Source organism: Mytilus trossulus, chromosome 8 (genome assembly GCF_036588685.1).
Source record: "Mytilus trossulus isolate FHL-02 chromosome 8, PNRI_Mtr1.1.1.hap1, whole genome shotgun sequence".
NCBI lineage: Eukaryota > Metazoa > Mollusca > Bivalvia > Mytilida > Mytilidae > Mytilus > Mytilus trossulus.
In genome coordinates, this window is record NC_086380.1 from 36481023 (window position 1) to 36553111 (window position 72089).

The following is a 72089-nucleotide window of genomic DNA, read 5'->3' on the forward strand; positions in this document are numbered from 1 at the left end:
AGATTGCCAATTTCATACATCAGGAATGCCTTTGTATAACCGAACTTAACTATGTGGAAATTGTTCATAAATATAATATACTGTGAACGAATTGTTGATTTTAGTCTGGCTGTTGAAAAAAGTATTGATGTCCAGAACTAAAGTTCCCTGTTTTGGATTTACCAGTAGCTGAGGGTGAATTCGTCGAGTTTTAGACATTTGTTTGGTAGACCTGAATTATATCCGATAATGATGGGCACTTGAACAACTGCTAACTCTTTTTCATAAAAGAAATATACAGTTTCACCTAATCGGTGGTTACACTCATTTTCGCCAATATACCACTGTTACGTCATATACAGCTGCTAAAAAAAAGTTTTCACGAAGTTAATTTTACGGATTCGTAATCTTCATCGAATAGAAAACATATGAAATTGCTTTCTCATTCTTAATGGCCATTTGTAAAAAAGTAACTTGTATCCTGTGTCGATGAATCAATGTCTTTCCTTGCTTTTATACCTCTGTAGAGGTCCGTTTGCAATACCATACAATACAATGCAACACAACACAACACAATGCAATACAACAAAATTCAATACAATATAATACAATACAATACAATATAATATAATACAATATAATACAATACAATACAATACAATGCAATACAATACAATACAATACAATACAATATTAAATACAATACAATACAATACAATACAATACAATACAACACAACACAACACAATACAAATACAATAAAATACAAAACAATTCCATTTGAATATTTAAACCCGCTGCAATTGTTTGCACCTCTCCGCAGTCAGCAATCTGACGTTTGTTGAGGTGGTGCTTAAGTTTTTCTAGTATTTTATATAGATTAGACTGTTGGTTTTCCTGTATAAATGGTTTAACACTAGTAATTTTTGGGTGTGAGCCAAGGCTCCGTGTTTAAGATCGTACTTTGACCTATATAGGTTTACTTTTCTAAATTGCGACTTGGATAGAGAGTTGTCTCATTGACACTCATACTACATCTTCTTATTTCAATGAACATGCTGTGTGATCAGACGAATTGCGTGTTTTGTAAGTAGAACAATCGACGGGAAAAAATATACCAAACAAGACATTCGATCTAATTTTATAAAAAAATGACACAGTATTGTACAAGGCTGGAGAAAATATTTTGTAGACAATGTATTCGATCTACATTTTTTGTACGTCTCGAAGCATCTAAAAGGACAGTAAATCTTTTATTTAGTCCCGATTTGTCGAGAATGAGGGTCTGATGTCTTTGCCAGTTTTAATTCAAGCTTATGTATTGGTGTTGTGTTTCTTTTCTCTGGTCATGTTGGCGTATTTATAGATAAGTGATAAGTATTATCTCTGATAATTCTTCTGATAGTTAGACTACTCTATCTATTTCCTAACCAGTTTTCATATGCTGATTATCAATGAGGTCATTTGATTCGTCATTTATATTTAGATCACTGATGATATCGTCGCAATCGTTTCTATAATAACTTTTAACGCGTCTCTTTTAGTTTAAGGGTCACGTATGCATTGTGTGTTGTAACTAAAGGGTCGACGTTTAACCTGAAGACAAGGGGTTTTAATTTCGTTTTCGTCTTTATGTTTATCACCAGATATGGTTTATTTCAATCGGTTTTTCAGTTTCGGTGTCATGTCATCAGTTTCATCAGCCTAGTGTCCTTCTTTACCATCAGTGCTTCAATGGACCCTCTTGACGTGGCTGTTCAGATGTCAGATTTGCTTACTTGTTTGTATTGAAAAAGCACACCTCACAGAATAGCTTGGAAGCTGTAGACACATTCACGTGGCGATTTTTATCTTCCTTGTTTCCAAATTCAAGAGTGTAGAATGGATATTGAATTATTTAATCTTGTGCAACACAACTTTCCTCAGAGTTTAAGTCTAAGGCATCATTTCCTTCTAAAATACAGAAATAGACAATCAAGATTAATCATGAACAGTAAAAAAAAATGCATTTTTTTATGTGCATTAAAAAATTGTATCTCAAATTAAAGATACATCTTAACACTTATTGAACACAGTCGTACTTCAGTCATACAGCTTTACAACGCTTCCTCTTTTCACGTTCATGGTTATTTTTTGGGCACATAAATTATACAAATCTTAGGGATTCTCTGAAACAGTTTTTATTAAACAGTGTGGTAACACCTATTGTGTCAAGTGGGGTCTTACATGACAAAGTCAAAAGGGAAAGAACTATTATATATATTTATATATATTTTTTCATCAATCGTCAAAATGACACACCTCACTGAAAGTTCAAGAGAGGCGAAACATACCAAATGCACATGTACTGTCATAATTCGAAAAGGTACGTACAACACCATGACAAGAGACCAAAAAAAAAACATCACTGAACATAAAAAAAATTCATTCATTTATTCTACATCATACATGAAACCACGAGAATATGATTGTTCATTTGAATTTTTTTTTCTGCTAGTCTTTCTTAACGTCTTTCATTGACAGGTTTTTTTATGAGCTTAAACAGTGGTTATTTTTTGCAGCATATGTGTCAAAAGAGAAAAGGAAATCATAAATGGAAACATCTCACCCGAGGCAGTGATTGACTATTATGACAATTGGGCAGACAATGGATATGACGAGGTCTTGAACATATTATTTAGAAATCATCTTCGGATGCATGTCACCATAAACAAGTCATAGAAAATTTTGGATTTAACTTTTGGTTAGACTCCGAAATGACAATATTATTCATATCATTTTAATACAGATGTATTGTTCACGATTGTATAAATTTCACATTCAAGATATATATTAAAGATGTTCTTTCCATTAACAATCCAAACTATTCTGTTTGGGTTCTAGTAATATATCATCCAGAACTTATATTAAAGAAACAACAGACATGGTTTCCTCTTACTCATGGTTAATATTCTACATCAACTGACATAAGCCGTCATGTCAGAACTAGTGACAACCTAGACGATTTAAATTTTGAAATTATCAATTTTCCACAACAACGTAGTGATACACCAACTTCACTTGCATATGGAATATACATGTCCCAACTCATTTTGGTATTCAACAGCATGCAGCTGTCTCTCTGACTTTTTAAAACTCCACCAGACAAATGTTTTTGTATATGCCTTTTTGTTTTTCATTGTATTTGTTTGTTAGTACACACGTTCGCCAAAAATTAAAATACTTTACAACATATGTACAATGAGAGAAAATAAACATGTGCCACAATAGTTTTTTCTCTTTCTAGGATGTTTCACCAAATGTTTATCGAGGACCACACATGACGGCTGAAACAGTGGCTTCTCTGTTTGACACATCTCCACGTGACAAAATAGAAGTTCTTGATGTCGGTGCCGGAACTGGTCTTGTGGCGACACAAGTTTGTCAAACTAACAATGCATGATATGATTTACTCCACTAAAAAAATTGTTTTGCAGCTGTATCAATATTTTTCGAGTACATGATCTTTATATTCTGAATTTTACAAATATCATATTTGTATGTGCAAGTTATTATTGTGTTAAAGTTATGTGACCTCTTGAAAGACACGACATTTGCCAAAGCAAAACTTACCCGAAAATTATATTAAAAGAGGGACGAAAGATACCAAAGGGACAGTCAGACTCGTAAATCTAAAACAAACTGACAACGTCATGGCTAAAAATGAAAACGACAAACAAAAAACAATAGTACACATGACACAACATAGTCAAATATATCAAAGTATACAATAAAAAATGTGACACACTTTAAAAACGAAAAAAAAAACGCAACAGAAAAGGAAATACGCTACAAATGTATTCATGTTATTTTAAACGTAAAAAACCTAACAGGTATTTTCCTTCATGACCATAACGATATAGATTTAAGTCGATTGCCTTTATATGTATCTTGTGTTTCGTGCTTTTAAATTTCATTATTTTCCTTTTTAGAAAAGGTGGGTTAGAGTTTATATCTTCTTTTTGTCATAATAACACTACAAATATTTAATTATAGCTTCGCAAATATGGATTCAGAAAAATTGATGCCTTGGAGCCGTCAATTGGGATGTTAAATTTATCGAGGAAAAGAAATTTAATTTATACAGAAACTATTACAACTGTTAGCTGACAAATGATGCAATACCAGATGTCAAAGGTATTAGATAAAATTCTGCTCTTCGATAGCTCTGTGAACCATATCGTGTTCTACTTTTAGTAACAACATGAAATGAACGCGAGTGACGTTACAGCCAAAACAAACATTCTTCAGTTGTATTTTGAACCATGTGCTGAAGATCATTTTTGTTGGTGTTTCTTGATAGAACATTAAATACTAAAAATAGTACATTCATTCGTCGAGTAAGTCTGCTTGTATTTATTGCCTTTTCAGTATTAAGAAACGTTTTTTTCACGAACGTTTATGATTCGCCAAACGACAATTGTTGTCTTTCTATAAACTTGGTTATATGTACTAGGTATTTTTCTTATAATGTCTTGTACATATATATAGGTTCGCTTCATATCGTGTTTTATGTATAATAATAATAATAATAATAATAATAATAATTTTATTTAAAGAGGGTAATTCAATTTGAACTAGTATAATTTTCATTGAGGCCCTCAAACAAAATACATGCATACAGTTAACATTCATACATTAAAATACAATATATATTACAACATATATTACAAGTATATGCTTGTAGTGTATGCCCTTATATATTTCAGTTATTGGTTGTTTGCCTGTGAGAGAGCTTTCACATGTTCATATCACAGGTATTTGGGGAATGGACCCCCCTTTTTTATGGACCTCACTAAAAAAAAAAAATTGGCGTTTTTTGTTATTCATTTACAATTTTCTACAATGTATAAACATATATCAAGTCTCAACAATCCATTGTTAGTCGATTGCAATAACTTTTTTACTATCCATACGAGCCCCAAGTGAAAAAAGAAGAAGGTAATTACCTTCGATGACTGACCTACTTTCACTTTGGAGGATCAGGTCAGGAAATCGATAAAAAATTCATATAAAAACTCGCTTACTTTTCATAAAAAGTACATCCTTAGATTCCTGAGATATTTTTCTCGACGTTTAAATAGGTCACATGGTGATCTGCGGCGGTTTTGTGTCTTGTTTTACTGATTTTGTTCTACAATTGTCGTCCGTTTGAACCTCGATGCCCGGAAGTGAAAATACAGCGACATCTGTGTGGTCTTTATCTAGGTTGAAATAACTCCGTTTGAATAAACTGCTATCCTGTTAACTGTTTTATTTTAATTTGTAAAAGACCGGCAAAACTACTTTTTTCGAATATCGCTTACCTTTTCTTATAGCTACATTGCATTCGGAACCCATCTGTAAAACTGGTAAACAAAAACAGGGAACAGTTAAGTCAAACGGAGTTATTTCGACATAGCAAAAGACCACACAGATGTCGCTGTATTTTCACTTCCGGGAATCGAGGTTCAAACGGACGACAATTGTAGAACACAATCAGTAAAACTAGACACAAAACCGCCGCAGATCACCATGTGACCTATTTAAACGTCGAGGAAAATATCTCAGGAATCTAAGGATGTACTTTTTATGAAAAGTAAGCGAGTTTTTTATATGATTTTTTTATCGATTTCCTGACCTGATCCTCCAAAGTGAAAGTAGGTCAGTCATCGAAGGTAATTACCTTCTTCTTTTTTCACTTGGGGCTCGTATGGATAGTAAAAAAAATATTGTAATCGACTAACAATGGATTGTTGAGACTTGATATATGTTTATACATTGTAGAAAATTGTAAATGAATAAAAAAAAAAACGCCAATTTTTTTTTTAGTGAGGTCCATAAAAAAGGGGGGTTCATTCCCCAAATACCTGTGGTTCATATCTTTATTGTTTATGATGTTGGGATGTATTGATACTCATCCACGCCTGCTATTTTTTATTATTGCCCCCTGCTATGGTTTTTATTAGATTTCTTACAACCACTGTTTTTGCCATGTGTTTGTTATACATGTCAGTTTTGTTATATTTAAGTCTGTACGTCGGGCCTTTTATTACAGTTTTTGTAAGAGTTCTTTACTGCACTCCTAATTACTCCCTATTCCGTAACTGTGATCCTCATTCAATGTTACAACCTCCGGTCTTTTGTATTGATCCTATACCCCTTTTAAATAATCATAATTTTACGGAATGGAAAAAATATTATCAACAACACAACTTCTAGGTTATCTACGTGCATAAATAAACGTATTGGTAATGCCACTACAGCCAGATTATTTAACAAAAATGCACGTGGATATCCACAAATTTCCCGTACAATGCCAAAAAATGACTAACCTGTTTTAGATTAACTTCTCAAAATACTATAAGGTCAACAGTGAACGGGAGAACCTTTTCGCTCTCCTTTTCCTGTGATATTACCTGAAAAACTCAAAACCTTATATATGTGGTAACTTGAACCCAACCTAAGTGTGGTATTCAATATGTGGGACAGACGGGACGATAGTATTTCAGAAGAAATCAAGAACATCTCTACCGCTTTCGTAGACCCAAAAAATTCAAAAGTTTAGGATATCAGCATTTAGATAAGCATAATCATAATCTGAAATATATAAAATTCCAACCGCTCGAAACCGTTCGAAAACAACCAAGAGAATCGCACAGGCAATTTGAAAAATCACGCGAAGTTCGCGAATTGTTTTGGATAAAAAGACTTCAAACAGCTTATCCTCTCGGTCTAAATGATAAAATATTAGAGCAGGGGAACATATCTAAAACTCATATCGATGTCATTAATATTGTTGATAAACGACTTAGAAATAATAGGTCTCATGGTAAACGCAAGAACCGTAATCAACGTATTAAACATCGTATAAATTATACACTTGCTGATCTGTTATCTATAATAAAGAATAATGGCAGACATCAAGTATTATGCAAACTGGGTCAGATACCTATAAGTAAATTATATGCTATTTCCTGGAGTGTGATAAAATTTCTTTTTTTAGCCCATTTTATGAATACACCCGTATTATTACAGCCTTTTGTCATCACAGGCTTTTTCCTATTATTGATAAACCTGAAAATCATAAACGACATTTTCTCAAATTAAAATATATATATAAAGGTATTAAATTTATTAATTTGTCTAGCATATTCAATGACTCTTCTGTCTATAGCTTAATACCTCCATATTTTGATAATATAGAACAAACCCATTATTTCGTATTCTTATAAAAAAACGAGCAGAAATTTGATTTTTAATAATACGTCAATTACAACAAACGGCAATATAGAAAATAATGTTCCTTCCACTTGAGATTGCGAAACATCTAGTTTTAAATATGTTCCCTATGGTCATGTTATCACACAGGAGACCTCAACATCGTCGATGACCGTGAAGTCATAACTTTTCTAAAGAAAGGACCGAAATACCGTCCCCCATCTACAATAGATTGGAAACAGTGTTGTCAGGTCATTAAAGACGCTCTGTCTGCCTACTGTAAAAATTGGTGCAAACGTGAAAAATCCGATAAAAAATCTTTAGACAGTTATTTGAATAAAATTATGAATACTGTTAATATTCGAATATGTCATTTAGAAAACAATTCTGTAATTAATAATAGGAACCATGATATACCCATTTCTAGAATAAAAAAAACAAACTCAAGGTACTCGCAGAGCGGTTTGTGTTCGTACCGGCAGACAAGGCAGCAAATAATGTAGTGGTAGTGTGACGCATATACTACACGAAAGTTCTTCAAAACGAAATTATCAATTCCTCTACATTCAGGTCAGTGCGCACCACAGAGAGTCAAATCGTTAACAAGCACACCACTGCCACTACCCAGCTTAAAGCATCTTCCGAACATTTGAAAGTCCCTACCATGTACTGGTTACCGAAATTACACAAAAAAACATTTAAATTCCGTTTCATCTCCGCTTCGAGTAAGTGTTCTACTACTAATCTATCAGTGCTTCTAACTACTTCCCTTACTTCTATCAAAGAACTGGTTATTAACTTTTGTAATAAAGCTTATGAAAATAATGGTATTAATTATTTTTGGAGTGTTAAACATTCTTTAGAGGTTTTAGATAAAATACATGCTTTCAATGGTCCTTACAATTCTGTTGACAGTTATGATTTTTCTACTCTGTACACTACACTTCCACACAATCTTATAAAGAAAAAGTTTTTGCATTTGATAAAATGGTCTTTCGAAAAATCTCATTGTAATTTTATTTGCTGTAACTCGTTTCAGGCCTTTTTCTGTAACGAAAAAGGAAAGTATGCTAGATACACTTACTGGAAATGTGAGGATATGATTAAAGCTTTAAACTTTCTGCTAGATAACATTTATGTACGTTTCGGCGATAAAGTGTATCGTCAGGTAGTAGGTATTCCTATGGGCACCAACTGTGCCCCTTTAATAGCAGATTTATATCTATATTGCTATGAATCTCAGTTTATGACCAAACTCAGTAAAGACCAATCATTGTTATATTTGGTTGATACATTCAAAAATACCTACCGTTATCTGGATGATATTTTTCGTTGAATAATCCAGAGTTCTCTAAATATACTTCAGAAATTTACCCAAACGAACTTACTTTAGCTAAATCTAACATTAACAACAGCAGTTGTCCTTTTCTAGATTTAGACATTTCAATTTCAAACGGGAAACTTCACACTAAAATTTACGACAAAAGAGACGATTTTTCATTTCCTATTGTTAATTTTCCTTTTTTAGACGGCGATGTGCCTTTGGCTCCATCATACGGTGTTTATATATCGCAACTCGTTCGGTTTGCCCGTGTGTGTTCTGATGTCATAGATTTTAACGAACGTAATCAATGCATCTCTGGTAAATTGTGTCAGGGATTTCGATACCATAAATTACTTAAAACTTTTACTAAATTCTTTCATAGATACAAAGATTTGATTAGTAAATTTGGCTATACCTGTAGAAAGCTTATTAAAAATGGTATTTCACATCCTAAATTTTATGGTAATATTGTACTCAAATCGAGGAAATCACTATGTGATCCTTGTAAACTCATCGAACCTTTAAACAAACTTATAAGTAAGGGTTATCGTACCAATATTGTAATTAGATCTCTGAATATAGTTCACATTGGCACTGATATTGATTTTGTCATTAGCAAATTAAAACATAACTAAATTTCATTATCTTTTGAGGCGAGATGTATAGAGACACAGACACGTTAATTTTTATTCTTATAGAAGTCGCTCTTCACTATCCTACTACCTGTCGATACATTTATTTTTGGCATTGCACAGGTCATGTCTTCTTTGACTGTTAGTGACGTTAAAATACTAAATCCCTGGGATGTGTTTTATTTGATTTTAGTCTCTGATGCATGATTTTTTTTTATTAATTGGTTTTGGCTTTTAACTAGCTGTCAGTAACTGCGAGTACTCTCAACTGGTATTTTCTTGTTAATTCGACCTGTTGATACTGTTTATAATACTTTTTTGTTATTTTTTGTTATTTATAAGGATCTTGTCTGTACACTAGCATGACTAGCTTTTATTATTTGTAATATCTTCAATTTTTCACTTATTCTTACTACATTTGTATAAACTTCAAGATTATAATTATTTTTTTTAAAACCGTTTTTTTTCTAAAGTGAATATTGATTGGTTAAATATTTCTCAGTCATGTCCTGCCATGGCTTTGTTTGAATTTGTTTGTTAGCTTTTTGGTCATGAATGTTTGTCTTTAATATTTAATTAACTGTGCATTTGTATTCAGATATCGCAGATCAAATTTATTCGTTCATTGTGTAATCATACGTTTTTTGATTGAGTTAAGTCTGCCAATTGATATTTTATCGTGTGTTTTTCTATGTTGTGATGTTATGCTATTGTTTCAGAAAAAGGGAGAAGGTTTGGATCCATTAAAACGTTTAATCCCGCTGCAAATGTTTGCACCTGTCCTAAGTCAGGAATCTGATGTACAGTAGTTGTCGTTTGTTTATGTAATATTTACGTGTTTCTCGTTTCTCGTTTTGTTTATATAGATTAGACCGTTGGTTTTCCCGTTTGAATGGTTTTACACTAGTAATTTTGGGGCCCTTTATAGCTTGTTGTTCGGTGTGAGCCAAGGCTCCGTGTTGAAGGCCGTACTATAACCTATAATGGTTTACTTTTTAAATTGTTATTTGGATGGAGAGTTGTCTCACTGGCACTCACACCACATCTTCCTATATCTATATACACAATTCAATCATTCAAATATACAAATGGTAATAAATGGCAATATTTGATAAAGTTTTGTTAAAGGAAAACAAATTATTTGACTTGCATATAATTTTCAAGATAATGATTATAGCAATGTTTCTTGAATAATTCCACATTACGACATTTTTCTATTTCGAGTGTTAAATTGTTCCATTCTTTGGTTGCAGAATAATGAAAAGATTTTTTATAAAAATTTGTATTTGGTCTTGGAACAAAAAGATCATTATTAGAGACAGATCGTAAGTTGTGGTGTTGCACATCATCAATATTTAGCATTGCTAAGTAATCAGGTGTTAGTCCATTTACAATTTTATACATTATAATTGATTGTTGGTATTTTATTCTTTTGGTAAAAGATAGCCATTTTAAAGTTGAAAACATGAAATTAGATGGATTAAATATCGCATTCCAGTATAATTCTTGCTACTCTTTTTTGAAGTTTTATGATTCTATCTGAATCTTTTTGTAATAAATTTCCCCAAACTGAACTACAATAGTCTATATATGGTAGAATATTTGCATTATAAAATAGTTGCCTTGTGTGTATTGGCAAATATACCTTAATTTTATATAAAAGTGATATTTTAGATGAGATAATTTTACATATACGATCAACATGATCTTCCCGGCTTAAATTTTCATCAATATCAATTCCAAGTAATTTGAAAGAATGGACATTCTCAATACATGTTTCGTTGATGGTAATACATAATTCTGTTATAAAAGGGTCCGCTAAAAAATATGAGATAACTGGACCAAACATTATTGTTGTGAAAGAATCAATATTTTAATGAACGTGAACTAGAAAGCGCTATTGTTTCCCTTAAGTAAAAAGACAAAAATAATGCAAATTCGTAAGCCAATAGTTTTGTCCTATCACCTCGCAAAAACTGAGCACTGTACAATTTCTAGATCTGTCAATTTATAAGGGATTTGAGGGATTGTCAGCTATGAACAAAAGGCTCGGTAATAAATTGTATAACATAAATTCTAAATGATGAAAATCAATATTTCAATTAAGACTGATTGCATGTGCATAGGGATGTATTGTTTAAGTATTTCATGTATTTCTCGGTAGATGTATGTATAATTGTTCGAAATTAGGGTTTTTATCACTACAAATGTGCAAAGCGCAACTTGTTTATGATTGAATTCCTATGTAAGAGATGTATATTGCAGATTGCTTTGATTGTGTGTCAACATGTGGTTGCTTTGTACCAGGACATCTCCCACCTGATTCCCTTTATGAATGTTTACGGTTTGCGAAGAAAGGTATATTTACACATGTTAGAATCAATAGAGCTATAGGACACCCAGAACATGCAGAATATATAAACATACATGATACAAAAAGTGCGTAAAATACAAGTAGGGAATACTGGATATATTTACTCTTATTTTGGTGCTGTGTGCACGTTTACGTAGACCAAGATTCAGAAACAATACAGTTTTCTATATAGTAAAGTAAAGAAAACCCGTTTATTTGCATTTAAGTATAAGTGTGTCTATGTTCAATGTTACAATGTAAATCCTGACAGATGAGGCACTTCTATTGTTAACTAACGCACGCTGGACTAAAAGTGATCAGTTCTTTACATTATGGATACTGTCTTCTTGTCACAGTGCAATCATTTCTGTTGCTTAAGGGGGAATACATTGGTTCAGGGAGATAACTCTTCAAATCAGTTCTGGGTTTGTAAAAGCCAAGTCTCATCAATGTAGTTTAGGCATTTACCTGAAGAAGATTTGAAACCGAGAGCTTAGAATATATTGATGAACATGGTTGACACAAGCGTGCTCATGATTTTAAGAGTTATTTCCCTTAACCTAGGTCTTCCTCCTTAAATAGTTACCAGCTTTGTATCTGCATGTATGACTCTTTTTGTTAATTCTTTGTCAAACATAATTAACTGAATGAAGTTTAATATGATATTTTTCAGATGGTAAAATTGTAATAACCAAGAGAGCAAACTATGATGAGCCGCAATATGAGCAGTCTTTAATATCTGTAATGGACGAGTTGGAAGTAAATGGTAAATGGAAGAAGACATTAGAAATACCAATTCCTAATTATTGTTATGATAACTTAGGAGTTACCTATGTATTCACTGTTCTATAAGATAAAAATATGTATTGCGTATCCAAAAATTATATGTAAATTTCATGAATAAAGAAGATGCATTATTTGTGTCTCCTTTTGAAAGTCATCTGACAAATAGAAAGAGTTCAATATATCAATTTTATCGGTTTTTACCAGAAAATTGTGTTTTTCATTGTTATAAGAATTAGCCATGCTTTTACAAAGTAAAATAAAAAAAAGACCTCCAAGGAAAATTCAAACGAAAGTCCTTTATCAAATGCCAAATTTAAAAGCTTAGACACACAAAACGAAAGGAAATCATTTGCATGTTAATGACTTGGTAGATGCGTTTACTTATGAGGAAAATGGTGGGTTAAACCTGGTTTTACAACGTTTTGTTTTTATCACTATAACAAAAAATGTTTTTATCACTATAACAAAAAATGTGTCTATAGATCACGAATGCATTATTCGCACTATAATTTTCTATGGACAGTGAAATTGGGCATTTAAATGAAGAAGAAAAAATATATTATAGGGAACATGTGTAGTAAGTTTCAGCTCGGTCGGAGTTTAACTTCATAGTAAACTACTCTGACAAAAAAATTAAACCTGAAGCGGTCACTATCATAATCATTTCATACTTTCTGTTGACTTTGAAATTGGGATCAAAACTTAAATTTGGCACTAACATTAGAAAGATCATATCCTACGGAACATGTGTACCACGTTTTCAGTTCCACTTCAACAAAACTACCTTGACCAAAAACTTTAACCCGAAGAATGGGACAGACGGATTGACGAAAGAACGAACGTTCGCTTAGAGCGGAAAACATAATGCCCCTATGAGGGATATGAAATAAAAAACTGTCGAAAAAAAAAATGGAATATAGAAAATCGATACACAAAAAACGAAATCAAACTTGAAGAAAAAAAACACAATAAAATTACCATGACACATGCAATAGCACAATGGCGCGATATATAGATACTGAGCCATGCAAATAGAATAAAATAGATTTTTAGGTTAATGATAGACAATGACAAATATAAAAGAACACTATAACTAATATGGTTAAATAGGTCAGTACGTAGAATATACAGGTCAAGGTCATCATCAATTATTTGTGAACATGATACGGATTATATATCAACTAGGTCTTGCTTGTTTTTTGTTTTTTTTTTTAGAAAAAAGGACAACACGTTTTTTGACATAGCCCTGGTTCATCAAATGTCTGCTTATGAGATGTTGAATAAAATCTTAGAGTAGTAGCTGCAAGCTATCGCTTGTCAAATGAGTTGCAATTATGCAGATGAAGTTGATATATTGACGCTAAAGTTGGGAAAATAAATAAATACAAAATCAAATGCGTCTCATTTGTCATAGATGGTGGTACTGAGTCGACCGCTGATGTCAAATTTGATATGTAATTCTTAAAACGAGGCGGTCAAAGCCGTGTTTATTGTTTCTTTTTCTAGTTCATACGTTTTGACATGTAAGGCATTACATTTATCTGAAATCTATGAACCCTGGATGAAATTGATGGGCAAAAATAGTTTCGGTTAATAGTATTGTAAATTATACTTAAAGACCAAACAGCCTTTTGTTTATGCGCATCAACTAACGCAACTTGGTAGTGACATAAAAGATATATGCCGTTGTTTCTAGCAATGAAAGAACGTCAAATTGTAACGTCCTATTTCGCGTTTTTCACGGATTCCAACATGGTGTACGCTTAAAAAAACGTCTCCCAAGAAAAGAGGAATAAAGTGTCGAGCTGATATCTTGTGGAAATTGAACACAAATGGATACAAAAGATACTACACTACATGTATATTTAACCTTCGTTCAAATGAAAATGATAAAATGTAAATTTTGATCTAGACTTTTTGCATTTGCGCCGATCTGCATTAATTTATTTTTTATTCTTTCACATGCGTAGATTTTGTCTTCTTTTTGCGCCGATCGGCATTTCATCTTTTTCATGCCCCACCTACGATAGTAGAGGGGCATTATGTTTTCTGGTCTGTGCGTCCGTTCGTCCATACGTCTGTCCTTCCGTCCGTTCGTCCCGCTTCAGGTTAAAGTTTTTTGGTCAAGGTAGTTTTTGATGAAGTTGAAGTCCAATCAACTTGAAACTCAGTACACATGTGCCCTATGATATGATCTTTCTAATTTTAATGCCAAATTAGTGTTTTGACCCCCAATTTAACGGTTCACTGAACATACAAAATGATAGTGCAAATTTCAGGTTTAAGTTTTTGGTCAAGGTAGTTTTTGATGAAGTTGAAGTCCAATCAACTTGAAACTTAGTATATATGTTCCCTGTGATATGATCTTTCTAATTTAAATGCCAAATTAGAGTTTTTACCCCATTTTCGCGATACACTAAACACAGAAAATGATAGTGCGAGTGAGGCATTCGTGTATTATGGACACATTCTTGTTTATCTTTCACTTGCGAAGATTTAGGCTTTCGTATGCGCTGATTGTGTACATATTAATTAGATAGGTGAAAGTTATTGTTATGTCCAAATTATTAACATTATGTTTTCTGTGCCTCCGTTCGTCCGTCTGTTCCGCTTCAGGTTTAAGTTTTTGGTTAAATTATTTGGTCAAGGTAGTTTTTTGATGAAGTAACTTAAAACTTAGTACACATGTTCCTTATGATATAATCCTTCAAATTATAATGTCATTTTTTCTAAAATTTCCAAAATTGAGTATTCAGAAGGTTAGGCCGATAAACAATTATTCCTAGAAGTTTTGACATACTGGCAACGTATGCATGTAACTGATGTCTGGATGATTCTCGTAAAATAATGTCCGATCTTGCAATGAAGTTAAAATTTATTTACACTGCTTATTTGACAAAATCTTATACAACAAATAAAATTATGACAAAAGGTCATTGTCGTTTGTCATTTGTTTTATTTCAAATTGTCTTAAGGAGAAATGATAAACATTTCGCCTGATCTCACTGAAGCTTACAACTAATTTCCTAATGTATGTAGATCAACACTTTAATAAGCTTGTTTGTATATTTTGTATAATTATATTTTGCCCTGATTTTTTTACAGGTAAATTACAGGTACATGTAAGTTACTGGTGAATGTTATTTTTCATTTATCATCATATACCTCTTCCGTTAGCCAGTTGTACAAATGTTATGAATTTTCAATCATTTGGGATAGCCATTTACCAATGTCACTTGATTTGTCTTTATACACTGTATTCAGCCCAACAGACTTGATTTTCCACCACCAGTTCACAGCAAGATGAAAACGAGAACAATATATTCTACATTGTGGAAAAGCACCAATAATTGCGTTATGCATTGCTTGTTCAAAGTCAATATACATAACCTGGGCCACAAAGGAAAGTTGTTTTTGACGGCAGAGATCGCAAATTATTTTCCACATCACTTCATAACACTATAATCTGTTATGTTAAGAGAGCGTACATTAGATATACGTAGTTTCCATTTTTACATCCGTGTAAAGTAACTTATTGATAAAAGTTCCATCTATAAATATTGCTGACATGTAAATCAATGCAAAGGAGGCATTCAACATTTAAATTTGTAGAAAAAAATAAGTCTACATTTTCCGCGATCATTTGTACTGACCTTCCGATATATGTGGCCATTATTACCTATGTCAAACTGTAAATGCAATTAGGAGTACAAATAAAATCGGCGCAAATGAAAATAATGAAATCGGCACAATGAAAGAATGATTTTGATAACGTCCAATTGAATTTACATATTATCATATATACAGGCTTACATACCTATATATGAAGATGTCAATCTTAATTAGAAAGCTTGAATAAACATTTATCATGTCAAACAAAGCAAGGAAGCCCACCAAAGTTGTATCGGTTTACTCCTGTTTTGCCCACTATTAATTCTATCAATTATCTATTTGTAACGAAAACAAGAAAGACAAAAGGTTTAATGAACATACAATTGTAGAGTCTGTTCAAACTTAGGTATATACAATTTTTTTTAACGTTTTCTATATATTAAGGTAATTTTTTTTGTATTTTTGTAATTCCATTTTCATTTGTATAGATTTTTTTTTTAAATCAAATATTTTTTTTAATTAATTTTATATCAATTTAATCAATTCATTAAACATACATGTACAATGACAAAACAATAGTTTACACATATTTGTTTATAGTGGATTGGGAAACAAGTTTTGCTAATTATATTAATCCCTTTCCACTTTGCGGGTGCGAGTGCTGCCTTGTAGCGGCATTAGCCTGCTCTTTTTCGAAATCTACAAGGGTGTCTATAACGTGCAAGAGATATGGCTCTCTCTTAACACGGGTCAGTCATTTATCGTCCCCTGCCGACGGACTATCATCATTTCCTCAAGACCATACTCGCAAATGGTGTCAAGGGAGAGCCGAACATTCAGTCCCTGAAATTTTCATCTAGAACGGGAATCGAACCAGGAACCTTTGTGTTAGTAGTCCGATGCACTTACCACTACACCACGGCTCTGGCAAAACAATGACATTCAGTTATACAAGTGTCTTTATATACTTTAGTTTCTGAATGATTTTCATGATATAAATACACCAATAGAAGTTTTCTTTTATTGCAAACATACTTTATTCAATATATAAATTAATTTTATAAATGCATTGTCTAAATAAATTAAATAAAGCACTATGGTAAAATAAGTAATATGGGGCACTATATGTAAAAAGTTGAGAAATACAATCTTTTATACAACAACAACAACAACAAATAATTTATTAGAGTCTCACCTCTTTAAAACATTTGACATAAAACACATTATAATATTAACAGATCAATTTATAAAAGAGCCACTCTAAAAAGAGTTATGAGAGACTGTAAAAACACAGATTAAAATACATTTATATTACATCTATAACATATATCAATGTATCTTAGCATAAAACACCATACTATTAAAAACAATTATACAAAAAGAAAACAAACAACATTGTATACATGCACTTATTACGAGTATTAAATACACTCTCTGTTAAAAAGTACTTCATGGCAGATTTTGGCTGTAAAATAACAAACTCTATCAGCATGAAACATAAATAAAAACTTTTCCTCATTACATATCTTACTAAAACAACTTTCTATACTACATACACTGTTAAAAAAATATCGTTCGCAAATCTGCATATTCTGGGCATTATAATAAAACATGTTTTTCATCTTCAATTAATTTCAAATCATTTTTTCTAGTTTAAACAAAACCTTTCATTTACATCTATACCTTCATATCGGCCAGTTTCAATTTTAATCGGAGCAACACCTGCTTTAAATTTAGCATATGCACTTCTATATTTACCGGGCATAGTAATACTTAAATATTTTTCTGTACAATAATTTTATTTAAATAACCTGTAAGTACGCAATTTACTGCTTTCATTAGCTAGTAAATTTGAGTGCCATTTCTTTTGGTACATAATAAATAGTTTGTTTTCAATATCTTTAATAACAGACTTGCTCAAAATACATTCAATACTACAATACTGATTAAGATCTTTAAAGTTCTAAGTTCTTTAAACTTTGTATTCACTCTACAATTCCAATTTTTTACTTTATTAAAACTGATATTATTACTCCAAAGAAATTTTCTTATTAAGTCTACAATTAGACATCTTAAAAATTATTTATATCCATATCAAAAGTCCCAATAGAATCATATTCAAAACAGTGTGGTCCTGGCCATTGATTGACGACCTAAATTATCCCATTGACTGGGACAGATTAGGTGAACGTTTGTCGGTAACAACCAATGCTCACTATGTACTTTTTAAAGACACTGAATCTGTGGGGTCACCAAAGGTTCTCAACACCTAAATAAAGCAATTCGAAAAACGAATCCGGAATAATACAATGTGTTGATTTATATCAATAATATAAATCAAAACATAAAGGTTATTCCTGAATAATTTTTCGAATTCTTTTATTATAAGAGGCGTTAAGAACCTTTGGTGACCCCACAGTTTACATTCTATAATAAGTAAGAAGTGAGCAATGGTCGTTACAGACAAACGTTCACCTAATCTGTCCCAGTCAATGGGATAATTTAGATCGTCAATCAATGGCCAGGACCACACTGTTTTAAATATGATTCTACATTAATTTACAAAGTCACAAATTTCAATATTTCACTTAATTGTTCAATTCAAATTGATAAGATAGGAAGCTGCGTCAGAGTAATATATCACGTTGATAAGTCCTTGTTGGTAACTGTCGTTCAGTATTTTGGGTCTGGTGTCTATTACTATGTACCGTCGTCTTTTTGGTGGGCGGGCTCCTCTTGCTGCATACTCGATAATATAACATTCTTATAGTGCCTTTGCCTTCTTCAGTAACTCGATGATCTCTTAGATGTTGGGGTGGACATGTTTGAGTCTCATCTTAACTTTGTTGTGTGACATTCTTCCATGTGATTTGTGGGGCGGGGTCCTTCTGTGAATTAGTCATTCAATAGAAAACTCTGTCTCGTAATCTGCAAATGATGTTGCAGCTTGTATGTTGTGAGCTTTCCAATTTCTTCTAAAGTTGTAAGCCAAACATCCTCAACAAGGTGAGGTGTATTGTTGGTTATGTAGAAGAAAATTGCTAGCAATGATGCAGATTACTGTTCAAATTGTGTCATATTTAAAGCTTGGCTACTGAACAGTTGCATTTATCGGTATATGTTATTTCTTAGAACTGATTGTATTTTTTTTATATTAAATTTCAGAACAGTGTATTTATTAAAATTTAAAAATAAGTTCAATAAATAAAAGAAATTCAAATGACATTTATTCTTATCTTTAGTTTCATTATTTTACTTTTTACTTTTTTCAGACAGTATCAATAATTGAAACTATTTGTTGGAAAATTGTAAAAATAATAAACATGTTTAATTTTAGTACACATTTTTACCTATTCTTGTTTTCTGTTTGTCAAATTAAATACATGTTCCTGCCAAAAAAAATACAAAATGTAGAAATTTTTGCACATTTTCGTTGGTTTAAGGTGGTACCCAACATTTTCACTAAATTAAATGTGGCTCGTTTAATTTTCATAAAATTTGGACAAAGTATTTACTTTGACCCTTTAACAAAAATATAAAAATTTCAAAATTTTGAACCAACCGTTTTTTCAGAAAAAATACACTGGTTATATAGTAGTTTGACAAACACCAATTTTGATCATTGAGAAGCTTATTATTCCCTTTACACCACAACGTAATTAAAACGTTAAGCTGATTTTACAGAGCTATCTTCCTGTAGTGTTATAGTGAATATAATTTTGTTTTGAAATTTTACAGGTAAAATAAAAGACAAAAATATGACTATAATTCAGAAATAAACTATAATTGTGAAAACAACAATTCCCCCTATGTTTACATATGCATGTAATTAAAATTGGGCAAACCAAGATGACTCCTTTTTATCCTACATGCAGTAGGAAATTAGCTGTAAGGCAAAACATATTAAAAATACTCAGGGAATTAAAATCTAAATTTTCGGTGTTTAAAACTAAATTGTTGTAAATTTAACTTATGACAAAAACAATTTCAAGAATAACATCCAACATAAAATATCTCCCTTTCATTTAGCTACAACTCTGACCGGAAAGATTGAAAAGAAATTTCGATTTTCAATGCCGGCAACAACCTTTTCTTTGTTTCAATTTCCAAAATGAGCAATTTAGATTTATAATATTTTGTCCCGTTTGGAAAAATCTAACTTTGTAGTTTTCAACGGAAAATTATTTCTAAATTAAAAACTTTTTGTATTTTATATTTACTGTCTCGTTTATTCAAAACACGTGAAGTAGTAATAACAGGGATTATATTTTATGATAGATGTATAACGTTTTAGAATCAAAAACTTTAATTCATATATTATATATATAATGAATTTACAAACTCGATGCAACAATTTCGTTCGTCTTAGTCGGGAAAAATAAAGGACCAAGAAGTCTGTCCATGCTTTTGTGTGTCCGTCTGTCAATAGCAGCGAATGAGTTCGTTACGGCAAACTTCTAAAATTGACGACAAAAGCCCCACACATATAGTCTTATATAGCCAAATACTCTGTAAGTTAGCCAGTGCAATCTTCCTTTTTTTTGTAATTATCAATTATTTTGCTAATTAGGGACAAAGGACAAAAACAGACTTTCATTATAAAAGCGGAGTGAAATGTTATTTCAAACAATTTTCCATTCCGACGGATGGTGTTACCGAAGGTTTTAAATATTGTGCAGCAACATCATCATAAGATCTGATGCCATACATACATTTAATATCTTGTATTACCGGATAATAAAGTAGGTGAATATACATGTAGTTGTTATTCTTGGAAATTTGAATGTTTGTTCCAAACGTCCAATAAGCGAATTTTTTTTCAAATAGTGCGCCAGCAAGGAAAGAATGTACTATAACGTCAGATGCAATGGGACTTTCCTTTTTGAATTTTCCTCGGAGTTCAGTATTTTTGTGATTTTACTTTTTTTTTATGAAGAAAGACAACATGGACAACTCTTTTCTGCAAAACGAACGAGAAAAAAACATGAAAATCACTGATAACTTTTTTGAAAGGTCGGTGACATACACTTTTTTGGCTTTATTTTGAAATTACACATGGCACTTTCCTTCTTGAAATTTTTATGAAGAAATCACTGGTTGATATTTTTTAATATTGAAAACGTTATTCATTTGTACGTTTTATTTTTGGCGGGAATGAAATAAATCATATTTTTAAAGATCAAAACAATATGAGTCTTAAACTCTTAAACCTGTATTTGATAGATACAAATCTACTGTTTAACGTGAAACAAGAATTATGCTTGTAGGTTTGATATAAGGTTTTTTTGAGAGTTTAGATAACAAGCAAATTTATGCTAATATTCGGGAAAACACGAAACTGAGGTTGCTATAGTGACAAATTTATGCTAATATTCGGGAAAACACGAAACTGAGGTTGCTATAGTGACAAAACTAAATCGGTGACCCCCAATTTTTTTAATCATATTTTGTTCCTCAAATCATGAAATACCTTCACACAAAATTTTAAAGAAAACTCACTGGTAGAAATGAATAGGCTGTTTGGTCTTTAAGTCTGCATTCATTTGTTTAATAACAACGGTATAGGTTAACTGGTCAGAAAAACAGTCTTCCAGCGTATATTACTATTTTGAAATAAATAAAACTGTTACATCTGGGATTTCTGTGTGTAAAAATCCTTTTAAGGATTGACTTTGATATTTCTGTCTATGTGGAAATAACATAAAACATAACAATTTCAAGGTTGAATCATTGTATGATGTCATGATACTATTAAACTTTTAGATAATACTACACTATTTCTCTACGAGAATGCAAACTGCACAAATTAGATAAAAATATATTTATTTTGTTTTAAAAGCCTATTACAATGTATTAAAAAAGTGAATTGATGCTTATATTTCAAACTTAATTTTAATGTTTAATGTTAAGTTTAATTTGACATAAATTTTAAATGTCAGTTACCGCAATTGTAGAAAATATAGTTGGTGAAGTTATCAAAATAAATTGCAGAATCGTGCGTCTGTACATTTACTGGGTACATAAATGAGACAGTTAGGCATTATAAGATTTTATCAAAATGTATAATATTCAAAATACATTAAGATAATATCTATTATAATATTGTTATAATTTAAAAAAAAGATAGTAGCTATTGGAACAAACATCACGCCGCCACGTTTAACACAATTACAATTGATTGCTAACCTTTTGAAAATTTACTGATTCGTTACGCAGTACATATATAAAACAGCACCATGAGAGTTAAGTTCAAGCAGCAACTAAGACTGTAGGAGGACTCAGGTAGGCATAAAGTTTTTATTTGCAAATAATCAAAAACATTCTGTTTTATCTTTTAAGTAATAACATTTTACTGCCATTTAACTGCCGATGATGTGTATTTTAGTGATTCTTAAAATGCACAAGTAATTTATCTCCTGTGTATGTGTTGCACAAATAACGTATTGCCTAGTTCTTAATATGATGTGTTCTAATGTTTATCTTTTTAACCAAGGAAGGCTGTTCGCGTCAAAACTATATGGTTTTGTGATGGACCTATTAACAATAACGAAATGTACAGTAAGGGGTAGTACCTACAAATGTGTCTTCTTTGCGGTAAAGATGCGGACTAAATACTTTGACGCTACCCACATGAACCATACACTCTGTGAAACAGTTACTAGTATATAAAATACATATGAAATATTTGTCACCTTAAAGACAGTTATTTCATTTCAATAAATCTGCACATTTATTCAAGTTGATATTAAAGTAAAACAATTTCACTGTTTTGTAGAGCATGATGGCGTTTTCGACACTCTTCTGTGAAATATTGGTTCTTGGTATTTTGGCCGTAAAAGTGGCAGGTATGATTTTGATAAGAACGATTTATAAGAATGCCATGATATTCAATTTTAATAGCATTGAGGTACAAATTACATAATTAGTTGATGTCGAGTGATTAACGGTCAGTTGTTACATTGACATGTATTAAATACATTGTACCTGTATATGTGTCTTGGTTTTTTATAAACCGTTTGTCTTCCTTTCGGTAATGTCTGTGTGTATATATATAACCTTACTTTTAATATATAAACACATAAGTGACAGCATGCTAAGGAATCCATATGTATTATCTTATGATACTTAAAAATAAATTAAAAAAATACAAAACTCCGAGGAAAATTGAAAATGGAAAGACCGTAATCAATTGGTAAAATTAAAAGATAAACACACCAAACGAATGTTAAACAACTGTCATATTCCTGAGAATGTACAGGCAAAACTGGTTTAATAGCTAGCTGAAACTCCCACTTATATAAGTGGCATAACATCTCATTGTATTGACAACGATTTTTGAATAAAACAAACAGATAGAACAATGGAACATAACAGGTAAAAATGTCAAATTATGAATACAGCAGGCAACATCAGTTATAATCTTAATCACCAACAGAAGCAAACAAATATATAACAAAGAAACACAAAATCTAACGCATACTGATTTCATTGGTTTTCCAATAAAGCAAAAGAATGTAGGGACAATTTGGAGGGTATAGATTATACTGGAACGATAAATACAACAGAAAATGGACTGCAATGCAAAGACTGGTCAAACACAGATTCCAATATGACTCTGGACACACAAAGGCTGTTGGCAGATCATCATAATTATTGTCGAAACCCTGATAGTGACCCATTTGGACCTTGGTGTTATACAACTGACGATGATACAGAATGGGAAACTTGCGATATTCCTTTTTGTGGTATGTGGTATACGTTTATTTTCCTTTTTCTTTTTTGGCCTTCCTTCCTTTTTTGTTACTGGTAATTTTATAAATTAACTGTATCAAATTAAAATATGATCAATAAATAAGATGTCCATATAACGTAGAATGAATATTCAATCATTACAACATGTGAAATAGACACTTGTTTGAGTGACAATGATGTTTTAACTGTAACCATTGTAACCATTTCTGTATTCATTAAAATATCTTAGAATTAAAAATCCACCAAAATAATAACGGCCAGAATTTCGTATATTCTGTGTTTATTGTGTAATTTTTCATCCGCGAAAGAACTTATTATACAATGATATTACTGTGAAAAAAACAAATAACAAGGGAATCACAAGTGCTTTGTTTTAACTGGACTTAATTTCATTTTTAATTACTGCTTTGTAGAAATTCACAGATGTTGATGTCTCTCATTCCTTTTTTTTTAATTTAAAAAAAACACGACACAGTACAACTTTTTGGGACAAAATTGACACATATGAATATATGTGTTTGTTGTGTGTCCCATTCAATCATATAATTAACCTCTATATAAAATATTCTGCATCACTTAATTTGTCAATTTTAAAACATTCTGCTAAAGTTTTACATACATTTAAACATTAATTACCTCTGGTCGAAATTTTTGAAATGTTAAGCATTTGTACAGTAGAAGTTTTGTTTGACTTAATGAAAATGATATTTCCAACGATATATAGGTATTTAAGAAAATTTTATGGCATGTCAGTAATTCAAGAATGGTAGTGCTTATCAATCTAAATGATATCATTTCTAGTCAAATAATCAATATTGTAATGACGTCAAGGAATTCAAATCAACTAAAATTAATGATATGATGCCTGTATACATATTTTTTGCAGAAGGAGCAAGCACCCCAGGTAAGATGGCATTGTAAAGCATATCTCGACATATGGACTCGGGTGGGGGAGTTGGGCTACTTTCTATACATAAAGTGATTGATCGTGCCGCTGAAATAGGTCACCTTTTCAATCTAGAAAATATGTAAATAGGTCGTAAAAACTATAGGAGATATACGATAGTCAACGGAGGTGGACCGCCTCTCACTTCGCACGTGCACCCCGCCAAAAAAACACCTCTCATCTTATTTCTGTTTATAGTGTAAAACTAAGCTATAACTTTCATTTTCCGAATAAGTCCCTTATAGCATTATCACAATCTTAACTGTCATATGAATGATTCAATACATGCTATATTAATGTCGAACGTGGTGGATAACACCTGTTGTTATATCTTAGTACAACTTATACCTGTATGACAAAATTCAATTATATTGAAAATGATGTGTGAGCAAAGCCCACATTCATAATAAGTAAAAGTATCAAAAGGTGAGGCACAACAGTCAACATTGTAGTATAATCCTAATTACTATAAACATATAACATATAACATATAACATATAAGATTTGAAATGTCTATAATAAGATTGCTTGTTTCGTTACAAACAAAAATAACAGAAATTCTAAACAGACAAGATTTTCAACTATCTGTAACTGTTAAAAAAATGTAATAACTGTATGATTTTGTCTCTTGTGGAGAGTTGTCTCATTTGGCAATCATATAATATCTTTTCTTTTAAGGTTACGTTTTTTAGTTGAAATGAAATGTTTGAACACAATTCACCTTTAATCCTAAACCTGTACAATTGTTAATAACAATCAGTTCGGTCTACCATGTAAGCATTCAATCATGTCTGTGGTGTTTAAATTATAATATTTTTAACATGTTAACTTCATTTTATTGAAATCATTCAGGATGGGCCTATTGGACACATGGCTGGCAAAAATTTGAAAATTCGTGTTATCTAATCAAATACACAAAGGAAAATTGGTATGGGGCAAAGGTATAGTAAATCACTACGAAATTATATGTCTATTGTTACAATTTGTTTGCTTGTAGGTTTGTTTATTTGTTAGCCATGACGTTGTCGTATCTATTCATTTATTTTATTTCTTATGTTTAAAGTGCCCCTTCTTTTTTTCATATATTATTAATACGATCATGTTTGTATACATAGTTTCTTATGATTATTTCATCTCTTAACATAGTATGTAGTTTTCGTTTTCGTCTTTCTTTTGTTATAGTCTATCAATATAACTTATATTTCATTAAGTATAAGTAAACTGAGGTTGTCTATAGAATAATTGATAGTGCATCTATGGAACGAGCTATATAAACACAGTCATGCATTTACAAACTGGTGTAAGAGGTTAATAAGACACTTTCGAGTTGTGTTCTTCAGCAGAAAAATTCGTGCATTATGCGCCCCTCTATTACATGTATTAAGACATTTACCAGATAGAGGGGACGCCTTTAATTCTACAATTTAAATGTTCAAGCGCCGTCGTGATCGTCATTATGCAGGATAAAATAGAAATAATGTTTGTACCAAATCACAATTCTGTAAGTATAGCACTGCTGCTTACAAATCGAAGGAATTTAATTTGCCGAATAATTCATGCAATAATGAATCAAATTTTATCAACCACTCGCTCAACATGGAAAGGAAGTGACGATGCCCCTTTATGCACAAATGACCTAACGGAACTGCAACAAACTCTTAGAGGTATATCGTATAAGGCAATAGGAATGATTCATTGATACATGTACACAAACACAGAAAAAAGACCCAAGTTGAATAAAAATGAAATGTACCTCAAATTGAGAATATCTTTTGTTTTCAGTTTTTCTGCAAAGACAACCTCGATGCGTATTTGGCTGAAATTAAAACAGCTGGAGAAAACAACTTTTTGATGAGTATCCTCCCAAAGCCAACAATCGATGACAGTAAGTAATTTGTGAGTCATCGCTGTGGACTCATTATCTTTCGCAGATACAAATGAATCGAGAAAAATAAATGTTCAACGAATTACAGATTTTCCATCAGGTTGTTTGCAGACCTTTGCAAAGCACAAAATCAAATGTCCACGAAAATAAAAGTGTTCCTCCATCTCAAGAAATAAAGACTCGCGAATTTAAATGAATCCACAGTTCTGTACCAGATTATAATCTAGCTAGAACTGGAACACTTACATATAGCTACGCTTCAAAACACAGACAGTCCACAAATGTATATGCAAAGTTCCTTGATACTTTAAGACTGTAGATTAAAATTGAATCGAAAGTAGATTTCAGTTTTTTGCTCTCGAAAATATCAAGAGTTTAGCATGACATCCATTTGCATTGAGCTAAAAGTCCGCCTCGGGGTTTGAATTTGTTTGGATGTGTTGAAGACCATTAGTAGTCGTTGGTCGGGATGTTGCCTCTTTGAAACATCACCTAATTACATTCTCAATTTTTAGCATGGAATCACTACCGAAGCACATGAGATCACCCCTAGTTTGTTGTGGGGTTTGTGTTGTTCATTCTTTAGTTTTCTATGTTTTGTCATGTGTACTATCGTTTGTCTGTTTGTCCTTTTTTTCATTTTTAGCCATGGCGTTGTCAGTTGGTTTGAAAGTCCCTTTAGTATCTTTCGTCCATCTTTTCAATATTTGATAATGATCGATTCGAAGAACAAAACTTGATTTTCTATAAAAATCTGCACTCAAAGTACAAGTATCCTATTACGTGCAGTGAATGTAGTTCTCTCAATTATTAACCAGTTTGAGAATTACTAACGTGGACTTTTATTTATTTTTAAATATTTTCTTTAGCTGATCTAGAGGTTTGGCTTGGTGCAAATACTTTGAACGCGAAACGACGATTTATCTGGAAAACTAGCCTCACCGACTTCGATTTTACTGATTGGGGACCCGGAGAGCCGAATGGTCGTTCTTATGAGCATTGTCTGTCAACCCACATGTACAATGATGGTAAACTTCATTGGAACGATAGGGCATGTTTAACAGAGCACTTCTTTGTCTGTGAAAAAAGGTAATTCAATAACTTATCTCGGTGACACTGCATGAAAGAAACATAAACATCGCAAGAAAAGTAAAATAATACTCATTTATATACACTGAAACCTGTTTTAAGAGACCATTTAAGGGAAACAAAAAAATGTTAAATATTTAGACAGGTGGTCTTTTGACTCAGGTTTAATCAATATAAAATATACTACAGAGGGATCTAAAAAAAAAAAAAAATCTTACTACACATGATTTTGCTTAATGCGTGTGGTCTTTTAAGCAGGTTTGATTGTAGAAATCAAGTATGATAATGTTCGAATTCATTCCTCAACTAAACACAATGTGTATAGTTTTTGTTTTGTTATCATGATTATATGCTGTTACATTACTGTTGTGGAACCAATGATGTTTGAGCGAACTCGAGTATCCTAACGGTGACATATTATGTATGTGTCTGTTCGAAGTCAGAAGACTATTTTACACTGTTTTTGTGGGTTGCTGTCTGTTATATTTGTTGGTCATTTATGGTTTTGTAATAAATCAGTTCGTTGGTTTATCCATTAAAATTTTACATTTTGTCATACCGGAACTTTTTATAACTGACTATTGAGTTTAAATTTGTAAACTGTTGAAGGCTAATTGTTTCCTATAGTATTTTAAACCCACTTCATCTGGAATTTGCCAGATACTAGTAGTTGTCTCATTGGCAATTTTACAACATCGTGATATTTATTTAAAGTATTTTAATCTTAAACCACAATTCTAGTAAATTATTTAAAAACAACATTTATTGATTCAATAGATCAACTTTAGAAATAGCTAAATTACCGAATTAAGAAAACGTCGGCCATATATCGATTTTTAAATAGTGGCTGCTACATTTGCACGGCAAAACTAGGAAATGTCAACAAATGAGTATATGAGAGCAAAAACATGTTCTCATATTAGAAAGTTTATTATGGGCTGGAGGGGGTGAACTGCACTCAAGATTGGGCTGTGACTGTTTATGAAGTTTAAAGTTCTTAATATTTTTTTGAAACTCAAGCCATAATAGTGTCAAGTAAAACCCATCAAAATACTCGAGTTAAATATATTAGTACAATGAGCTTAAGTTTGTCTCCTGAAAAGACTTCACAATAGGAAGCATATTACACAGCAAACCTTAGTTGGGAATGAGACCAGATGTAGAGTCAAACGTATAGATCGAAAACTAACAATGACATGGATTAAAAAGCACATCAGCCAAATTAAAGTAAGATACACAACAAACTCTTTTGTGGAAAACGAACAAGACATCTTAAAGTGTATAGAACTCAGAGTCAAGGTTAACATGTGTAAACAAATGTATTACTCATATATGTATTTCATGTATATTTTCAGTGTTGGACCTTCAGGATGCGGAGAATAGGATCCAATACTGCTGACATGTCATTATCAAAAATAAAGTTATTAAAACTTATTTAAATATTTATTTACTTATCAATGCGCCTGCGTAAACCAGACTGAATATTTTCTCGAAAATAACTTCCAAGAATAAAAAAAGAGAGAACAGATACAATGGTATAACTCTAAATCTTTAAATCATATATTACCAAGGCTACAATTGTGTATTGTCGACAATCATTCAAAATCATTTTATTTTTAAATTAAAGACATAACTGACAACAGTGGGCCCAACACTTGTACCATAAATACAATCATTCCTAAAAAAATTATGTCTATTAGTATAGCCATAGCCGTATTCGTACCGACCATTAAATGTTTTAAATTATTTCGTTATTGCCTTCTCCTTCTGTTTTCATTTGAGTGTCAGTGTACGTAGCGTCTTTCTGTTTACATCATGCGGCTTTTGATCCACATAAGAAATTTTATATCGATGGGGATAAATGCATTAATCTAAATTTATATACTGATTTAACAACTAAGCCAAAGTACCTTAGTTTGTATATTGTATTCAGTGTAGCACATTTTTGTTATTCCTTCTGCGTAATTTTATCACATGCATTTGTGGCATTTTGCATTTGGGATTTGCCAGATACATGAGATAGTTGTCTTATTGGCATTTATGAAACATCATATACTAGTAATTTATTTAGAGTATTTGAAGTTTAAACCCAAATTTTAGATAATAATTTAAAAAACATCTTTTATTTATATAATAGATCAACTTCATTAAAACATTATGGAAAAGTCGGGCATATATCGAGTTTTCAATAGTGGCTGCTACATTGATCAGCACGACAAAAAAAAAACTGTCAGCAAATGAGCATATGAGAACAAAAACACGTTCTCTAAAAGATTTATTAAGGCCTGAAAATTGAGCTGCGACTGTTTATAAAGTTCATAATTCTTAACCTCTTTTGAAATTCAAGCCATATAAGTGTCAATTAAAATCCCTTAAAACACTTCAGTTAAATGCATAAGTCAGCAACGCCCTAAATATAAAAATTAAGATGTGGTATGATTGCCAGTGAAACAATTGTCCACAAGTGTACGGACTTCAACAATGAGCAAAGCACATACCGCATGTGCATAGTCAGCAGTCTGTCTCATGTAAAGACATAAAACAGGTAAAATAGGAAGCATATAACACAGTATTTTATGATGACTTTTGTTTTATTGCAAATCAAACATCAAATATATTGTAGGTATACTATTAGTCATACTAAACATGTAGTTGCAAAACTGCCTTTTATGTTAATTGTCAAATGAAAAAAGCACTTTGTTTATTTTGTATTCCCGAAAAGTTGTTTTCTGTTCTTGTTATAACCACTGCGGGATTCAAACACATGCCTCTGCAACATTTTGGCATACTCTTCTTCACTGTCTCTAACGCCACTCGCGGACAACATCAAATGTAACTGTCAAAAGACGGCCAACATCTTTCCTTATCAATTTTATTCAAGCTTGTAACACAGTGCACGATGAATTATGAACCAAAAATTAAGCCCTTTGAATATTTAGTGTTAACCAATAGATATAGTCAATATAAGGTATATCAGCAGAAAACATATATAAGTAAACGAAATCACTTGATAATGTAATAAAGACATTCTCGTTTTGTTTATATAGATTAGACCGTTGGTTTTCCCGTTTGAATGGTTTTACACTAGTAATTTTGGGGCCCTTTATAGCTTGTTGTTCGGTGTGAGCCAAGGCTCCGTGTTGAAGGCCGTACTTTAACCTATAACAGTTTTTAAAAAGAAGCCGTGCCAACAAGATAGAACAAGGGATAAATAAACTCATTGTAGATACCAGGATTGAAATGTAGTTGTTGCGCTAGGCGCGCGTTTCGTATACAAAAGACCCATGAGTTACGCTAGAATAAAAAAAGGTAAACACACATCATAGACATAACTAACGGTGTATTTTGAGTTGACTTCCACAGGACAAACTACAGTCACAGATGTGCTTAACTCCAGTCTTATTTTACGTAAATATGCAGCACATCCATCAGACCTCCAGGAAAAGTTAAGAAAGTAATATTAACTTTATCCGAGAAAAAAAAATAACCTCAATATACTGAAAAAAACTTACTTTAAACTGTTGGAATTATACACATCCAAGAAGTACATGTACCATGTCATATTATATATTAACTTAGATATAATGTGCTTTTTTATTTAAATTTAATGTAAACTTTTATAAAGTGCAAATTATTACACGTGAATAATGTTAGTAGTCATCCCTGTCTCTTCAGGTAAAAAGTTGCCTTTACTTTGCATGGGCAACTGTGTGGAGGGAAATTTTACACAATTTACTATAGTAGTATGTATATATGGTATGTAGTAGGCAGCGACTTTTTTTTTTTTAAAGATAACAAGATGTCGGGCATTAAAGTGGTAGTCGCCCTTATAACAGGCAAAATAAAATTTGGGCAACTCTCCGTAACGTAATTAAATTAACTAATTTATTTAATATTATTTTTTTCCATTCACTTATAATTAATAAACCATGAAATACTTATACAATTCTCATTCTTTAATTGTGTAAATAATTTTCTTGATCATTATTGATTTTCGGCTTATCTGGTTAATCCCTTTGGGAACATGAGTCATTATTGATTTTCGACTTATCTGGTTAATCCTTATGGGACATACATGTAAACGTGTAAATAACAGTATTGATATACGGATTATAACATTACTTTGGTAAACATAATTTATGAATTATCTATTTGAATATTTCTGTCCGTTATGCCAAAAAAAATATTTCTCATTAATAATATTGAGTAAATACTTTCAGGGGGGATAACTAGATATATATTAATTATCATATTACACTAAGGAGCCTAAAACACGTCTGTTCAGTATGGTGGTTCAACGTATACTGTGCGTAGTAAATGGACGAATCCAATTTAAGGGGTGTAAGGTGTTGCAATTTTCTATTTTTCTTATTATTTTATTGGTTAACATTGAGCTATTTATTGAATATCAGTTATCAAACATCGAAACAATTATTATTTATGAACATATACTGAAAGTATACCTCATACTATTTGTTTTTAATCTGATTTACATTGCTACATACCCCCACGATTAAATGGTTAAGTCATGCCGTATATAAACCCGATATCGGATCACATTTCAGGCATATTCTAACATAGTGAACAACAGGATCCACGACAGCTGTATCAAGGTAAGTGTTTATGGTCATCATTTTTATTTATTGAGACAAATATTTTGACAAAAAAAAATCATTGCATCTATAAAAAGATAAACCTAATTTTTTGTAATAATAGTAAACTTTGTAAGTCTGAGGCCTTCCTACGCATGAGCTTGGTGTACCAGTTTAGGGCGATATCATAGCTATAACGGAAAAGAAAGCAATATGATATGTTCCCGTTTTGACTGGGAAATCCTTACCGACTAACAGTTCATGTGGACCTGTGTATTATAGTTTATTGATGGTATTGATAAATTAGGATACGCTGCATCATGCTTGAATGGTACCTCACACAACTATATATTCAAGGAAGTAAATCCACTGTAAAGTTAAACAGACAAGAGAATTATAAATGCTTAAAAGACGGAATAGAGTTGAATGAACCGTTGCACCGAAATTAAAAGATCATTAAACAAAGATGTAATGCGTGGCATCAACTGCGAAATGGAAGTAGAGTTACAGGCAGTGCAATATTTAGAGCGCGCTTGGTCTGGACACTTTAAAAGAACATCAGAATCATTATGATAAAAATTACAAGGAAGATGAACAACAAATATCTGATCATTTGTCCTCACTCTTCGAATATGGAACAGCTCAAGAAATTAATGCCTTGAGTCCATTATTGGAAAATTTATGCCGGTGTATTTCTCAGACCTGCTTTACAAACAGGACGGTTGTATTACTCTTCCTTTCGGAGACACACAAGCGGTAATAAGTGACGATATGACTGGTGTCAATACCAACAATAATGAAGTTGCGTTCGTGTTAAAATGTCCCATGCCCGGATAGAAGTATAAAACTGACGCATTATATGAAATTCCTGTTTATTACAAAACCCAGGTGCTAAACCAAATGGCCGCTTAACATTTACTGTTGAAGAATTGGCTTTTATTTGTTACACATCAGACAGTATCGCATACATCCGTGGACATTTTGATGCTAAACTTTGGTCAAGGATCTGGAGATTTATCACAAAATGCTATGAAAGTAAGGATGCAGCGAGACCAACTAGAAGGGATCCTGAAATTCAAATGTTGGAAGACACATTTATTATTTTTCAGTTACTATTATCCGATAAAGAAATTACGATTATCAAACAAGAAAAATGTCATCGAGTTACGATTATCATCCCCAATTTTTAACGGCAATTTTCTAAGCGCTTAGACAATTTTAGTGCATCGTTACGATTCATATATGATGTAATGGTAATGAAAAACCTTGCAGCTGCGTAAAAAATGACAAACACAGGCTACATTTGAGAAAAATGACTGAAAAGATTTTACCTATTTTTTGCCGTCGCCATATTGGAATCGTCGTAATTCCAGTTACGATTATCATTTTAACACCAGTGTGGAAGAAACCACATTTGCCAAAGCAACATCAAAATATACAATAAAATATGTGGCACACTTTTAAAACAAAAAAAAACGCAAAGTAAAAATAAAAATACGCAATAAAAGTTGAAAAAGTAAAATCACAAGATTACTGAACTCCGAGGAAAATTCAAAACGGAAGGTCCCTAATCAAATGGAAGACCCGAAATGTTATTTTCTTGCATGCTGTTTTATAACAATTACGATACACATTCAATCCAATTGCCTGTAAATGTATCTTGTATTTCGTGTTTCTAAAGATTTTAATTTAATCCTTTTAAGAAAGTGAGGGGTAGAGATTATTTCTTCTTTTTATCATAATAACTTTTCAAATATTTAATTATAGATTCGCAAATATGGATTCAGCAAAATTGATGCCCTGGAACCTTCAATTGGGATGTTAAATCTAGCGAGGAAAAGAAATTTGTACAGAAACTATTACAACTGTTACCTGACAAATGATGTAATACCAGATGTCAAAGGTATTAGATTACATTCTGTTCTTTTATTGCTCTGTAAACAAAGCCGTGTTCTATACAAAATGCTACTACATTTTACATAGGTCACGTATGTGTGCACGGTTACGTAGACCAAGATTCAGAAACAATACAGTTCTCTATATAGTAAAGTAAAGAAAACCATTTATTTGAATTTAAGTATAAGTGTGTCTATGTTTCAATGTTACAATTTAAATCCTGACAGATGAGGCACTTCTATTGTTAACAAACGCACGCTGGACTAAAAGTGATCAGTTCTTTACATAATGGATGCTGTCTTCTTGTCACAGTGCAATCATTTCTGTTGCTTAAGGGGGAATACATTGGTTCAGAGAGATAACTCTTCAAATCAGTTCTGCGTTTGTAAAAGCCAAGTCTCATCAATGTAGTTTAGGCATTTACCTGAAGAAGATTTGAAACCTAGAAGCTTAGAATATATTGATGAACATGGTTGACACAAGCATGCTCATGATTTTAAGAGTTATTTCCCTTAACCTAGGTCTTCCTGCTTAAATAGTTACCAGCTTTGTATCTGCATGTATGACTCTTTTTGTTAATTCGTTGTCAGACATAATTAACTGAATGAAGTTTAACATGATATTTTTCAGATGGTAAAATTGTAATAACCAAGAGAGCAAACTATGGTGAGCCGCAATATGAGCAGTCTTTAATATCTGTAATGGACGAGTTAAAGGAAATAGTAAATGGAAGAAGACATTAGAAATACCAATTCCTAATTATTGTTATGATAACTTAGGAGTGATCTATGTATTCACTGTTCTATAAAATAAAAATATGTATTGCGTATCAAAAAATTATATGTAAATTTCATGAATAAAGAAGATACATTATTTTTGTCTCCTTTTGAAAGTCATTTGACAAATAGAAAGAGTTCAATATATCAATTTTATCGGTTTTTACCAGAAAATTGTGTTTTTCATTGTTATAAAAATTAGCCATGCCTTTACAAAGTAAAATAAAAAAAGACCTCCAAGGAAAATTCAAACGAAAGTCCCTTATCAAATGCCAAATTTTAAAGCTTAGACACACGAAACGAAAGGAAATCATTTGCATGTTAATGACTTGGTAGATGCGTTTAATTATGAGGAAAATGGTGGGTTAACCCTGGTTTTACAACGTTTTGTTTTTATCACTATAACAAAAAATGTGTCTATAGATCACGAATGCATTACTCGCACTATAATTTTCTATGGACAGTGAAATTGGGGGCAAAACAACTCTAATTTGGCATTTAAATGAAGAAGAAAAATTATATTATAGGGAACATGTGTAGTAAGTTTCAGCTCGGTCGGAGTTTAACTTCATAGTAAACTACTCTGACAAAAAACTTAAACCTGAAGCGGTCACTACCATAATCATTTCATATTTTCTGTTGACTTTGAAATTGGGATCAAAACTTAAATTTGGCACTAACATTAGAAAGATCATATCCTACGGAACATGTGTACCACGTTTTCAGTTCCACTTCATCAAAACTACCTTGACCAAAAACTTTAACCCGAAGAATGGGACAGACGGATTGACGAAAGAACGAACGTTCGCTTAGAGCGGAAAACATAATCAGAGTTCGCGAAAAGTGGTGGGACTCGGGATTTTACCACCAAAATTTTGAATAGGACTGACACAATTTTAGTATTTTTCAATAGAATTAATAGTAAGGACCAGCAGATTTTCTCCAAGGACCACCAGGGAAATTTTTTTTTGTGAACTCTGCATAATTCCCCTATAAGGGATATGAAATAAAAAAAATGGAATATAGAAAATCGATACACAAAAAACGAAATCAAAATTGAAGAAAAAAACACAATAAAATTACCATAACACATGCAATAGCACAATGGCGCGATATATATATACTGAGCCATGCAAATAGAATAAAATAGATGTTTAGGTTAATGATAGACAATGACAAATATAAAAGAACACTATAGCATGTAATTAATATGACAAAATAGGTCAGTACGTAGAATATACAGGTCAAGGTCATCATCAATTATTTGTGAACATGATACGGATTATATATCAACTAGGTCTTGATTGTTTTTTGGGTTTTTTTTTAGAAAAAGGACAACACGTTTTTTGACATAGCCCTGGTTCATCAAATGTCTGCTTATGAAATGTTGAATAAAGTCTTAGAGTAGTAGCTGCAAGCTATCGCTTGTCAAATGAGTTGCAATTATGCAGGTGAAGTTGATATATTGACGCTTAAGTTGTGAAAATAAATAATTACAAAATCAAACTCGTCTCATTTGTCATATATTGGGGTACTGAGTTGACCGCTGATGTCAAATTTGATATGTAATTCTTAAAATGAGGCGGACAAAGCCGTGTTTATTGTTTTTTTCTAGTTCATACGTTTTGACATGTAAGGCATTACATTTATCTGAAATCTATGAACCCTGGATGAAATTGATGGGCAAAAATAGTTTCGGTTATTGTAAATTATACTTAAAGACCAAACAGCCTATTGTTTATGCGCATCAACTAACGCAACTTGGTAGTGACATAAAAGCTCTGTGTCGTTGTTTCTAGCAATGAAAGAACGTCAAATTGTAACGTCCTATTTCGCGTTTTTCACGGACGCCAACATGGTGTACGCTTAAAAATACGTCTCCCAAGAAAAGAGGAATAAAGTGTCGAGCTGATATCTTGTGGAAATTGAACACAAATGGACACAAAAGATACTACACTACATGTATATTTAAACTTCGTTCAAATGAAAATAACAAAATGTAAATTTTGATCTAGACTTTTTGCATTTGCGCCGATCTGCATTTAATTTATTTTTTATTCTTTCACATGCGTAGATTTTGTCTTATTTTTGCGGCGATCGACATTTCATCTTTTTTATGCCCAACTTACGATAGTAGAGGGGCATTATGTTTTCTGGTCTGTGCGTCCGTTCGTCCTTCCGTCTGTCCGTCCCGCTTCAGGTTAAAGTTTTTTGGTCAAGGTAGTTTTTTATGAAGTTGAAGTCCAATCAACTTGAAACTCAGTACACATGTGCCCTATGATATGATCTTTCTAATTTTAATGCCAAATTAGTGTTTTGACCCCAATTTAACGGTTCACTGAACATAGAAAATGATAGTGCAAATTTCAGGTTTAAGTTTTTGGTCAAGGTAGTTTTTAATGAAGTAAAAGTCCAATCAACTTGAAACTTAGTATACATGTTCCCTGTGATATGATCTTTCTAATTTAAATGCCAAATTATAGTTTTTACCCCATTTTCACGGTCCACTAACCACAGAAAATGATAGTGCGAGTGAGGCATTCGTGTACTATGGACACATTCTTGTTTATCTTTCACTTGCGAAGATTTAGGCTTTCGTTTGCGCCGATTGTGTACATGTTAATTAGATAGGTGAAAGTTATTGTTATGTCCAAATTATTAGCATTATGTTTTCTGTACGTCCGTTCGTCCGTCTGTTCCGCTTCAAGTTTAAGTTTTTTGGTTAAATTATTTGGTCAAGGTAGTTTTTGATGAAAATACTTAAAACTTAGTACACATGTTCCTTATGATATAATCCTTCAAATTATAATGTCAATTTTTCTAAAATTTCCAAAATTGAGTATTCAGAAGGTTAGGCCGATAAACAATTATTCCTAGAAGTTTTGACATACTGGCAACGTATGCATGTAACTGATGTCTGGATGATTCTCATAAAATAATGTCCGATCTTGCAATGAAGTTAAAATTTATTTACACTGCTTATTTGACAAAATCTTATAGAACAAATACAATTATGACAAAAGGTCATTGTCGTTTGTCATTTGTTTTATTTCAAATTGTCTTAAGGAGAAATGATAAACATTTCGCCTGATCTCACTGAAGCTTACAACTAATTTCCTAATGTATGTAGATAAACACTTTAATAAGCTTGTTTGTATATTTTGGATACTTATATTTTGATCGGCGTTCTGCATTGGGGCCGATATGCATTTCATTTGGACCGATTTTTTCTTTCATTGGCGCCGATATTTTTTTTATTTGCCCTGATTTTTTTACAGGTAAATTACAGGTACATGTAAGTTACTGGTGAATGTTATTTTTCATTTATCATCATATACCTCTTCCGTTAGCCAGTTGTACAAATGTTATGAATTGTCAATCATTTGGGATAGCCATTTACCAATGTCACTTGATTTGTCTTTATACACTGTATTCAGCCCAATAGACTTGATTTTCCACCACCAGTTCACAGCAAGATGAAAACGAGAACAATATATTCTACATTGTGGAAAAGCACCAATAATTGCGTTATGCATTTCTTGTTCAAAGTCAATATACATAACCTGGGCTACAAAGGAAAGTTGTTTTTGACGGCAGAGATCGCAAATTATTTTCCACATCACTTCATAACACTATAATCTTTTATGTTAAGAGAGCGTACATTAGATATACGTAGTTTCCATTTTTACATCCGTGTAAAGTAACTTATTGATAACAGTTCCATCTATAAATATTGCTGACATGTAAATCATTGCAAAGGAGACATTCAAGATTTTAATTTGTAGAAAAAAATAAGTCTACATTTTCCGCGATCATTTGTACTGACCTTCCGATATATGTGGCCATTATTACCTATGTTAAACTGTAAATGCAATTAGGAGTACAAATAAAATCGGCGCAAATGAAAATAATGAAATCGGCACAATGAAAGCTTGATTTTGATAACGTCCAATTGAATTTACATATTATCATATATACAGGTTTACATACATGTACCTATATATGAAGATGTCAATCTTAATTAGAAAGCTTGAATAAACATTTATCATGTCAAACAAAGCAGAAAGCCAGCCAAAGTTGTATCGGTTTACTCCTGTTTCGCCCACTATTAATTCTATCAATTATCTATTTGTAACGAAAACAAGAAAGACAAAAGGTTTAATGAACATACAATTGTAGAGTCTGTTAAAACTTAGGTATATACAATTTTGGTTAACGTTTTCTATATATTAAGGTAATTTTTTTTGTATTTTTGTAATTCCATTTTCATTTGTATAGATTTTTTTTTTAAATCAAATATTTTTTTTTATTAATTTTATATCAATTCAATCAATTCATTAAACATACATGTACAATGACAAAACAATAGTTTAAACATATTTGTTTATAGTGGATTGGGAAACAAGTTTTGCAAATTATATTAATCCCTTTCCACTTTGCGGGTGCGAGTGCTGCCTTGTAGCGGCATTAGCCTGCTTTTTTTCGAAATCTACAAGGGTGTCTATAACGTGCAAGAGATATGGCTCTCTCTTAACACGGGTCAGCCATTTATCGTCCCCTGCCGACGGACTATCATCGTTTCCTCATGACCATACTCGCAAATGGTGTCAAGGGAGAGCCGAAAATTCAGCCCCTGAAATTTTCATCCCGAACGGGAATCGAACCAGGAACCTTTGTGTTAGTAGTCCGATGCACTTACCACTACACCACGGCTCTGGCAAAACAATGACATTCAGTTATACAAGTGTCTTTATATACTTTAGTTTCTGAATGATTTTCATGATATAAATACACCAATAGAAGTTTTCTTTTATTGCAAACATACTTTATTCAATATATAAATCAATTTTATAAATGCATTGTCTAAAAAAATTAAATAAAGCACTATGGTAAAATAAGTAATATGGGGCACTATATGTAAAAAGTTGAGAAATACAATCTTTTATACAACAACAACAACAACAAATAATTTATTAGAGTCTCACCTCTTTAAAACATTTGACATAAAACACAATATAATATTAACAGATCAATTTATAAAAGAGCCACTCTAAAAAGAGTTATGAGAGACTGTAAAAACACAGATTAAAATACATTTATATTACATCTATAACATATATCAATATATCTTAGCATAAAACACCATACTATTAAAAACAATTATACAAAAAGAAAACAAACAACCTTGTATACATGCACTTATTACGAGTATTAAATACACTCTCTCTTAAAAAGTACTTCATGGCAGATTTTGGCTGTAAAATAACAAACTCTATCAGCATGAAACATAAATAAAAACTTTTCCTCATTACATAAATTACTAAAACAACTTTCTATACTACATACACTGTTAAAAAATATCGTTCGCAAATCTGCATATTCTGGGCATTCTAATAAAACATGTTTTTCATCTTCAAATAATTTCAAATCATTTTTTCTAGTTAAAACAAAACCTTTCATTTACATCTATACCTTCATATCGGCCAGTTTCAATTTTAATCGGAGCAACACCTGCTTTAAATTTAGCATATGCACTTCTATATTTACCGGGCATAGTAATACTTAAATATTTTTCTGTACAATAATTTTATTTAAATAACCTGTAAGTACGCAATTTACTGCTTTCATTAGCTAGTAAATTTGAGTGCCATTTCTTTTGGTACATAATAAATAGTTTGTTTTCAATATCTTTGATAACAGACTTGCTCAAAATACATTCAATACTACAATACTGATTAAGATCTTTAAAGTTCTAAGTTCTTTAAACTTTGTATTCACTCTACAATTCCAATTTTTTACTTTATTAAAACTGATATTATTACTCCAAAGAAATTTTCTTATTAAGTCTACAATTAGACATCTTATAAATTATTTATATCCATATCAAAAGTCCCAATACATTAATTTACAAAGTCACAAATTTCAATATTTCACTTAATTGTTCAATTCAAATGGATAAGATAGGAAGCTGCGTCAGAGTAATCTATCACGTTGATAAGTCCTTGTTGGTAACTGTCGTTCAGTAGTTTGGGTCTGGTGTCTATTACTATGTATCGTCGTCTTTTTGGTGGGCGGGCTCCTCTTGCTGCATACTCGATAATATAACATTCTGATAGTGCCTTTGCCTTCTTCAGTAACTCGATGATCTCTTAGTTGTTGGGGTGGACATGTTTGAGTCTCATCTTAACTTTGATGTGTGACATTCTTCCATGTGATTTGTGGGGCGGGGTCCTTCTATGTATTAGTCATTCCATAGAAAGCGGTATCCATCAACCAAGAACTCTGTCTCGTAATCTGCAAATTATGTTGCAGCTTGTATGTTGTGAGCTTTCCAATGTCTTCAGAAGTTGTAAGCCAAACATCCTCAACAAGGTGAGGTGTATTGTTGGTTATTTAGAAGAAAATTGCTAGCAATGATGCAGATTACTGTTCAAATTGTGTCATATTCAAAGCTTGGCTACTGAACAGTTGCATTCATCGGTATATCTTATTTCTTAGAATTGTTTGTATTTTTTTTTATATTAAATTTCAGAACAGTGTATTTATTAAAATTTAAAAATAAGTTCAATAAATAAAAGAAATTCAAATGACATTTATTCTTATCTTTAGTTTCATTATTTTACTTTTTACTTTTTTCAGACAGTATCAATAATTGAAACTATTTGTTGGAAAATTGTAAAAATAATAAACATGTTTAATTTTAGTACACATTTTTACCTATTTCTTGTTTTCTGTTTGTCAAATTAAATACATGTTCCTGCCAAAAAAAATACAAAATGTAAAAATTTTTGCACATTTTCGTTGGTTTAAGGTGGTACCCAACATTTTCACTAAAATAAATGTGGCTCGATTAATTTTCATAAAATTTGGACAAAGTATTTACTTTGACCCTTTAACAAAAATATAAAAATTTCAAAAATTTTTAACCAACCGTTTTTTCAGAAAAAATACACTGGTTATATAGTAGTTTGACAAACACCAATTTTGATCATTGAGAAGCTTATTATTCCCTTTACACCACAACGTTATTAAAACGTTAAGCTGATTTTACAGAGTTATCTCCCTGTAGTGTTAGGTACCACCTTAAGGTAACACGATACCGAATGGCATATCTCCCGATTTCCAAACTTTTTGGCATACGCCTTCTTTGCATCGAGTTACATCGAAATATGTAATAAAAAATGGGGGTCACCATTTTTGTTTTCTTGGTATTTTCATTGGAAAACGTCGATTTGGGCGACAAATTTACTTAGGTATATAGGGGAAATGCCTGTTTTTCGGCTAACCTTTTTAGATTTTATAATGGTTGGCTATGTTCTTATATACGGAGAATAACTAAAAACTAACATAATATTCAGAATTACAAACTGAATTCATACATGTATAGAAAATCATATGTCACCATCCTTGTTTTTGAGATAAATGGCTTCAAAATTCATTAATACCCTCAGAATTTGACCGAAAACGTGTGACGTTATTGAATGAAACGTCGCACGCTACTGGTGTTACTTTGGTGAAATCACGGACAAGACACATTTTTAAACATAAACAATGATATTATAAAGTGTTGTATATCATTTTAAAGCTTTTAAACTCTTCTTTCAGATTATTGCAATTTTGTATACGTAACAGACCATTTTCATTAATTAAAACTCAATAAAACCTTTATTTTGCAATATGATTTCCTTGTCCCGCGTTACACTTTTAGTTTTGTGAAATTCTGAATACCGTAAAAAACATATAATCTGTTTTACAAAACGACAAAAAAGTTTGTTTAGAACAAGCAATATATAAGTGGGCGATGACGTAATGTCGATTATTCTCTCTCGAAAAGACGGAAATATAAGAAAAAGGGATCAAGATGATACAAATAATGTGTCCCATGCATGAGAGGTTGCCGTATTTTTTTTAAAAATTGTCCCAAAAAGGGAATTTCAGAGCAATCCCTGTGTCGAAAGTAAATAATTCGTATACTAGTATTTTGTACAAAGATCACACTTTCGCCTCATGCAATAATCAGGAAATTTTAAAACAAATTCTTTTTATTCGAGTTGATTAGCAATGTCCGACATTTTGTCCCCTTCCAACCAAATTAAACGTAGGGTTACGTTTTCTGTGTTTTCATGATGTTTATTTAATACAGTGCCATTCGCTACATAATTTTTTTTATAATGGATAAAAGTACAAAAATTTATCTCTATTTTGATATTAAATTCCCATAAATTAAATCTAATATACGAGATATCAGATAAATCTAAAATGTCCGATACAATGTCCCCACATACGATTTTGACGTTATTTAATAAAATATGCTTCTAACGTTCCGTCTAATTGTCATGATTGCAGTTTTCACAGACGATTTGGAATACGGCTATTTCATTTTGTTGCTTAATAAGAAAACTTTAAAATTACTGTTTTATTTTGAAGCTCTACCGATTCACAAAGAAAGGGTGGGGAGAGAGATTTCCTCGCGGAACTGAAGTGTTTTCCGGACTATAATAGTCGGATCCGCTATAATACAAATTAATAGAAAAAAACAGCTATAATAATTGTTCCCGCTAATTCCCTTGCATATATTCAAGTTGTGCAGAACTGCTATGCTAGATATGGCGTAGTCCTTTTGCCTTGACATCTTGACATTATGGAGTGCAAAATTGAATGCATTTGCAGTGCATAGTTTATCCATAAAAAAAGAAATCGATTGCCCTTATAATTAAAATGTATATAATTAAATGGTTTCAATTCAAGTTACTTTTTTGTTTTTTAATTTGTTAATAAAACTAAAGCTAAACATCTTTTATCTAAGAAAAAAAATCCTTTCTTATATAAAAAATCAATCCTTTAAAATTTATTGTAAAAAACCATCTGAACTACATGCATTCCAACGTTTTTATTTTGTCTTACGTCTTTGAGTGTGTAACGTTAGGTGACACCAGTATCGTGCGACGTTTCAATACAGAATGTAACGTTATTCTCCTCGGAGATATGAGAAATGGAAAACACAAAATGTGTGGGGATCTGAAGGGTGTTTATTTTATTTTCGTTTCCCCTATCAGGTTATCGTTAATTCCCTAGTGATATGAGATTCTACTGATATAATTTATTTCGTCCTGCACATAGAAATTTCACTAACATGAATTTAACATTAATCTCGTCTGATTTTTACACTTAACGAGCATAATACCTTCATATTTTAGTAAAATTCAAGTGAAAATAACATGATTTTTTTTCGTATGATTTATTTGAATTACTGAGTTTTTTTTAACTCCATCCTTTATGACAATGGTGGTGTCATTGCTTCATCCATGCAGAAAAATAGTACTTTAAAAATTTGATTCAGTTAACAGTGATATAATTGCTCTGTTTTTGATGGTTGTTTAACGTTCGGTGGCAAATAGTTCATGCATGATAAATAAAATAACAAAACTCAAAGAAAAATTCAAAACTTATATTCTTGACTTGCTATGTACTTTAATTTTGTACATTAGTATAGTGTACTTTGCGTGGTGTAAATGTGTGAGTTGCTTGCTCAGCAAGTCGGACAAACATTGCAAACTGTATGCAAAATTTCACTGTTAGTTCAACAGTCTCACGGTCATTTGTGGAAAATTATTTCAGAAAAAAAATCTTGAGATCATATATGCATTCTTTATAAGTAAACCAAACTGCGAAACATAAAAGCTCAAGCTTGAAATTCCACATGTAGGAAATGTTACTCGGAGTCTGTACTCTGCGGGCCTCAAGTAATAATTTATCAAAATGCCTAATCAAGCAACCTGTCATGAACAAAAAAAAAAAGAAAATCCAGACGATATGCGCACCTTTAAAAAAACAGGTACACAATTTAAACCTGAAGCAAAAAGACTAGCAAGTGTGTGATTAACGGTCGAATTTACACGGGTGAAACAATATGTTGTTGCGTGCTCTATTAGTTTCAAGTGGCGATTTTGAATTGTAGGATTGATTGCTGGTAACTTTACGTCCCGTGGCTAATATTTTATGCATGTTCAAGACGCTGTTGACAATAAATAATACATTCCGCACAGCCAAATGGACGCCTCACTTTGGAAGCATTTTACTGCCGGTCGGAAGAAGACCAAGTGACCATATTGTTATTCCTATTCACCTTAGGCCTTGGGATGTAAATTGTAGGATATAAACAAAATATAAAATTATGTGCAATATACATTGTCAGAATTATAAAAGGTTTTTGCACTTGCTACGAAACAAGTGGAAAGCTCGGCGAGTCTCGCTTTCCATCGGGTTTCTAAAGCTCATGCTAATACATTTTATACTAGTATTACAATATACATACATGATTTTTTTTACAAGGTATATTTATCCACAGAAAGAAATGTATACAGTTCTTTTTTTTTTACATGTATATAGATTTACCCGGAAGTTGCAGGTTTGTTCTAAAAACTCCTTTTAATACTGTGAAACTCGTCGGGCTCTTTCCCCGACGATAAGGCAGCAACCATTTGATTTTCTGGGGGGGCCTAGGCTATGGATTTTTTTGGAAAAAAGTTTGTTTCCAGTTTTTGGAGAGAAAAAAAATGTTTTAGACCCTTGTTGCTGCCTAAGTATGTGAGCAATATGTCCCTCAGGGCCTAAAAAGGCAACTATGTTAATTTTCTTTCAGTCTTGTTGTCTCCGAACTTGTACATTTTCATTATTTCAACCTCAAATCACACAAAAAAAACACACTATCACCAAATACCAATGCAAGCGTTCATTGTAATTAACACGAAAATAAAATCTAAAGGATTTCAAAATCTAGCTATTTCATTCTCTTTTTTTTCCGTTTGAATACTAATTAGTCAGTCGTTTGATTATAAATTTGGAGAAATTTGCGTTTGTAGGCACAAGTGTCAACTTAGGGATGGCTTTAATCAGACTGTAACGGGACCTGCTGTTTTCATTTTATTTTTGCCGAATCAAGTTCCCATGTTTATTTCTCAGCCTACGTTAACTTTTTAAGACTTCATTCCGATGTTGCTGTCTATCCCGTGTAGACTTGGTCTATAGGATTACAAATCTAGCACTTTATTTTCAAAATATTTCCGAAACTATATCGGATTTACTCTGTACAGAACAATGAATTTCAGAGACTTTTTATACTGGAACATAGGGAAAGATACTCGGCAAAATAACCATTGGCAAATAAACCACTTTCTTAACATTCCATACAAACAAACTATTGTTGTATAAGTTGCAAAGTCTGCTTGTATAGTGCATTATCGTCTAATTCTATCCGTATTCTCATGCGGATAAATTTCCTTTTTCCATTTTGCCCGAGCGGTGTTTTGACGACCATTTTAACACGAATTAATAGATGTACCAACATTTCCCCGTGTTTTTAACACATCATCCTAAGTTTCTATAGATTAGATTTCTACTTTCAAAACAAAATTTCATGGGAATACGGAGTTCATCATGAAAAAGTATTTATTGCAAACATATACCAAGAATAAAGACTTGTGATAAAACTCAGTCTATTATATGTATATAAATCGTGCAGATGCTTAAATTTTAAAGAAACAGAATATTTAAAAGTAAAGTAATACATTTTTAAAGATAAACAATGAGCAAAAATAAAAAAAAAGTTATTACCATTTTCTTCATCGGTCAGGCCATAAGTCTGTGCAAAGTCGATTTTGGTTAGGTCAAGTTTTCTAACTCTTTAAATATTATTTTTTAAATGATCCGTTTCTTATATCTCTATATTTTAATGTCAGAATCTTCCTTGACATCAAATTTGAAGTCGATCCTTCAAAGAAAAAAAAGTTATAAACAATTTACATCGGTATTAAATTTTTTAATCTGCCATTGTATTGAGTTCGTCTATCCTGTTGATAATAACAAAAAAATCGCTGGTTCATAGCTGTCAGGATATAAGAAGTTTCAAAGTCAATTTGGCCAGGTCAAGTTTTCTAACTCTAAAATAAAAAAAACAACATTTTGTCTTCTTTTTTCTTTCTTGTATTATCGTATTAAATGTTTAAATCTGCCATGGTATTGAATTTGAAGTCTATCCAGTCAATAATAAAAAGAAATTGCTGGTTCATAGCTGTCAGGACATTAGAGTTTCAAAGTCAATTTGGTCAGGGCAACTTTTCTAACTCTTATAAATATGTTTTTCATTTTGTTCATTTTATCTATTAAATATAAGTTCTCATCTTGTTTGGTTACAAATTTCAAGTTAATCCTTCCAATAATAAAAAAAAGTATCTAGCATTTTCATTTCTGTCAGGACATTGTCAGGTTGTCAGGACATTAGTCAAACTCCGTACAGTAATCGTTTCCGTTCCGGAACTATTTTCCTTTACTCCATCAAGTATCCACTGACCAGAAAAGGTTACCATTGAAAATGTCACATAAATACCCAATATCTTTTTTTATAATTTTATCACTTTGTGATTGCAAAACCTGATGTATTTGCTTGAATGTGTGAAGATCTGTGAACGTTATTCGACAACGTCAGTAACGATAACTCGTGGCGTAACGTCATTCGGTATCGTGTTACCTTAATAGCAGAATATAATTTTTTTTTAAATTTTACAGGTAAAATAAAAGACAAAAATATGACTATAATTCAGAAATAAACTATAATTGTGAAAACAACAATTCCCCCTATGTTTACATATGCATGTAATTAAAATTGGGCAAACCAAGATGACTCCTTTTTATCCTACATGCAGTAGGACATTAGCTGTAAGGCAAAACATATTAAAAATACTCAGGGAATTAAAATCTAAATTTTCGGTGTTTAAAACTAAATTGTTGTAAATTTAACTTATGACAAAAACAATTTCAAGAAAAACCTCCAACATAAAATATCTCCCTTTCATTTAGCTACAACTCTAACCGGAAAGATTGAACAGAAATTTCGATTTTCAATGCCGGCAACAACCTTTTCTTTGTTTCAATTTCCAAAATGAGCAATTTAGGTTTATAATATTTTGTCCTGTTTGGAAAAATCTAACTGTAGTTTTCAACGGAAAATTATTTCTAAATTAAAAACTTTTTGTATTTTATATTTACTGTCTCGTTTATTCAAAACACGTGAAGTAGTAATAACAGGGATTATATTTTATGATAGATGTATAACGTTTTAGAATCAAAAACTTTAATTCATATATTATATATATAATGAATTTACAAACTCGATGCAACAATTTCGTTCGTCTTAGTCGGGAAAAATAAAGGACCAAGAAGTCTGTCCATGCTTTTGTGGGTCCGTCTGTCAACAGTAGCGAATGAGTTCGTTACGGCAAACTTCTGAAATTGACGACAAAACCCCACACATCTAGTCTAATATAGCCAAATACTCTGTAAGTTAGCCAGTGCAATCTTCCTTTTTTTTGTAATTATCAATTATTTTGCTAATTAGGGACAAAGGACAAAAACAGACTTTCATAATAAAAGCGGAGTGAAATGTTATTTAAAACAATTTTCCATTCCGACGGATGGTGTTACCGAAGGTTTTAAATATTGTGCAGCAACATCATCATAAGATCTGATGCGATACATACATTTAATATCTTGTATTACCGGATAATAAAGTAGTTGAATATACATGTAGTTGTTATTCTTGGAAATTTGAATGTTTGTTCCAAACGTCAAATAAGCGATTTTTTTAAATAATGCGCCAGCAAGGAAAGAATGTACTATGACGTCAGATGCAATGGGACTTTCCTTTTTGAATTTTCCTCGGAGTTCAGTATTTTTGTGATTTTACTTTTTTTTTTATGAAGAAAGACAACTCTTTTCTGCAAAACGAACGAGAAAAAAACATGAAAATCACTGATAACTTTTTTGAAAGGTCGGTGACATACACTTTTTTTGGCTTTATTTTGAAATTACACATGGCACTTTCCTTCTTGAAATTTTTATGAAGAAATCACTGGTTGATATTTTTTAATATTGAAAACGTTATTCATTTTTACGTTTTATTTTTGGCGGGAATGAAATAAATCATATTTTTAAAGATCAAAACAATATGAGTCTTAAACTCTTAAACCTGTTTTTGATAGATACAAATCTACTGTTTAACGTCAAACAAGAATTATGCTTGTAGGTTTGATATGAAGGTTTTTTTTGAGAGTTTAGATAACAAGCAAATTTATGCTAATATTCTGGAAAACACGAAACTGAGGTTGCTATAGTGACAAATTTATGCTAATATTCGGGAAAACACGAAACTGAGGTTGCTATAGTGACAAAACTAAGTCGGTGACCCCCAATTTTTTTAATCATATTTTGTTCCTCAAATCATGAAATACCTTCACACAAAATTTTAAAGAAAAATCACTGGTAGAAATGAATAGGCTGTTTGGTCTTTAAGTCTGCATTCATTTGTTTAATAACAACGGTATAGGTTAACTGGTCAGAATAACAGTCTTCCAGCGTATATTACTATTTTGAAATAAATAAAACTGTTACATCTGGGATTTGGGTGTGTAAAAATCCTTTTAAGGATTGACTTTGATATTTCTGTCTATGTGGAAATAACATAAAACATAACAATTTCAATGTTGAATCATTGTATGATGTCATGATACTATTAAACTTTTAGATAATACTACACTATTTCTCTACGAGAATGCAAACTGCACAAATTAGATAAAAATATATTTATTTTGTTTTAAAAGCCTATTACAATGTATTAAAAAAGTGAATTGATGCTTATATTTCAAACTTAATTTTAATGTTTAATGTTAAGTTTAATTTGACATAAATTTTAAATGTCAGTTACCGCAATTGTAGAAAATATAGTTGGTGAAGTTATCAAAATAAATTGCAGAATCGTGCGTCTGTACATTTACTGGGTACATAAGTGAGACAGTTAGGCATTATAAGATTTTATCAAAATGTATAATATTCAAAATACATTAAGATAATATCTATCATTCTATTGTAATATTGTTATAATTTAAAAAAAAAAAAGAAAGATAGTAGCTATTGGAACAAACATCACGCCGCCACGTTTAACACAATTACAATTGATTGCTAACCTTTTGAAAATTTGCTGATTCGTTACGCAGTACATATATAAAACAGCACCATGAGAGTTAAGTTCAAGCAGCAACTAAGACTATAGGAGGACTCAGGTAGGCATAAAGTGTTTATTTGCAAATGATCAAAAACATTCTGTTTTATCTTTTAAGATATAACATTTTACTGCCATTTAACTACCGATTATGTGTATTTCAGTGATTCTTAAAATGCACAAGTAATTTATCTCCTGTGTATGTGTTGCACAAATAACGTATTGCCTAGTTCTTAATATGATGTGTTCTAATGTTTATCTTTTTAACCAAGTAAGGCTGTTCGCGTCAAAACTATATGGTTTTGTGATGAACCTATTAACAATAAAGAAATGTACAGTAAGGGGTAGTACCTACAAATGTGTCTTCTTTGCGGTAAAGATGCGGACTAAATACTTTGACGCTACCCACATGAACCATACACTCTGTGAAACAGTTACTAGTATATAAAATACATATGAAATATTTGTCACCTTAAAGACAGATATTTCATTTCAATAAATCTGCACACTGATTCAAGTTGATATTAAAGAAAAACAATTTCACTGTTTTGTAGAGCATGATGGCGTTTTCGACACTCTTCTGTGAAATATTGGTTCTTGGTATTTTGGCCGTAAAAGTGGCAGGTATGATTTTGATAAGAACGATTTATAAGAATGCCATGATATTCAATTTTAATAGCATTGAGGTACAAATTACATAATTAGTTGATGTCGAGTGATTAACGGTCAGTTGTTACATTGACATGTATTAAATACATTGTACCTGTATATGTGTCTTGGTTTTTTATAAACCGTTTGTCTTCCTTTCGGTAATGTCTGTGTGTATATATATAACCTTACTTTTAATATTCAAACACATAAGTGACAGCATGCTAAGGAATCCATATGTATTATCTTATGATACTTAAAAATAAATTAAAAAAATACAAAACTCCGAGGAAAATTGAAAATGGAAAGACCGTAATCAATTGGTAAAATTAAAAGATAAACACACCAAACGAATGTTAAACAAGTGTCATATTCCTGAGAATGTACAGGCAAAACTGGTTTAATAGCTAGCTGAAACTCCCACTTATATAAGTGGCATAACATCTCATTGTATTGACAACGATTTTTGAATAAAACAAACAGATAGAACAATGGAACATAACAGGTAAAAATGTCAAATTATGAATACAGCAGGCAACATCAGTTATAATCTTAATCACCAACAGAAGCAAACAAATATATAACAAAGAAACACAAAATCTAACGCATACTGATTTCATTGGTTTTCCAATAAAGCAAAAGAATGTAGGGACAATTTGGAGGGTAAAGATTATACTGGAACGATAAATACAACAGAAAATGGACTGAAATGCAAAGATTGGTCAAACACAGATTCCAATATGACTCTGGACACACAAAGGCTGTTGGCAGATCAGCATAATTATTGTCGAAACCCTGATAGTGACCCATTTGGACCTTGGTGTTATACAACTGACGATGATACAGAATGGGAAACTTGCGATATTCCTTTTTGTGGTATGTGGTATACGTTTATTTTCCTTTTTCTTTTTTGGCCTTCCTTCCTTTTTTGTTACTGGTAATTCTATAGATTAACTGTATCAAATTAAAATATGATCAATAAATAAGATGTCCATATAACGTAGAATGAATATTCAATCATTACAACATGTGAAATAGACACTTGTTTGAGTGACAATGATTTTGTAACTGTAACCATTGTAACCATTTCTGTATTCATTAAAATATCTTAGAATTAAAAATCCACCAAAATAATAACGGTCACAATTTCGTATATTCTGTTGTCCCTTTATTGTGTAATTTTTCATCCGCGAAAGAACTTATTATACAATGATATTACTGTGAATAAAACAAATAACAAGGAAATCACAAGTGCTTTGTTCTAATTGGACTTAATTTCATTTTTAATCACTGCTTTGTAGAAGATGTTGATGTCTCTCATTCCTTTTTTTTAATTTAAAAAAAACACGACACAGTACAACTTTTTGGGACAAAATTGACACATATGAATATATGTGTTTGTTGTGTGTCCCATTCAATCATATAATTAACCTCTATATAAAATATTCTGCATCACTTAATTTATCAATTTTAAAACATTCTGCTAAAGTTTTACATACATTTAAACATTAATTACCTCTGGTCGAAATTTTTGAAATGTTAAGCATTTGTACAGTAGAAGTTTTGTTTGACTTAATGTAAATGATATTTTCCAACGATATATAGGTATTTAAGAAAATTTTATGGCATGTCAGTAATTCAAGAATGGTAGTGCTTATCAATCTAAATGATATCATTTCTAGTCAAATAATCAATATTGTAATGACGTCAAGGAATTCAAATCAACTAAAATTAATGATATGATGCCTGTATACATATTTTTTGCAGAAGGAGCAAGCACCCCAGGTAAGATGACATTGTAAAGTATATCTCGACAAATGGACTCGGGTGGGGGAGTGGGGCTACTTTCATTACATAAAGTGATTGATCGTGCCGCTGAAATAGGTCACCTTTTCAATCTGGAAAATATGTAAATAGGTCGTAAAAACTAAGAGATATACGATAGTCAACGGAGGTGGACCGCCTCTCACTTCGCACGTGCACCCCCGCCAAAAAAAACCCTCTCATCTTATTTCTGTTTATAGTGTAAAACTAAGCTATAACTTTCATTTACCGAATAAGTCCCTTATAGCATTATCACAATCTTAACTGTCATATGAATGATTCAATACATGCTATATTAATGTCGAACGTGGTGGATAACACCTGTTGTTATATCTTAGTACAACTTATACCTGTATGACAAAATTCAATTATATTGAAAATGATGTGTGAGCAAAGCCCACATTCATAATAAGTAAAAGTATCAAAAGGTGAGGCACAACAGTCAACATTGTAGTATAATCCTAATTACTATAAAACATATAACTTACACACATTAAGGTTAATGATGTTCAATTTCGAACAACTATGCTATGACATCTATATAATGATAATTGTCTAGCAAATATCGGTATTATATGATATAAGATTTGAAATGTCTATAATAAGATTGCTTGTTTACGTTACAAACAAAAATAACAGAAATTTTAAACAGACAAGATTTTCGGCGATCTATAACTGTTAAAAAAATGTAATAACTGTATAATTTTGTCTCTTGAGGAGAGTTGTCTCATTTGGCAATCATATAATATCTTTTCTTTTAAGGTTACGTTTTTTAGTTGAAATTAAATGTTTGAACACAATGCATCTTCAATCCTAAACCTGTACAATTGTTAATAATAATCAGTTCGGTCTACCATGTAAGCATTCAATCATGTCTGAGGTGTTTAAATTATAATATTTTTAACATGTTAACTTCATTTTATTGAAATCCTTCAGGATGGGCCTATTGGACACATGGCTGGCAAAAATTTGAAGATTCGTGTTATCTAATCAAATACACAAAGGAAAATTGGTATGGGGCAAAGGTATAGTAAATCACTACGAAATTGTATGTCTATTGTTACAATTTGTTTGCTTGTAGGTTTGTTTATTTATTAGCCATGACGTTGTCGTATCTATTCATTTATTTTATTTCTTATGTTTAAAGTGCCCCTTCTTTTTTTCATATATTATTAATACGATCATATTTGTATACATAGTTTCTTATGATTATTTCATCTCTTAACATAGTATGTAGCTTTCGTTTTCGTCTTTCGTTTGTTATATTCTATCAATATAACTTATATTTCATCAAGTATAAGTAAACTGAGGTTGTCTATAGAATAATTGATAGTGCATCTATGCAACGAGCTATATAAACACAGTCATGCATTTACAAACTGGTGTAAGAGGTTAATAAGACACTTTCGAGTTGTGTTCTTCAGCAGAAAAATTCGTGCATTATGCGCCCCTCTATTACATGTATTAAGACATTTACCAGATAGAGGGGACCGCCTTTAATTCTACAATTTAAATGTTCAAGCGCCGTCGTGATCGTCATTATGCAGGATAAAATAGAAATAATGTTTGTACCAAATCACAATTCTGTAAGTATAGCACTGCTGCTTACAAATCGAAGAAATTTAATTTGCCGAATAATTCATGCAATAATGAATCAAATTTTATCAACCACTCGCTCAACATGGAAAGGAAGTGACGATGCCCCTTTATGCACAAATGACCTAACGGAACTGCAACAAACTCTTAGAGGTATGTCGTCTAAGGCAATAGGAATGATTCATTGATACACAAACACAGAAAAAAGACCCAAGTTGAATAAAAATGAAATGTACCTCAAATTGAGAATATCTTTTGTTTTCAGTTTTTCTGCAAAGACAACCTCGATGCGTATTTGGCTGAAATTAAAACAGCTGGAGAAAACAACTTTTTGATGAGTATCCTCCCGAAGCCAACAATCGATGACAGTAAGTAATTTGTGAGTCATCGCTGTGGACTCATTATCTTTCGTTTGATTCCAATATTCGTAGATTTCGCAGATACAAATGAATCGAGAAAAATAAATGTTCAACGAATTACAGATTTTCCATCAGGTTGTTTGCAGACCTTTGCAAAGCACAAAATCAAATGTCCACGAAAATAAAAGTGTTCCTCCATCTCAACAAATAAAGACTCACGAATATAAATGAATCCACAGTTCTGTACCAGATTATAATCTAGCTAGAACTGGAACACTTACATATAGCTACGCTTCAAAACACAGACAGTCCACAAATGTATATGCAAAGTTTCTTGATACTTTAAGACTGTAGATTAAAATTGAATCGAAAGTAGATTTCAGTTTTTTGCTCTCGAAAAAATCAAGAGTTTAGCATGACATCCATTTGCCTTTAGCTAAAAGTCCGCCTCGGGGTTTGAATTTGTTTGGCTGTCTTGAAGACCATTAGTAGTCGTTGGTCGGGATGTTGCCTCTTTGAAACATCACCTAATTACATTCTCAATTTTAAGCATGGAATCACTACCGGAGCACCTGAGATCACCCTTAGTTTTTGGTGGGGTTTGTGTTGTTTATTCTTTAGTTTTCTATGTTTTGTCATGTATACTATCGTTTGTCTGTTTGTCTTTTTCATTTTTAGCCATGGCGTTGTCAGTTTGTTTGACTGTCCATTTAGTATCTTTCGTCCCTCTTTTCAATATTTGATAATGATCGATTCGATGTTGATTATGGACATTCCGATTAGATTTTCCTCTGAGTTCAGTATTTTTGTGGTTTTACTTTTTGATGTTATGTTTGTAAATGCATTTTCATTTCTTTATTGGCAATCATGTTGATGCCCTCGAGAATATTTTTTTTACGTGCAGTGAATGTAGTTCTCTCAATTATTAACCAGTTTGAGAATTACTAACGTGGACTTTGATTTATTTTTAAATATTTTTATATAGCTGATCTAGAGGTTTGGCTTGGTGCAAATACTTTGAACGCTAAACGACGATACATCTGGAAAACTAGCCTCACCGACTTCGATTTTACTGATTGGGGACCCGGAGAGCCGAATGGTCGTTCTTATGAGCATTGTCTGTCAGCCCACATGTACAATGATGGTAAACTTCATTGGAACGATAGGGCATGTTTAACAGAGCACTTCTTTGTCTGTGAAAAAAGGTAATTCAATAACTTATCTCGGTGACACTGCATGAAAGAAACATATACATCGCAAGAAAAGTAAAATAATACTCATTTATATACACTGAAACCTGTTTTAAGAGACCATTTAAGGGAAACAAAAAAATGTTAAATCTTAAGACAGGTGGTCCTTTGACTCAGGTTTAATCAATATAAAATGTACTACAGAGGGATCTAAAACAAAACAAAATCTTACAACACATGATTTTGCTTAATGCGTGTGGTCTTTTAAGCAGGTTTGATTGTAGAAATCAAGTATGACAATGTTCGAATTCATTCCTCAGCTAAACACAATATGTATAGTTTTTGTTTTGTTATCATGATTATATGCTGTTACATTACTGTTGTGGAACCAAGGATCCTAACGGTGACATATTATGTATGTGTCTGTTCGAAGTCAGAAGACTATTTTACACTGTTTTTGTGGGTTGCTGTCTGTCATATTTGTTGGTCATTTATGGTTTTGTAATAAATCAGATCGTTGGTTTATCCATTAAAATTTTACAATTTGTCATACCGGAACCTTTTATAACTGACTATTGAGTTTAAATTTGTAAACTGTTGAAGGCTAATTGTTCCTATAGTATTGTTAACCCACTTCATCTGGAATTTGCCAGATACTAGTAGTTGTCTCATTGGCAATTTAACAACATCGTGATATTTATTTAAAGTATTTTAATCTTAAACCACAATTCTAGTAAATAATTTAAAAACAACATTTATTGATTCAATAGATCAACTTTAGAACTAGCTACATTACCGAATTAAGAAAACGTCGGCCATATATCGATTTTTAAATAGTGGCTGCTACATATGCACGGCAAAACTAGGAAATGTCAACAAATGAGTATATGAGAGCAAAGCATGTTCTCATATAAGAAAGTTTATTATGGGCTGGAGGGGGTGAACTGCACTCAAGATTGGGCTGTGACTGTTTATGAAGTTTAAAGTTCTTAATATTTTTTTGAAACTCAAGCCATAATAGTGTCAAGTAAAACCCATCAAAATACTTGAGTTAAATATATTAGTACAATGAGCTTAAGTTTGTCTCCTGAAAAGACTTCACAATAGGAATCATATTACACAGCAAACCTTAGTTGGGAATGAGACCAGATGTAGAGTCAAACGTATAGATCGAAAACTAACAATGACATGGATTAAAAAGCACATCAGCCAAATTAAAGTAAGATACACAACAAACTCTTTTGAGGAAAACGAACAAGACATCTTAAAGTGTATAGAACTCAGAGTCAAGGTTAACATGTGTAAACAAATGTATTACTTATATATGTATTTCATGTATATTTTCAGTGTTGGACCTTCAGGATGCGGAGAATAGGATCCAATACTGCTGACATGTCTTTATCAAACATAAAGTTATTAAAACTTATTTAAATATTTATTTACTTATCAATGCGCCTGCGTAAACCAGACTGAATATTTTCTCGAAGATAACTTCCAAGAATAAAAAAAGAGAGAACAGATACAATGGTATAACTCTAAATCTTTAAATCATATATTACCAAGGCTACAATTGTGTATTGTCGACAATCATTCAAAATCATTTTATTTTTAAATTAAAGACATAACTGACAACAGTGGGCCCAACACTTGTACCATAAATACAATCATTCCTAAAAAAATGATGTCTATTAGTATAGCCATAGCCGTATTCGTACCGACCATTAAATGTTTCAAATTATTTCGTTATTGCCTTCTCCTTCTGTTTTCATTTGAGTGTCAGTTTACGTAGCGTCTTTATGTTTACAGCATGCGGTTTTTGATCCACATATTAAATTTGATATGGATGGGGATAAATGCATTAATCTAAATTTATATACTGATTTAACAACTAAGTCAAAGTACCTTTGTATATTGTGTTCAGTGTAGCACATTTTTGTTATTCCTTCTGCGCAATTTTATTACATGCTTTTGTGGCATTTTGAATTTGGAATTTGCCAGATAGTTGTCTTATTGGCATGTATGAAACATCATATAATTTATTTAGAGTATTTGAAGTTTAAACCAAAGTTTTAGATAATAATTTAAAAACATCTTTTATTTATTTAATAGATAAACTGAGTTACAATCTATGACAAAAATAAGCAGAGACCCATCGAAACAACATCTGATAATCAAATTTAATAATACTTTTAGATATTTGGATGATATTTTGGCTCTCAATAATGACGACTTCAGTATGTATATTACAGAAATTTATCCTGTTGAACTTACTTTAAATAAAGCTAATACTAACAATGACCACTGCCCTTTCCTCGATCTCGATATTAATATCACTAACGGAAAGTTGAATACTAAAATTTATGATAAAAGAGATGATTTTTCATTTCCTATTGTTAATTATCCATTTTTAGATGGTGACGTTCCTTTGTCACCATCTTACGGTGTTTAGATATCTCAACTTGTACGATTCGCTCGTGTATGTAACAATGTTTTAGATTTTAACGAGAGAAATTTGTGTATTACTGAAAAATTATTACACCAGGGTTTTCGATATCACAAACTAGTCAAAACATTTACAAAATTTTATCATCGGTATAAGGACATCATTCGTAAATATAGCCCAACATGCAGACTTTTTATACGTACAGGTATTTCACATCCATTTTTTATGGAAATATTCTTTATAAAGCACAAAGGTGTCAGTATTCACCTCAGAAACTAACAAAACCTTTGAATAGACTTATTAAGAAGGGATATAGTTACGATACTGTTGTCAGGTCATTAAAGATTGCATATTTTGGCGTTGATATTGATTCACTTATAGGGTCTTTGCATCGGAACTAAACACATTTATAAAAAAAGTTGTTGGCATAACACGGGTTATGTTCTTCTCATATATGTTATGATGGTATGATACTAAACCCCTAACGGGAAGGATTGTGCCTGATGTACATATGATGAAATCATAATCTTTCAGTCAGTTTAATTGAAGTCTGGAGCTGACATGTCAGTTAACTGCTAGCAGTCTGTTGTTATTTATGTATTATTGTCATTTTGTTTATTTTCTTTGGTTACATCTTCTGACATCAGACTCGGACTTCTCTTCAACTGAATTTTAATGTATGTATTGTTATTCGTTTACTTTTCTACATTGGCTAGAGGTATAGGGGGAGGGTTGAGATCTCACAAACATGTTTAACCCCGCCGCATTTTTGCGCCTGTCCCAATTCAGGAGCCTCTGGCCTTTGTTAGTCTTGTATTATTTTAATTTTAGTTTCTTGTGTACAATTTGGAAATTAGTATGGCGTTCATTGTCACTGAACTAGTATATATTTGTTTAGGGGCCAGCTGAAGGACGCCTCCGGGTGCGGCAATTTCTCGCTACATTGAAGACCTGTTGGTGACCTTCTGCTGTTGTTTTTTTCTATGGTCGGGTTGTTGTCTCTTTGACACATTCCCTATTTCCATTCTCAATTTTATTCATTAAAACATTATGGAAAAGTCGGGCATATATCGATTTGTCAATAGTGGCTGCTACATTGATCAGCACGACAAAACAAATAACTGTTAGCAAATGAGTATATGAGAACAAAAGCATGTTCTCTAAAAGATTTATTTAGGGCTGAAAATTCAACTGCGACTGTTTAATAAGTTCATAATTCTTAACCTTTTTTGAAATTCAAGCCATACAAGTGTCAATTAAAATCCATTAAACCACTTGAGTTAAATGCATTAGTACAACGCCCTCAATATGAAAATTAAGATTGCCAGTGAAACAATTGTCCACAAGTGACTAAAATGACACATACTTTAACAACTATAGGTCCCCGTACGGACTTCAACAATGAACAAAGCCCATACCGCATAGTCAGCTGTTTGTCTCATGAAAAGACATAAAATAGGAAGCATATAGCACAGTATTTTATGATGACTTTTGTTTTATTGCAAATCAAACATTAAATATATTGTAGATATACTATTAGTCATACTACACATGCAGATGCAAAACTGCCTTTTATGTTAATTGTCTTAATATGGTTATGCGTGGCGAAATGAAAATTGCACTTTGTTTATTTTGTATTTCCGAAGAGTTGTTTTCTATTTTTGTTATAATCACTGCGGGATTCAAACACATGCTTCTGCAACATTTTGGCATACTCTTCTGCACTGTCTCTAACGCCACTCAACATCAAATATAACTGTCATAAGACGGCCAACATCTTTCCTAATCAACTTTATTCAAGCTTGTAACACAGTACACGATGAATTATGGACCAAAAATTAAGCCCTTTGAATATCTAGTGTTAACCAACAAATATAGTCATTATAAGGTATATAAGCAGAATACATATTTAAGTACCGTAAATTCAGAAATTATTGCGAGGTTTTTATAATGGCGAAAAATGCGACAGATAATGTTATCTCGCATTTTGAAATATTTTATATGAATTAAACAGGATTTTTCTTAAAATCGTAAAACTTAAAATCGCATTTTAGTCTAAACTGACAAAATCGCAATAATAAATGCAAGCAATAATTTCTGAATTTAAAGTAAACAAAAGCACTTGATAATGTAATAAAGACATAACGTGGCATTTATTAGATATAAGACTGTTTGGAGGTCATCAAAATGTACATGAAACAGACTATGGCAGTGACAAGAGTTGATAGTACTCAGATGGGGTATTTGCAGATAAATGACTGTCCTGACTCTGTCACTACACACAGTTTTTAAAAGAAGCCGTGCCAACAAGATAGAACAAGGGATAAATAAACTCATTGTAGATACCAGGATTGAAATGTAATTGTTGAGCCAGACGCGCGTTTCGTATACAAAAGACCCATCAGTTACGCTAGAATAAAAAAAGATAAACACACATGATAGACATAACTTACGGTGTATTTTAAGATGGCTTCCACATGACAAACTACAGTCACAGATGTGCTTAACTCTAGTCTTCTTTTACGTAAATATGCAGCACATCCATCAGACCTCCAGGAAAAGTTAAGAAAGTAATATTAACCTTATCCGAGAAAAAAAATAACCTCAATATACTGAAAAAAACTTACTTTAAACTGTTGGAATTATACACATCTAAGAAGTACACGTACCATGTCATATTATATATTAACTTAGATATAATGTGCTTTTTTATTTAAATTTGATGTTAACTTTTATAAAGTGCAAATTATTACACGTGAATAATGTTAGTAGTCATTCCTGTCTTTTCAGGTAAAAAGTTGCCTTTACTTTGCATGGGCAACTGTGTGGAGGGAAATTTTACACAATTTACTATAGTAGTATGTATATATGGTATGTAGTAGGCAGCGACTTTTTTTTTTTAAAGATAACAAGATGTCGGGCATTAAAGTGGTAGTCGCCCTTATAACAGGCAAAATAAAATTTGGGCAACTCTCCGTAACGTAATTAAATTAACTAATTTATTTAATATTATTTTTTTCCATTCACTTATAATTAATAAACCATGAAATACTTATACAATTCTCATTCTTTAATTGTGTAAATGATTTTCTTGATCATTATTGATTTTCGGCTTATCTGGTTAATCCTTTTGGGAACATGAGTCATTATTGATTTTCGACTTATCTGATTAATCCTTATGGGACATACATGTAAACGTGTAAATAACAGTATTGATATACGGATTATAACATTACTTTGGTAAACATAATTTATGAATTATCTATTTGAATATTTCTGTCCGTTATGCCAAAAAAAATATTTCTCATTAAGAATATTGAGTAAATACTTTCAGGGGGGATAACTAGATATATATTAATTATCATATTACACTAAGGAGCCTAAAACACGTCTGTTCAGTATGGTGGTTCAACGTATACTGTGCGTAGAAAAATTGACGAATCCAATTTAAGGGGTGTAAGGTGTTGCAATTTTCTATTTTTATTATTATTTATCTTGGTTAACATTGAACTATTTATTAAATATCAGTTATTAAACATCGAAACAATTATTATTTATGAACATATACTGAAAGTATACCTCATACTATTTGTTTTTAATCTGATTTACATTGCTATATACCCCCACGATTAAATGGTTAAGTCATGCCGTATATAAACCCGATAGCGTATCACATTTCATGCATATTCTAACATAGTGAACAACAGGATCCACGACAGCTGTATCAAGGTAAGTGTTTATGGTCATCATTTTTATTTATTGAGACAAAAAAAATCATTGCATCTATAAAAAGATAAACATAATTTTTTGTAATAATAGTAAACTTTGTAAGTCTGAGGCCTTCCTACGCATAAACTAGGTGTACCAGTTAAGGGCGATATCATAGCTATAACGGAAAGGAAAGCAATATGATATGTCCCCGTTATGACTGGGAAATCCTTTCCGACTAACAGTTCATGTGGACCTGTGTATTATAGTTTATTGATGGTATTGATAAATTAGGATACGCTGCATCATGTTTGAATGGTACCTCACACAATTATATATTCAAGGAAGTAAATCCACTGTAAAGTTAAACAGACAAGATAATTATAAATGCTTAAAAGACGGAATAAAGTTGAATGAACCGTTGCACCGAAATTAAACGATCATTGAACAAAGATGTAATGCGTGGCATCAACTGCGAAATGGAAGTAGAGTTACAGGCAGTGCAATATTAAGAGCGCGCTTGGTCTGGACACTTTAAAAGAACATCAGAATCATTATGATAAAAATTACAAGGGAGTTGAACAACAAATATCTGATCATTTATCCTCACTCTTCGAATATGGAACAGCTCAAGAAATTAATGCCTTGAGTCCATTATTGGAAAATGTATGCCGGTGTATTTCTCAGACCACCTTTACAAACAGGACGGTTGTATTACTCTTCCTTTCGGAGACACACAAGCGATAATAAGTGGCGATGGGACTGGTGTCAATACCGACAATAATGAAGTTGCGTTCGTGTTAAAATGTCCCATGCCCGGATAGAAGTATAAAACTGACGCATTATATGAAATTCCTGTTTATTACACAACCCAGGTGCTAAGCCAAATGGCCGCTAAACATTTACTGTTGAAGAATTGGATTTTATTTGTTACACATCAGACATTATCACATACATTCGTGGACATTTTGATGCTAAACTTTGGTCAAGGATCTGGAGATTTATCACAAAATGCTATGAAAGTAAGGATGCAGCGAGACCAACTAGAAGGGATCCTGAAATTCAAATGCTGGAAGACACATTTATTATTTTTCAGTTACTATTATCCGATAAAGAAATTACGATTATCAAACAAGAAAAATGTCATCGAGTTACGATTATCATCCCGAATTTTTTAAACGGCAATTTTCTAAAAGCTTTGACAATTTTAGTGCATCGTTACGATTCATGTATGACGTAATGGTAAAGAAAAACCTTGCAGCTGAGTAAATAATGACAAACACAGGCTACATTTGAGAAAAATAACTGAAAAGATTTTACCTATTTTTTGCCGTCGCCATATAGGGATCGTCGTAATTCCAGTTACGATTATCATTTTAACACCAGTGTGGAAAAAACCACATTTGCCAAAGCAACATCAAAGTATACAATAAAATATGTGGCACATTTTTAAAACAAAAAAAAACACAAAATAAAAATAAAAATACGCAATAAAAGTTGAAAAAGTAAAATCACAAGATTACTGAACTCCGAGGAAAATTCAAAACGGAAGGTCCCTAATCAAATGGAAGACCCGAAATGTTATGTTCTTGCATGGTGTTTTATAACAATTACGATACACATTCAATCCAATTGCCTGTAAATGTATCTTGTATTTCGTGTTTCTAAAGATTTTAATTTAATCCTTTTAAGAAAGTGAAGATAGAGATTATTTCTTCTTTTTATCATAATAACTTTTCAAATATTTAATTATAGCTTCGCAAATATGGATTCAGCAAAATTGATGCCCTGGAACCTTCAATTGGGATGTTAAATCTAGCGAGGAAAAGAAATTTGTACAGAAACTGTTACAACTGTTACCTGACAAACGATGCAATACCAGATGTCAAAGGTATTAGATTACATTCTGTTCTTTGATTGCTCTGTAAACAAAGCCGTGTTCTAAACAAAATGCTACTACATTTTACATTTTTTAAACATTATTAAAATAACAACTAAAATACATGTGCAGGACGTTACAACTAAAATAGCTTTCTTCAGTTGTATTTTGGACTATACTGTAGATTAGTATGGATATTTCTGTTGGTGTTGCTTGCTACAACATCGACAAAAATCAATCTTCAATTACGTTGTTTGATTTGTAAATTTTTCAGTATTAAGAAACGATTGTTTTTTATGACAATGGCTACCTTCTAACGTGTCTAATATGTAGACGATTTTGTTCTTATTATGTTTTGTACATATATAGGTCAGCTTTATATCGTGTATTATAAATATATCCGCTATAAATATGAGCTAACAGGACCAAACAGTATTGTTGTAAAAGTTTTACAATTTTGAATAAATATTTTAACAAACGTTAACGAAAAAGCGCTTTCTTTCTGCCTTCAGCAAAGAGACCAAAATAACGTAAATTTGTTAGACTGAGCACGGTAAAATTAATCAGCATAAACATTCTTTTGATATACCCCTTTACCTTACCTGTGTGATTTTTAGTCCTACTCGGACCTATAACTTTAACCGACTTGACATCTTTTAATGATCACTTTAGCCGACTCGACATTTTTTAATGATCACAAGTGCAAAATTGTATTATTAAAAATAAAAATATTTTTAACAGAATTTGCAACGAGAAGAGCGCGACATGATGGACATTTGAGTTTTTTCTTATGTTTTTTTTTTTTTTTTTTTTTTTAGATCTGTCTATCAATTTATAAGGGATTTGAGGGATTGTAAGCTATGAACAAAAGGCTCGGTAATGCATTGTATTACATTCAGTTTTTGGTTATATGTAAGAGATGTATTTACATTTTTAGGTTGCTTTGATTGTGTTTTAACATATGGATGTTTTGTACCCGGACATCTTCCTACTGATACCCTGAATGAAGTTTACGGTTTACGAAGAAAGGTATAATTTAAACATGTTAGGACCAATAAAGCTATTGAACATACAGTTATATATTATTGCATATGGTAAACATACACAATAAAAAAAAGTGCGTAACATACAAGTAGGGAATATTCAATATACTAACTTTTATTTGATGATGTGTGCACGATTTTAGTTTTCTATATAGTTAAGTAAAAAAACCACGTTTATGTGCACTTAATTAAGTATTAGTGTGTCTTTAACTCAATGGTACAATGTAAATCCTGACAGATAAGGCACTTCTATTGTTAACAAACGCACGCTGGACTAAAAGTGATCAGTTCTTTACATTATGGATGCTGTCTTCTTGTCACAGTGCAATCATTTATGTTGCTTAAGGGGGAATACATTGGTTCAGGGAGATAACTCTTCAAATCAGTTCTGCGTTTGTAAAAGCCAAGTCTCATCAATGTAGTTTAGGCATTTACCTGAAGAAGATTTGAAACCTAGAAGCTTAGTATATATTGATGAACATGGTTGACACAAGCGTGCTCATGATTTTAAGAGTTATTTCCCTTAACCTAGGTCTTCCTCCTTAAATAGTTACCAGCTTTGTATCTGCATATATGACTCTTTTTGTTAATTCTTTGTCAAACATAATTAACTGAATGAAGTTTAACATGATATTTTTCAGATGGTAAAATTGTAATAACCAAGAGAGCAAACTACGGTGAGCCGCAATATGAGCAGTCTTTAATATCTGTAATGGACGAGTTGGAAGTAAATGGTAAATGGAAGAAGACATTAGAAATACCAATTCCTAGTTATTGTTATAATAACTTAGGAGTGACCTATGTATTCACTGTTATATAAAATAAAAATATGTATTGCGTATCAAAAAATTATATGTAAATTTCATGAATAAAGAAGATGTATTATTTGTGTCTCTTTTTGAAAGTCATTTGACAAATAGAAAGAGTTCAATATATCAATTTTATCGGTTTTTACCAGAAAATTGTGTTTTTCATTGTTATAAAAATTAGCCATGCCTTTACAAAGTAAAATAAAAAAAAAGACCTCCAAGGAAAATTCAAACGAAAGTCCCTAATCAAATGCCAAATTTAAAAGCTTAGACACACGAAACGAAAGGAAATCATTTGCATGTTAATGACTTGGTAGATGCGTTTACTTATGAGGAAAATGGTGGGTTAAACCTGGTTTTACAACGTTTTGTTTTTATCACTATAACAAAAAATGTGTCTATAGATCACGAATGCATTATTCGCACTATAATTTTCTATGGACAGTGTAATTGGGGTCAAAACAACTCTAATTTGACATTTAAATGAAGAAGAAAAAATATATTATAGGGAACATGTGTAGTAAGTTTCAGCTCGGTCGGAGTTTAACTTCATAGTAAACTACTCTGACAAAAAACTTAAACCTGAAGCGGTCACTATCATAATCATTTCATACTTTCTATTGACTTTGAAATTGGGATCAAAACTTAAATTTGGCACTAACATTAGAAAGCTCATCTCCTACGAAACATGTGTACCACGTTTTCAGTTCCACTTCAACAAACTACCTTGACCAAAAACTTTAACCCGAAGAATGGGACAGACGAATAGACGAAAGAACGAACGTTCGCTTAGAGCGTAAAACATAATGCCCCTATGAGGGATATGAAATAAAAAAACTGTCGAAAAAAAAATGGAATATAAAAAATCGATACACATAAAACGAAATGAAAATTGAAGAAAAAAACACAATAAAATTACCATAACACATGCAATAGCACAATGGCCCCATATATAGATACTGAGCCATGCAAATATAATAAAATAGATTTGTTAGGTTAATGATAGACAATGACAAATATAAAAGAACACTATAGCATGTAATTAATATGATAAAATAGGTCAGTACGTAGAATATACAGGTCAAGGTCATCATCAATTATTTGTGAACATGATACGGATTATATATCAACTAGGTCTTGATTGGTTTTCTTTTTTTTTTACAAAAAAAGACAACACGTTTTTTGACATAGCCCTGGTTCATCAAATGTCTGCTTATGAGATGTTGAATAAAGTCTTAGAGTAGTAGCTGCAAGCTATCGCTTGTCAAATGAGTTGCAATTATGCAGGTGAAGTTGATATATTGACGCTTAAGTTGGGAAAATAAATAATTACAAAATCAAATTCGTCTCATTTGTCATAGATTGTGGTACTGAGTTGACCGCTGATGTCAAATTTGATATGTAATTCTTAAAATGAGGCGGACAAAGCCGTGTTTATTGTTTCTTTTTCTAGTTCATACGTTTTGACATGTAAGGCATTACATTTATCTGAAATCTATGAACCCTGGATGAAATTGATGTGCAAAAATAGTTTCGGTTAATAGTTTTGTAAATTATACTTAAAGACCAAAACAGCCTATTGTTTATGCGCATCAACTAACGCAACTTGGTAGTGACATAAAAGCTCTATGTCGTTGTTTCTAGCAATGAAAGAACGTCAAATTGTAACGTCCTATTTCGCGTTTTTCACGGATTCCAACATGGTGTACGCTTAAAAATACGTCTCCCAAGAAAAGAGGAATAAAGTGTCGAGCTGATATCTTGTGGAAATTGAACACAAATGGACACAAAAGATACTACACTACATGTACATTTAACCTTCGTTCAAATGAAAAATAATAAAATGTAAATTTTGATCTAGACTTTTAGCATTTGCGCCGAACTGCATTTAATTTATTTTTTATTCTTTCACATGCGTAGATTTTGTCTTATTTTTGCGCCGATCGGCATTTCATCTTTTTTATGCCCCACCTACGATAGTAGAGGGGCATTATGTTTTCTGGTATGTGCGTCAGTTCGTCCTTCCGTCTGTCCTTCCGTCCGTTCGTCCCGCTTCCGAAGTTTTTTGGTCAAGGTAGTTTTTGATGAAGTTGAAGTCCAATCAACTTGAAACTCAGTACACATGTGCCCTATGATATGATCTTTTTAATTCTAATGCCCAATTAGTGTTTTGATCCCAATTTAACGGTTCACTGAACATAGAAAATGATAGTGCAAATTTCTGGTTTAAGTTCTTGGTCAAGGTAGTTTTTGATGAAGTTGAAGTCCAATCAACTTGAAACTTAGTATACATGTTACCTGTGATATGATCTTTTTAATTTAAATGCCAAATTAGAGTTTTTACCCCATTTTCACGGTCCACTAAACACAGAAAATGATAGTGCGAGTGAGGCAGTCGTGTACTATGGACACATTCTTGTTTATCTTTCACTTGCGAAGATTTAGGCTTTCGTTTGCGCCGATTGTATACATGTTAATTAGATAGGCGAAAGTTATTGTTATGTCCAAATTATTAGCATTTTATTTCTGTGCGTCCGTTCGTCCGTCTGTTCCGCTTCAGGTTTAAGTTTTTGGTTAAATGATTTTGTCAAGGTAGTTTTTGATGAAGTAACTTAAAAAACTTAGTACACATGTTCCTTATGATATAATCCTTCAAATTATAATGTCAATTTTTCTAATATTTCCAAAATTGAGTATTCAGAAGGTTAGGCCGATAAACAATTATTCCTAGAAGTTTTGACATACTGGCAACGTATGCACGAAACTGATGTCTGGATGATTCTCGTAAAATAATGTCCGATCTTGCAATGAAGTTAAAAAAAATTTACACTGCTTATTTGACAAAATCTTATAGAACAAATAAAATTATGACAAAAGGTCATTGTCGTTTGTCATTTATTTTATTTCAAATTGTCTTAAGGAGAAATGATAAACATTTCGCCTGATCTCACTGAAGCGTACAACTAATTTCCTAATGTATGTAGGTCAACACTTTAATAAGCTTGTTTGTATATTTTGTATAATTATATTTTGATCGGCGTTCTGCATTTGCGCCGATCTGCATTTCATTTGCACCGATTTTTTCTTTCATTTGCGCCGATATATTTTTTATTTGCCCTGATTTTTTTACAGGCAAATTATAGGTACATGTAAGTTACTGGTGAATGTTATTTTTCATTTATCATCATAGACCTCTTCCGTTAGCCAGTTGTACAAATGTTATGAATTGTCAATCATTTGGGATAGCCATTTACCAATGTCACTTGTTTTGTCTTTATACACTGTATTCACACATCAAGTCTAATATAGCCAAATACTCTGTAAGTTAGCCAGTGCAATCTTTCTTTTTTTGTTGTAAAAAATCAATTATTTTGCTAATTAGGGACCAAGGACAAAAACAGACTTTCAAATGTTTGCACCTGTCCTAAGTCAGGAATCTGATGTACAGTAGTTGTCGTTTGTTTATGTAATATATACGTGTTTCTCGTTTCTCGTTTTGTTTATATAGATTAGACCGTTGGTTCCTTGTTGAAGGCCGTACTTTAACCTATAATGGTTTAATTTTTAAATTGTTATTTGGATGGAGAGTTGTCTCATTGGCACTCACACCACATCTTCCTATATCTATTTCATAATAAAAGCGGAGTGAAATGTTATTTCAAACAATTTTCCATTCCGACGGATGGTGTTACCGAAGGTTTTAAATATTGTGCGGCAACATCATCATAAGATCTGATGCGATACATACATTTAATATCTTGTATTACCGGATAATAAAGTAGGTGAATATACATGTAGTTGTTATTCTTGGAAATTTGAATGTTTGTTCCAAACGTCCAATAAGCGATTTTTTTCAAATAGTGCGCCAGCAAGGAAAGAATGTACTATGACGTCAGATGCAATGGGACTTTCCTTTTTGAATTTTCCTCGGAGTTTAGTATTTTTGTGTTTTTACTTTTTTTTTTATGAAGAAAGACAACTCTTTTCTGCAAAACGAAATAGAAAAAAACATGAAAATCACTGATAACTTTTTTGAAAGGTCGGTGACATACACTTCTTTTGGCTTTATTTTGAAATTACACATGGCACTTTCCTTCTTGAAATTTTTATGAAGAAATCACTGGTTGATATTTTTTAATATTGAAAACGTTATTCATCTTTACGTTTTATTTTTGACGGGAATGAAATAAATCATATATTTAAAGATCAAAACAATATGAGTCTTAAACTCTTAAACCTGTATTTGATAGACACAAATCTACTGTTTAACGTGAAACAAGAATTATGCTTGTAGGTTTGATATGAAGGATTTTTTTGAGAGTTTAGATAACAAGCAAATTTATGCTAATATTTGGGAAAACACGAAACTGAGGTTGCTATAGTGACAAATTTATGCTAATATTCGGGAAAACACGAAACTTAGGTTGCTTTAGTGACAAATTTATGCTAATATTCGGGAAAACACGAAACTGAGGTTGCTATAGTGACAAAACTAAGTCGGTGACCCCCAATTTTTTTAATCATATTTTGTTCCTCAAATCATGAAATACCTTCACACAAAATTTTAAAGAAAAATCACTTTTAGAAATGAATAGGCTGTTTGGTCTTTAAGTCTGCATTCATTTGTTTAATAACAACGGTATAGGTTAACTGGTCAGAATAACAGTCTTCCAGCGAATATTACTATTTTGAAATAAATAAAACTGTTACATCTGGGATTTTTGTGTGTAAAAATGCTTTTAAGGATTGACTTTGATATTTCTGTCTATGTGGAAATAACATAAAACATAACAATTTCAAGGTTGAATCATTGTATGATGTCATGATACTATTAAACTTTTAGATAATACTACACTATTTCTCTACGAGAATGCAAACTGCACAATTTAGATAAAAATACATTTATTTTGTTTTAAAAGCCTATTACAATGTATTAAAAAAGTGAATTGATGCTTATATTTCAAACTTAATTTTAATGTTTAATGTTAAGTTTAATTTGACATAAATTTTAAATGTCAGTTACCGCAATTGTAGAAAATATAGTTGGTGAAGTTATCAAAATAAATTGCAGAATCGTGCGTCTGTACATTTACTGGGTTCATAAGTGAGACAGTTAGGCATTATAAGATTTTATCAAAATGTATAATATTCAAAATACATTAAGATAATATCTATTGTAATATTGTTATAATTTAAAAAAAAGAAAAGATAGTAGCTATTTGAACAAACATCACGCCGCCACGTTTAACACAATTACAATTGATTGCTAACCTTTTGGAAATTTGCTGATTCGTTACGCAGTACATATATAAAACAGCACCATGAGAGTTAAGTTCAAGCAGCAACGAAGACTATAGGAGGACTCAGGTAGGCATAAAGTGTTTATTTGCAAATGATTAAAAACATTCTGTTTTATCTTTTAAGATATAACATTTTACTGCCATTTAACTGCCGATGATGTGTATTTCAGTGATTCTTAAAATGCACAAGTAATTTATCTCCTGTGTATGTGTTGCACAAATAACGTATTGCCTAGTTCTTAATATGATGTGTTCTAATGTTTATCTTTTTAACCAAGGAAGGCTGTTCGCGTCAAAACTATATGGTTTTGTGATGGACCTATTAACAATAAAGAAATGTACAGTAAGGGGTAGTACCTACAAATGTGTCTTCTTTGCGGTAAAGATGCGGACTAAATACTTTGACGCTACCCACATGAACCATACACTCTGTAAAACAGTTACTAGTATATAAAATACGTATGAAATATTTGTCACCTTAATGACAGTTATTTAATTTCAATAAATCTGCACTCTGATTCAAGTTGATATTAAAGAAAAACAATTTCACTGTTTTGTAGAGCATGATGGCGTTTTCGACACTCTTCTGTGAAATATTGGTTCTTGGTATTTTGGCCGTAAAAGTGGCAGGTATGATTTTGATAAGAACGATTTATAAGAATGCCATGATATTCAATTTTAATAGCATTGAGGTACAAATTACATAATTAGTTGATGTCGAGTGATTAACGGTCAGTTGTTACATTGACATGTATTAAATACATTGTACCTGTATATGTGTCTTGGTTTTTTATAAACCGTTTGTCTTCCTTTCGGTAATGTCTGTGTGTATATATATAACCTTACTTTTAATATTCAAACACATAAGTGACAGCATGCTAAGGAATCCATATGTATTATCTTATGATACTTAAAAATAAATTAAAAAAATACAAAACTCCGAGGAAAATTGAAAATGAAAAGACCGTAATCAATTGGTAAAATTAAAAGATAAACACACCAAACGAATGTTAAACAACTATCATATTCCTGAGAATGTACAGGCAAAACTGGTTTAATAGCTAGCTGAAACTCCCACTTATATAAGTGGCATATCATCTCATTGTATTGACAACGATTTTTGAATAAAACAAACAGATAGAACAATGGAACATAACAGGTAAAAATGTCAAATTATGAATACAGCAGGCAACATCAGTTATAATCTTAATCACCAACAGAAGCAAACAAATATATAACAAAGAAACACAAAATCTAACGCATACTGATTTCATTGGTTTTCCAATAAAGCAAAAGAATGTAGGGACAATTTGGAGGGTATAGATTATACTGGAACGATAAATTCAACAGAAAATGGACTGAAATGCAAAGATTGGT

At 31.7% G+C, this 72089-nt stretch overlaps 4 protein-coding genes across 4 annotated transcripts in view; all 4 read left to right on the forward strand.

Moving 5' to 3' along the window:
- Nucleotides 1-3298: 3298 nt before the first annotated feature.
- Nucleotides 3299-12379, forward strand: LOC134727623 (uncharacterized). The gene is made up of 5 exons (XM_063592005.1): nucleotides 3299-3397; nucleotides 3951-3955; nucleotides 4728-4744; nucleotides 11440-11532; nucleotides 12201-12379. Exons 1-5 carry the CDS (start codon nucleotides 3299-3301, stop codon nucleotides 12377-12379), a joined length of 393 nt encoding a protein of 130 aa, XP_063448075.1.
- A 9763-nt stretch (nucleotides 12380-22142) lies between these two features.
- LOC134680908 (alpha-N-acetylgalactosamine-specific lectin-like) lies at nucleotides 22143-29031 on the forward strand. Its single transcript, XM_063540203.1, has 8 exons — nucleotides 22143-22207; nucleotides 22701-22770; nucleotides 23431-23670; nucleotides 24564-24581; nucleotides 25476-25564; nucleotides 26406-26508; nucleotides 27378-27597; nucleotides 28953-29031. Exons 2-8 carry the CDS (start codon nucleotides 22704-22706, stop codon nucleotides 28978-28980), a joined length of 765 nt encoding a protein of 254 aa, XP_063396273.1. The 5' UTR covers nucleotides 22143-22207; nucleotides 22701-22703; the 3' UTR covers nucleotides 28981-29031.
- Nucleotides 29032-32147: 3116 nt separating this feature from the next.
- LOC134680907 (alpha-N-acetylgalactosamine-specific lectin-like) lies at nucleotides 32148-56956 on the forward strand. The gene is made up of 8 exons (XM_063540202.1): nucleotides 32148-32210; nucleotides 50468-50537; nucleotides 51198-51437; nucleotides 52329-52346; nucleotides 53322-53410; nucleotides 54247-54349; nucleotides 55326-55545; nucleotides 56878-56956. The coding sequence occupies exons 2-8, from the start codon at nucleotides 50471-50473 to the stop codon at nucleotides 56903-56905; spliced, it is 765 nt and encodes a 254-aa protein (XP_063396272.1). The 5' UTR covers nucleotides 32148-32210; nucleotides 50468-50470; the 3' UTR covers nucleotides 56906-56956.
- Nucleotides 56957-61667: 4711 nt separating this feature from the next.
- LOC134680906 (perlucin-like) overlaps nucleotides 61668-72089 on the forward strand; it is a 16233-nt gene continuing 5811 nt past the window's right edge. Inside the window, exons 1-3 of the mRNA XM_063540200.1 lie at nucleotides 61668-61702; nucleotides 71273-71342; nucleotides 72003-72089. The exon at nucleotides 72003-72089 is cut by the window's right edge and continues 153 nt beyond it. Coding sequence (XP_063396270.1) covers nucleotides 71276-71342; nucleotides 72003-72089 — 154 coding nt within the window. The 5' untranslated portion in view covers nucleotides 61668-61702; nucleotides 71273-71275. The remainder of the gene's footprint in view (nucleotides 61703-71272; nucleotides 71343-72002) is intronic.

Coding starts and splice junctions, on each gene's coding strand:
- LOC134727623 (XM_063592005.1), top strand. CDS start 3,299: ATGACGGCTGAAACAGTGGCTTCTCTGTTTGACACATCTCCACGTGAC. Junction 11,533..12,200: donor TTTACGGTTTGCGAAGAAAG/GTATATTTACAC, acceptor GATATTTTTCAG/ATGGTAAAATTGTAATAACC.
- LOC134680908 (XM_063540203.1), top strand. CDS start 22,704: ATGATGGCGTTTTCGACACTCTTCTGTGAAATATTGGTTCTTGGTATT. Junction 25,565..26,405: donor AAAATTGGTATGGGGCAAAG/GTATAGTAAATC, acceptor TTTTGTTTTCAG/TTTTTCTGCAAAGACAACCT. Junction 27,598..28,952: donor TTCTTTGTCTGTGAAAAAAG/GTAATTCAATAA, acceptor GTATATTTTCAG/TGTTGGACCTTCAGGATGCG.
- LOC134680907 (XM_063540202.1), top strand. CDS start 50,471: ATGATGGCGTTTTCGACACTCTTCTGTGAAATATTGGTTCTTGGTATT. Junction 50,538..51,197: donor TTTGGCCGTAAAAGTGGCAG/GTATGATTTTGA, acceptor TTTCCAATAAAG/CAAAAGAATGTAGGGACAAT. Junction 54,350..55,325: donor GAAGCCAACAATCGATGACA/GTAAGTAATTTG, acceptor ATTTTTATATAG/CTGATCTAGAGGTTTGGCTT.